The 72089-nt window shown below is 41.4% G+C and overlaps 1 pseudogene; it reads right to left on the reverse strand.

Annotated features, from left to right (window-relative positions):
- Positions 1-36863: 36863 nt before the first annotated feature.
- Positions 36864-51733, reverse strand: LOC149751096 (uncharacterized; annotated as a pseudogene).
- Between the last annotated feature and the right edge of the window lie 20356 nt (positions 51734-72089).

Genomic DNA, 72089 nt, shown 5'->3' on the forward strand with positions numbered 1-72089 from the left:
TGTTCGAGAGATTGTCGAGAGACAAGACATAGTCATTGAACGAGTAGACACCAAGAACAACCTAGCAGACCCGTTCACTAAAGCTCTACCACAACAGCAGTTCGATCGCCACCTCGATTGTATGGGGATAAAATATAAGAGCGATTGGCTTTAGTGCAAGTGGGAGATTGAAAGAGTAGATGCCCTACAAGCCAATCGCAATATGTATTGCGAAGGGTTTTTCTTTTGATTTGTCCAAATCATGTACATGACATTTAAATATGAATAAAGGCGTTATGTTTTATCATATGCTGTTGATTATATTTATGATAAACTCCTTAGATTAGGGCAATGGTTTTAAGACTATGATGAGATCATACTAGTGAGACTTAAAATCCTAAAATCCTAATCTTAAATATTTCCAGTCATTGGTACATTGAGTCGGGGATCAATGATTACCGGAAAGACTGGCATGTCTTATGTATGCTCGATGCAGAGGATGATTGATCTCACAATCATTTGTGTGGAGACACTAATACAAAGATATGGGTGCTCATTAGAAGAATGAGTTCACTGAATTGACCTACAAAGAGAAATCTTATGAAGTCTTACTTACATGTCAAAAGATGATTCTCTTAGTGGGAGTTGTGCAACTGATCCTTTGACCTGAGATCACCATGGTATCTTGTGCACATGAACCTATGTTTTGGTTTACACTCATTCATGACAATAAGTTATGTACGAGGTCTTCTGGATATGGTGGATTGTGTACGAAGATTATGAGTAGATCAACAAGGAATTAATCACTTCTAGTAAGAGAAGATAGCATCCTATTTATTCTAATCATATGATAATTCAGGAAGCCTTTGATCAAAGCAGAATGAAAATTAGAAAGAGTTTCTAATGTTTCATTATTTGAATTATCATTAAAAGATTGAGAAAAATATGAATATGAAATTGAGTTTGACATATATTCATACTCATATACATATTTGGGATGCAGTTTGATTAAAGGATTGAATTGCATGGTAACTTGCCACTGAAGGGTATTTTTGGTATTTCCACCAAATTCCATATTTTTCGGGTAGACATGACACGTTGCTAGACGTCAATCTTGTCTTATAGGTTTGATCGAATTAAAGAGTTTAATTCGATCACCAATTAGAAAGGATTCTAATTGTTAAGTTCGGGTTCGCGCAGTTTGGACTTAAATCGATTAGAAGAGTTCTAATCAAGTTGGGTCAACTCGCACTCACACCTATTGCTGGCTAAGTATGGAACCCAATGGGTCACACACAAGAAAACTTATCAAGGGTCTAATTGGATTAGATCATGTTTGCAAGATAAACATCCTAGCAGGTGTTGCAAACCTTAGCTCCTGATTCGAACTGGATTCGAATCTGATTCGAATTGAATTCGAATATGATTCTTAATTGATCTAATTTGATTAGATCATATTCTAATATGGGTTAGCCAAGAGTTGGCTCCTAATTGGCTTGGTTTGAGTCTAATTGGATTAGATTTGATAAATCATTCATTTTTGACCGTTGGATCAACATTTGGATGAAGAGATGGATCAAATGGATGGCACCATGAATTGGAGCCATTGGATTTTCATCATAGGATGATGGGAGATCATGATGACGTGATGGATATCATTGGGAGGCATGGAGATGAAAAATAGGTGAAGGAAAGAGAGAGAATACGTGAAGATTAAATGGATAAGGATGAACCATTTATTTGATCTTATCCATTCTCTCTCTTCTCTCTTCATCACGCCTAAGGGATATATGGCGCCTTCTTTCATGGCCTTTGGATCATCATCAACCCTTGATGAATGGATAAGGTTGGTTCCTATTTTTCTTGCGTGAGAAGAAGTGAAAAAAGGGAAGAGTACGGCGCATTTTCATGAAGAGGTGCTTAGGGAATCAAGCGTCATATCATAAGCGCTTGATCTTATCATAACCACTTTTGATACGCCTCTCCCTATTTTTGTGGCGCCTTCTCTCCTCTTATCACGCCCCATCTGAAGGATATGTGGATGGGATGCATCCTTTGGTGATGCATCCCCACGCCATCTATAAATAGGAATGCTCCCGGTGTTTTCTAATCATCGAAAATCAATCCAACTCTCTCTCTCTCATATCCCTTCTTTCTTACATTAGTTTCTTTCTTTCTAACATTGCTTCTAGTGTGTCCTAAGCCAAGACAAGGTGGTCTTCCTTAGGACAAAAGGATTAGAAGTGATTTTAGAAGGCTAAAGAAAAATAGAAAGGAAGGAAAGCAAGCCATTAGAGTTCTTTAGAAGAATTCTGCATTAAGGATCAAAAGTCTTTGGAGCTAAAGTCTTGATCAAGTTTTCGTGTGGATCACCATTGGAGGGCGGACACTTGGACGCCTCGTGGAGATTGTACACTTTGGATTAGCGTTTGAGGTATTCTACTAATTCTGTATTTATTTTATATTATTTGATTGTAATCATTAAGGTGATCTAGGCTTAAAAGGGTTTCATGCATAGGGACTTTATTAAGAAAATTTTAAAATCCCTAGCTTCCGCTGCCCATTATGACATGCTAGAACCCTACACCACGATCATCGGTTGCGGTGTTCTTCTATCCGCACAAAGGTGAAGATGAGATCTTCATTTGAACTTTTATATTTCTGATTTTCTAGTAGTTTAACAATTCATAATTAATTATTAGATCTTAGTTTAGTCTCCATCTTAATTCAAAAGGGTTCTGAATCGTTTTGATTCAGAAAAATTTTGAAATCTACCCGATCTTGTTCCGGCGTATGCGATGCACCGGGCCCGGCATGCGGATTCCGCCGCAAATGTCGCGCCGCTGTGGGGCAACCCAACAAAGAGTTGAAGGTAGAAGGATGCACACATATTGATGATAGAAAGTCTACATTAGAATATGTGCAACGATAGTTCAGTAAATTGGAAGAGTTTCAAACAACCGATCATTGTAGATTCTACCTTAGAAGTTGAATGTCAAACCGTCTCTAAGGGTGCAAAGGAAACCTTTTGGTTTAAGAAGTTCATTGCAGAGTTAGGTGTAATGTCATCAGATGCCATAACACTATACTGCAATAACAAAGGCGCCATAGCACTAGCTAAGGAGCCAAAGGTCTCACCAGAAATCGAAGCACATAGAGCGGTGGTTTAACCTAATAAGTGACTACCTCGAAAAGAAATAAGTAGAGGATCAAATAGTAGACTCCACAGAAAATGTGGTGGACCCATTCACTAAGCAGATAAGTCAGCAGAAAACTGAAATGCATCTTGAGAAGATGGGGCTTAGGTTTATGGCTGATTGGCTTTAGTGCAAGTGGAAGATTATTAGAAGTATGCCCTAGAAGCCAATTTGGCTGACGCATTAGTTTATTCTGGAACATAAATTTGTACTTGACCTAATTAAGTTAGGCATTCTTTTCATTCATATTCTTATGTGTTCATGAATCGTCCAAAGAGTTAATAAGATGATGACGTATATTCTCAAGAGTTGACAATTTGAGGCATGTGTCATTAGTGATTAATTTCGGAATTGCTCCTAATCGATGGATCATCACGAGGACGATGATTGATCTGCTGAGATTAGTGTACATATTGTTTTTTTTGATAGACGAGTCTTGAGTCCACAGTGTAGGGACACTTAGAGCAATTGTGCAAGTGCTTGTTAAAGAACAAGGGTACTGAGCGTGACCAAGACACTTGGATGTCACAGTGAGGTTATTGTAGTTTGACTGTACGTATACATAGTCTCTAGCCATATGGATCCATGCAGTATAGATTGTCTGCAGTAGGTTCACTGTAGGAGTAGGGTATGCACTTATAAGGAATCTATCGACCTTGATAGATAAGGATGTTGGTAACCCGCCTATGCCGCTGATATTTCAAAAAAAAACAGATGGCAGCGGAAGAGGCATGTGCGGGATCGACATTCATCGCATGAACGTTGTTTCATGAACCGTTCGTAGTTAGGCAAGGATTAAAAACTTTTAAAAACATTAGAAGATCAGATCTTCACCTTGTGCGGGTAGATGATCACCGCAAATCTGAGTTCGTGGTTTTAGGAAGAGGGTTCGCTTGCAGCCGTTCAAGTGTCCGGCCTCTACGGGTATCCACACAAAGCAGAGATCCGATCAAAGCTCTCTAGTCTTCCCGGGGTGCTAGCTCCCTTGCAAAGACTTCTTTTGATGGCTGATTTTTTCCCTTTCAATCAACCCTTGATTGTGCTTGGGAGGAGGAAGAAGAAGGATGAAACTTGAAGATGAATCAAAGCCCTTGCAGCCTACTTCCTTTTCCCTGCGTTGGAAGGAGGAAGAGAGGAGGAGGAGGCCGCCAATGGCTTCTTGTTTTCTTCCTTTGCTTGCGGCTGAACCAAGGAGGGGAGAGGGGTGGCCACGGCTTGGAGGAGGAGGAATCCAATTCTACTTAGGGCGCCGACCCTTGCTCCCCTTTTAAAGCCATCTAGGGCTCCTACAATCTAGGAGCCCTAGAGTTATTTCCTAAGAGGGGAAGACGGCCCCCTCTCTTCATCCCTCACCACATGGAAAGGGGAGGGGCGTACGCCCCTCCTCATGGTAAACCCTAATCCACAGGGTTTAGAATGCCCTAATGTGGTCAAGCCCTAATCCAATTAGGCTTAGCCCAAGGGTGAACCAATTTGGATCCAATGTAGGTAAGTCCTAATCCAATTAGTACTTAAATCAATTTTGACTCAATTGAACTCTTCAATCCTAATCCAATTAGGAGTCTTATTGATTCATTAGATTAATAATTAATTGTGACTTAAGAAACCCTAATCCAAATTAGGACATATTTAATTTTAGTCCTAATACAATTAGGACTCTTATTTGAATTCGAAGTCCTAATCCAATTAGGACTTCTAGGAATCCTATTCCAAGTAGGAATCCAATTTTAATTCAAAACTCCTAATCTAATTAGGATTGTAGGAATCCTATTTCAAGTAGGAATCCCAGTCCTACTCCAACTAGGATTCCCAGTCCTAATCCAATTAGGACTCTAGGAATCCTACTCAAAGTAGGATTTGTGTTTAAGTCCAATTAATTAATTTCCTTTGTTCCTTCTTCAACTGAATATCAATTGAATTGATTACTTGTGATTCCTAATCACGATTCAACCATTGGATCGGTCAATACTTCTAGTGTGTGTGACCCCATAGGTTCTATTCTGACTGGTAGTGAGATATATTGCGATCTCTATCACAATATCATTGAAAACTCCTTTCAATGGGTTGGAACGATTCCAACTCAACTCATTAGGGTTAATCGATCATCGAGATAATCCCTGTGAGTCCCACCATCCACCAGTGACACCTAGCAGCATGTAGTGGCTACCCAGAAGAATAGAATGATGAACCTCTAGGTGCAGTTAACGTGTGATACAATCCTACTATCGTGGATCCCTACAGGACGGAGGTCATGGACAACTCGTCAAACCCCATCGTCTGTCATATGTGAAGATTTATTCGACTTACGTTTGAGAGTGGAAAACTCTTTCTCCACTGTGCATACTGCCCCGGCCGAGGTCTTACGAACTCAGTCTTATAAATCACATAGGATCTCTCCTTATCTATCAAGGTCGATAGATTCTTTATAGGTACATACCCTACTCCTACAGTGAACTTACTGCAGCCAATCTACACTGCATGGACCCATATGTCTAGAGACCATGTATGTGTGCAGTCAAACTACAATAACCTCACTGTGAGTAGCCGAAACACCGCAGGTCAAAGGACCAGTCACACTACTGCAACATCAAGCAAGTCACTGACGAGTGGATAGACATCCAAGTGACTTCTTGTATTGGTCACGCTCAGTACGCTTGTTCTTAACAAGCACCTGCACTATTACTTCAGTGTCGCCACACTGTGGACTCGAGTCTCGTCCATCTATAAGGAAAGTAATCTGTGCACTGATCTCATCGGATCGATCACCGTCCTCTTGATGATCCATCGATCAGGAGCGTTCAGAAATTAATCACTAATGATACATGGCTCAAATTCTCAACTCTTGAGAATATGCATCATCATCTTATTAATTTCTTGGACGATTCATAGACCCAATAATAATATGAATGAAAAAGATGCCTTTCATTTATTCAATAATAATAAAGTCAAGTACAAATTATGTCCTAGAATTAATAATGTGTCAGCCAAAATTGGCTTCTAGGGCATACATCTAACAATCTCCCACTTGCACTGAAGCCAATCAGTCATATATCTTAGTCCCATCTTCTCAAGGTGGACTTCAGTCTTTTGCTGACTTAGCTGTTTAGTGAACGGGTCTGCCACGTTGTCCGCGGAGTCTACAAACTGCACTTCGACATACTTCTTCTCAACATAGTCGCGTATGAGATGGAAGTGCCGCTCTATATGCTTGGACTTCTGGTGAGACCTTGGCTCCTTAGCAAGAGCTATGGCACCATTATTATCGCAGTAGAGTGTTATGGCATCTGATGACATTACATCCAATTCTGCAATGAATTTCTTGAAACCAGAAGCCTTCCTTAGCAGCTTCAGAGGCGGCGATGTATTCAGCTTCCATAATAGAATCAGCAATGATCGGTTATTTAGAACTCTTCCAATTCACCGTACCACCATTGCACAAGAACACATATCCAGATGTTGACTTCCTATCATCAACATCAATCATGAAGTCTGAATCTGTGTATCCTTCTACCTTCAACTCTGATGATCCTCCAAAAACCAACAATAAATCTTTAGTTCTTCTCAAGTACTTAAGAATATTCTTCACAGCTGTCCAGTGTTCTTCACCTGGATTTGACTGATATCTGCTTGTGACACTCACAGCAAGAGCTATATCAGGTCGTGTACATAGCATGGCATACATGAGGCTCCCTATTGCTGATGCATAGGGAATCTTGCTCATGCGTTGAATCTCTTCAGATGTATTGGGGCACATCTTCTTGGAGAGATGAATTCCATGCCTAAGGGGTAAGAGACCCCTTTTGGAGTTTTCCATGCTGAACCTTTTCAGCACTTCCTCTATATACATTTTCTGTGATAGGCCAAGCATCCTTTTAGATCTATCTCTATAGACCTTTATTCCCAAAATATAGGATGCTTCCCCAAGGTCTTTCATGGAGAATTCTTTTGACAACCAGACCTTGACCGAGGTTAGCATGGGAATATCATTCCCTATCAGTAGGATGTCGTCCACGTACAGTACGAGAAATACGACTGCGCTCCCACTAACCTTTTTGTAAACACACGGTTCCTCTTCGTTTTTGAAGAAATCAAATATTTTGATTACGTCATCGAAACGAGTGTTCCAACTCCGAGATGCTTGCTTTAGTCCATAGATGGACCTTTGCAGCATGCAGACCTTGTGATCTCCATCACTGGAAGTGAAACCCAAAGGCTGTTCCATATAGATATCTTCATTAAGATATCCATTCAGGAAAGCAGTTTTCACATCCATCTGCCAGATTTCATAATCATGAAATGCTGCAATGGCAAGCAATGTTCGGATGGATTTTAGCATGGCTACAGGTGAAAAGGTTTCCTGATAGTCAATGCCTTCGCGCTGACTATACCCCTTCGCCACAAGCCTTGCCTTATAGGTCTCTACCTCTCCATCCGAACCTATTTTCCTTTTGTAGATCCATTTTCATCCAATAGGTACAATACCTTCTGGTGGGTCTACTAAGGTCCAGACTTGGTTGGAATGCATGGAGTCTAACTCTGACTTCATGGCTTCCAGCCATTTCTCGGAATCGATATCAGATATTGCCTCGTCGTAGGTTTTGGGATCTTGTGTATGATCCCTATCTCCCACTAGGAATATTTCCTCGGTATCCTCTTCTAGTATACCTAAGTATCTATCGGGAGGATGGGAGACCCTACTAGATCTACGAGGTGGTCGAGGGACATCGTGTACTGGCTCTGTATGAATGGGTTCAATAGGATCCATGACTCGTTGCTTTTCAGAGACTTTCTCTTCAAGCTCAATTTTCCTCCCACTGCCTCTATCAAGGATAAACTGGTTTTCCAAGAAGATGGCATGACGGCTCACAAACACATTGTGATCCTCTAGGACGTAAAAATTGTATCCTAATAACTCTTTAGGATATCCTATAAAACGAGCACTTATGGTCCTAGCCTCTAGCTTGTCCGCCTGTAGTCTTTTGACGTGGGCTGGACATCTCCAAATCTTGAGATGACCAAGACTTGGTTTCTTATCATGCCATATCTCATACGGTGTGGTAGGAACGGATTTAGAGGGAACTCTATTCAGTAGATATACTGCGGTAAGTAAGGCATCTCCCCAAAGAAACATAGGTAAATCAGTGAAGCTCATCATGGACCTGACCATATCCAATAGGGTCCGATTCCTCCTCTCTGATACCCCATTGAGTTGAGGTGTATCCGGAGGTGTCCACTGTGAGACTATGCCGTTTTCTTTGAGATAGTCCCGGAATTCCCCACTAAGGTATTCTCCTCCTCGATCTGATCGAAGAGCCTTAAGAGGTTTTCCAGTTTGTTTTTCTACTTCATTCTTGAACTCTTTGAACTTTTCAAAAGATTCAGACTTGTGTCTCATAAGATACACATACCCATACCGTGAATAATCATCGGTAAAGGTAATGAAGTACGAATAACGTCCCCTGGCTAGCACATCGAATGGGCCACATACATCTGTATGCACTAGGGTAAGTATTTCAGTGGTCCTCTCCCCATGTCCTACAAAGGGCAATCTAGCCATTTTTCCTTGAAGACAGGACTCGCAAACTGGATATGACTCGGAAGTCAATGAGCCAAGAGGCCCATCTTTATCCATTTTGTTCATTCTGTCCTCTCCAATATGGCCAAGCCTGAGGTGCCACAAATACTTTTGGTTTATCTCATTCCTGGATCTTTTGGATCCTTTGGCACTCACTTCTTGCTCAGACACATTTATAGATACATCCATATGCAAATGATAGAGACTGTCAATCATAAAACCACGTGCGACTATTTTATTTCTTAAATAAATAGAACAGCAGTCTTTGTCAAATGTAAAAACAGGACCTTCCTGTGCTAGACATGAAACAGAAATCAAATTTCTGCTAGCAACAGGTACATTATAGCAGTCTCTAAGTAATAAACTAAAACCAGACGGTAGTCGCAGATGGTAGGTGCCCACAGCCACAGCAGCAACTTTTGCCCCGTTGCCTACCCGAAGGGTTACTGCACCTTCCGCCAGCCTTCTACTTTTCTTTAGACCCTGCATGGTAGTGCACAAATGAGCACTAGAACCAGAATCTATAACCCAACTAGAAGTAGAAGAAACCGTTAGATTAGTTTCAATTATGAGCAAGTCTTTACCTTCTGAAGGTGTGTCACCTTTCTTGTTCTTCAGGCTCTCGAGGTACGAAGGACAGTTTCTCTTCCAGTGGCCGTCGACATTGCAGTGGAAACATTTTTCTTTGTCGTTAGCCTTTTTCTTTTGAACTTCCTTCTTTGGCTTTTTGTCTTTCTTCTGCTTCTTAGCAAGCTTCTTTTTCTTCCAAGTAGACTTTCTCTTGGAACCAAAAGTCAACTCAGCAGCAAGGACATTGCCCCTTGAACCTTTCAAGGCTCCCTCAGCAGTTACCAACATGTTGATCAGTTCAGTCTTAGTGCATTCAATCTTATTCATGTGGTAGTTTACTATAAACTGACCAAATGAATCAGAAAGTGACTGTAGGATCAAATCCACTTGCAATTTCTTGTGCATGTTCATTCCGAGCTTCTCAAGCTCCTCTAGGTCCTTGATCATAGTCAGACCGTGATCATGGACAGACTGCCTTTCGCGCATCTTTGTCTTGAAGAGCCTCTTGGACACTTTAAAATGAGCTGTGCGACTCTGCTCACCATACAACTCTTGCAGGTGTGCCAGTATGTCCCTGATAAGTGCTAAATAATGCATAAATTAATATCTTATTTATAGCACTTATCATTATTTTAATTCATATATTTTATAAAATCAACTAAAAAATGTGTTACCTTCATCATTGCATTTTAATAAATTATTAAAGGTAATTTACTGGTCAAAATTAATGTGTGCAGGACAAATCAAACTAATTGGGATGATGTCTAAATTAATGTGTGCAGGTTACGTTTACAGCTGAACCCGTGTCCATAGCCTTCGGAACAAAGCCGTTTGCCCCATCCTAGCATTCTTATCCTCTCCGGATCACATCTCTCGGCTTATTCCCAGATGCATCCTCTCAGATCACACGTCCGAACTTCTCAGTTTAAACAAAACAGAGCCACAATCTTCTAAATGCTCCACCGTCCTTTGGATTAATCCCACGAACGGAATCCCCAGCACCTTTGGATTAATCCTATTACCCGGATCAGCCAAGCCAACTCCTTCAAACGCCCCTTCCCGATTATCTTCCAACTTCTTCCCAGCAGAAGGTTCCCAACTGCCAGCCGAAGGAAGTCAAACAGCTTCCTCTTCTTCCGGATCTCATGGAGCAGCCCAACGTCCCACGGATCACTTTCTTCCGTGCGCCCCCAGCTCTCATCTCGTTCCCGAGATCCCAACGTCCCATGTTCTTCTCCGTCATCTTATCTTAACCTCCTCCGAATTCCATTCATGAACAGATCTCAGCATCCCGTTCCAGCTTTCCGTGGTCCAATCCATTCTCTGTTCACGCTCCCAGCCAACCGTGACCAACCTCCCGATCTCAACTCCATCATCTCAGATTACTTCCCCTGTTTCAAAACAAACCCATTTCCTCCAGCGTCTTCTCTCCTCCGCGTCCGAGATAATCTCCCAACTTCCCAGATCTTCTCCGCGTTCTCTCCGTGTCATCCGAACCAAAACCAGCAACCGTACGCATCTTCTTTGTTCCCAGGATCTTCCTTCTCCCGATTCATCCGACCTCCTTCTCAGCCGAATGCAGTTCATCTCCCCTGTTTCCGGATCACCATCTCCCAACTTCTTCCACCAAACCACTTCTCCCAGCTAGCAGCCGAGATCTTCTCCACGACCAGAACGCATTCACAAGATCAACTCATCTCTATCCCATGCATTCGCTCCCAAATCCTCTCCTCTGCATATCTTCCCATCATCCTTATCCCTTCCCGCATCCAACCGGAACCTTCAACCGAAATCCCAGCTTCAACCGTTTCATCCACGGATGAGCTCAAATCCCCTGTTCGCATTCATCCCGTTCCATCCCGTCTTCATCGCCAACAAAACTCAGGATCCGTTCGCCTCCCAACCTCCCAACATCCTGCAGCCGTCCGCTTCAATCCGTCTTCTCCGCTTGTGAAGCCATATTGCATCCGCGAGCCAGCCTCTTCCGCATCTCGTGGCGATTTCCCAGCTCCCGTCCGAGCTCATCCGTTCGCATCCCAGAGCCTCCAGCCGTCCGCGTGTTGATCTCCAAAGCCCAACCATCCCGTGATTTCAGCATCGGCGACCAAGCTTCCGCGCGAGCATCTCCGCATTCCAGCCGTCCGCTTCAATCACGTCCGTTTTCAACCCCCAGCTTCTTCAAACGCTCCTTCCGGATTAATCCCTGCATCCCAACAGAACAGAGGATTAACTTCTCCGAAAATCAAGCATTTCATCCCGCGTCCAAGGCTTTCGTCCGCATCTCCTCCGCGTGGAAGCAGCGTTGGTTTCATCCTCTACGCACGCGGCAGCCGTTCCTCTACCCTTATCTCTTCGCTGGTGAAGCTATAAAAGGGGGTTGAGACGGATCCCAGGAGATCATCTCCTTAGAGGCCGAGTACCAGAGAAATACAAAAATAAGGAGGAGAGAAAGGGAGAGAGGAATCAGAAAAGAGAAGAAAGGGATGGGAGCCCGCTGCTGTGCTGCTGCTGCCGTCTCCAACTCCATGGAAGGCTGAACTCCTCTCTAGGGCTGGATGCAGCCCTAACACAGAGATAAGGGTTTTATATTTTATTTATATTCTTGGAGTTGTATGAACTTATTGTTTATAATGGATATCTTCTTTTGAATCATATTTAATTTCTGTGATTTTAAGTATGATGTTCGTACAACTGTTCTTCATGATCACTCAGTAAATATAAGATAGTCCATGCTTAGGGAAGATGCGATGTGCTACCACCTTAGATTAGGGTAGACATTTCATGCCAACCGAAGATGGATTATGCCCAAATTACTTTTGTGAATTTTTATTTAAATGCTTGTTAGGCTTGTAGCCAATTTGCATGTTTATCCAAGAATAAATTAAAATATAAATAACCCTTGTTCCGATGTTAGTGGTGAATTTCTTGCCCTAGGTTCTCCCAAACTGATATCTTTTTAATTGCATTTTGCTTTATTAAAATTTCTTAGTTTAATTTTCTTCACCAACTCTTCCTTTTTAAATATTTTATTTTTTTAAAAGAAAAACAACTGTACCCCAATCCCTGTGGATCGATACCCGTAATCACTATCCTACCAGATACGTGCTATTGCGTGGTCTTTAAAGTTGACTATCAATTTTTGGCGCCGTTGCCGGGGATTGGTAGCATAGTTGTTTTTCTTTTTATTAAAAAAAAATTTCAAAAAAAAAATTTCGAAAAAAAAAATAATAAAAAAAAAATAAAAAAAAATATAAGTTTCTATTTTTACTTTCCTTATCTCCTTCTCCTCTCTTACTAATTTTTGACTTTTCTTGGTATCATTTGATCAGGAACCGAAGATGAAGTTTGGAACAATCAGAAAGGGAACGGCTGAAAAAGAAATACTGTAAAGGTTTGCTTTAAAAATTGCTGGGGAAATTTCTCTTGGTAACATCTGAACCTTTCTTATTTAAATTTCCTTGTGTGGTGATTGTTTGATTTTAAATTCAGCAAAAGTGTGAATGCATGCTTGATACACATACACCAATTAATCTGCACATAGTAAGGGCAATCACCCCAACAAGATAAGAACTGGATTTCATCACCAGATTCTTGCCCAAATAAGGTGAATCAATTCTCACATAGCTATCACATTAATTAAAATCAATTAGACGTTGGCCCCTAAGGACATTCGAGCTCAATAGGACGAAGATCACCGAAAGTTGCACCAATTTCGTTCTGTGGCTTAGTTGATGTCTAGGCAAGCTTTGTCCCTTTAAGGGAGACAGTTCATCTGTTCGAGGCAAGTGGTTTTTAAGTGGGACCTTTGCAAAGCATCGTGACCCCCCCACTTACCTGGGAGCTTACCTGGTCAGCTCAATCATTAGACCGGATTGGAGGCTTAGGTGCCCTCTTCAAACCAGTTAGGAGCTGTCTAGTGATTTTAGGGTGAACTTAAGGAATTGATGTGTTTTTCTTTTTAGTGCATGCTTGACTGTACTGATCAGAGGAGTATTAGTGTATGCTAGGGTGTCGTTCCAGATCTCCCGAATTAGCACCTTTTGACCCTGAAATAGAGCGTTCTATTAGGACCCTTCGAGCCGAAATCCGGACCTATAGAACCATAGGATCTACACCACTTATAGAGATGGCTGAAGAACAACCCAAACTCCTAAAGGAGTACTTCACTCCTTCCATTTATACCTCTCCATCTTGTATTCGACTACCTGATACCACCGCTGCTGCACATTTTGAAATTAAGTCTAGTGTCATCCAAATGCTTCCCTCTTTTTATGGACTTAACAATGAAGACCCATATAAACATTTGGATGAGTTCCTTGAGATCTGCACTACTGTCAAAATTCAGAACTTCACTGATGATGCTCTGAAACTTAGGTTGTTTCCTTTTTCCCTTAAAGATAGAGCTAAACAATGGCTCCACTCATTAGAAGCCAATTCCATTCTTTCATGGGCTCAAATGCAACATGAATTTCTAAAGAAATATTTTCCCATAGGAAGAACAAACCAATTTAGGCGTGCTATCACGAGCTTCTCCCAATCTGATGGGGAAGAATTCCATGAAACTTGGGAAAAATTTAGAGACTTACTCCGAAAATGCCCGCATCATCAAATACCCAAATGGCAATTAGTGCAATGCTTTTATGACGGACTATCCGAACGAAATCGTCAAATGGTTGATGCCTCTTGTGGGGGTACTTTCATGCTTAAAAGTGAACATGAGGCATGGCAATTATTTGAGAACCTTAATGAAAATTCCCTCCACCATGCCTCCTCCGCTCGTCAAGCACCCCCGAGTTCTCAAAGAAAAGGGACCATATATGAAGTTAGCCAGTCCATAGGTCTATCCGAGAAAGTAGATGCACTATCCCAAAAATTGGACCAGCTAATGTCTAGAGAACAGCTTGCAAACTTTCATCAAGCACAAGTATGTACTCTCTGTTCAAGCCCATCTCACACTGTCTTTGAGTGCCCTTCGGCAGCACAATTCCCTGAATTTGTGCAAGAACAAGTTAATGCTGCCCAAGCACAGTCCCGACCGGGTAATGATCCGTATTCTAACACTTATAACCCGGGGTGGCGCAACCATCCAAATTTCTCTTGGAAGCAGCAGACTTCCAATACTTCCCAACCTTATGCCCAAAACTTTCAACCATTCCAGAATGTTCACCCAAACCGCCCTCCTACTCACTATTCACAATTTCAACATGTCCCTCCTCCAGCACCCCAAAGAGATATGGCTTTTGAGCAAAAGGTTTTAACTGCTCTTCAAGGACTCGAAGCCAATTCACAATTATTGCACTCCCATACCCAGTCTATTGCTAAATTAGAAACCCAGCTAGGGCAGTTAGCGAGTGCACTAAATAAAAGAGAGGAAGGCAAGCTTCCAAGCCAACCAGTGAGTAACCCGAGAGGGCAATACATGGCTCAAGAGACTCAACCGAATGATGTTCACCATGAACAGGCCAATGCTCTGACTACCCTAAGGAGTGGACGTGTAGTAGACAATGAGATTGGGGAGGATAACAATAAGGAAGGTAAAAAGGAAGAGCAAAATATATCACATGAAAATCCAAAAACTTCTTCTTCTTCAGCTCTTCCAGCTTCTGCCCAAACTCATATTCCAAAAGTCCCATTTCCTGAAGCTCTTAATTCACCCTCTCCCTTTGGCAAAAAGGAAACTTCACTGGAGGAGATGATGGAGATTTTCAAACAAGTTAAAATCAACCTCCCACTCCTTGATGCTATTAGACAAGTTCCCTCCTATGCCAAATTTCTCAAAGACCTTTGTACACAGAAACGAAAATCTAGGACACATGTGCCTAAAAAGGTCTTCCTGACTGAACAAGTGAGCTCCATTCTTCAGCACAAAACCCCTCCTAAGTTCAAAGATCCTGGTGCCCCTACCATCTCTTGTGTGGTGGGAGACAATCCTATTGATCGAGCATTATTAGATCTAGGGGCGAGTGTTAACCTTCTTCCTTATTCAGTCTACGAAAAGTTCGGATTAGGTGAATTAAAGCCTACCTCGGTGTCCCTACAATTGGCTGATCGATCTGTTAAAATACCACGAGGAACAATTGAAGATGTCTTAGTCAAGGTCGACAAATTTTATTTCCCAGTCGATTTCATCGTCCTTGATATGGAACCTGTGCCCAATCTCAAGAAACAGATCCCCATGATTCTTGGTCGTCCCTTTCTAGCTACAGCCAATGCATGTATTAACTGTAGAACGGGGGTGATGGATATATCCTTTGGGAACATGAAAGTCAAACTGAATGTATTCCACGCCTCCGATCAACCTGCAAGGGAAGATGAGTGTTTTCTAGTAGACAGAATGGACGATCTTGTAGAAGAAGCCCTTCCCTATATTCTGGCAGATGATCCTCTGGAAGCATGTCTAGCCCATTTTGACATTGATAATCTTGATTTAAACAATGCCATAAAAGAAGTCAATGTCCTACTTGACAATCCGTCTCTCACAAATTCTCATCCTTGGCATGTCCGATATGAACCTCTTCCTACTCTTTCCAGTACACTACAGTGCCCCTCCATCGAGTCCCCTCCCAAACTTGAGTTAAAACCACTTCCGGTAACCCTTAAGTATGCTTTTCTAGGATCCGAAGATACCCTACCTGTAATCATCGCAGCTGACCTATCTGACAAACAGGAGAGTCAACTTTTGAGTGTACTCGGAGAACACAAACATGCAATTGGATGGTCTGTAACTGATCTAAAGGGGATTGACCCATCTATTTGCATGCATCGCATTCACCTAGAAGAAAATGCAAAACCAACCCGTGAAATGCAAAGGAGACTTAACCCTAACATGAAAGAGGTGGTCAAGAAAGAAGTAGTAAAGTTGCTAGATGCTGGAATCATTTATCCTATCTCTGATAGCAACTGGGTGAGTCCGACTCAAGTAGTACCAAAAAAGTCGGGCATTACTGTGGTTGAAAATGCAGAAGGAGAATTAATGCCTACACGCACGACCACTAGCTGGCGTGTTTGCATCGACTATAGAAAGCTTAACTCCATGACTAGGAAGGATCATTTCCCTTTGCCATTTATTGACCAGATATTGGAAAGGTTAGCCGGTCAGGGTTTCTACTGTTTCTTAGATGGTTATTCTGGATATAACCAAGTGGCCGTGTATCCTGATGATCAAGAGAAAACCACTTTCACATGTCCATTCGGAACATTTGCATATAGAAGAATGCCATTTGGACTATGCAATGCACCTGCGACATTTCAACGATGCATGATGGCAATTTTTTCCGACATGGTAGAAAAATTTCTGGAAGTATTCATGGATGATTTTTCAGTTTTTGGCCCCTCATTCGATGATTGTCTCAGTAATTTAGCCCTGGTTCTGAAAAGATGTAAGGAAACCAATCTAGTGCTAAGTTGGGAGAAGAGCCATTTTATGGTTCAAGAGGGAATAGTTTTGGGACACATTGTGTCCAAAAGAGGGATTGAAGTAGATAAAGCTAAAGTTGATCTTATTTCTAATCTTCCTCCACCCAAATCTGTGAAACAAATTCGTTCTTTTCTTGGCCATGCTGGATTTTACCGTCGCTTCATTAAAGACTTTAGCAAAATCTCGAGGCCCTTGTGCAATCTCCTTGCCAAGGATACACCCTTTGTTTTTGATGAAGCATGTAAAGAGGCCTTTGAAAAACTCCGATCTAAGCTGTCTACAGCACCCATCATACAACCTCCCAATTGGACCCTTCCATTCGAACTTATGTGTGATGCTTCTGACTATGCCATTGGGGCAGTTTTAGGACAACGAATAGAAAAGCTACCTCACGTCATCTACTACGCTAGTAAAACGCTCTCAGATGCACAATTGAATTATACCACTACTGAGAAAGAATTACTAGCTGTAGTATTTGCCCTGGATAAGTTTCGGTCCTATCTCTTAGGGTCCAAAGTTATTGTGTTCACTGATCATTCTGCTCTCCGGTACCTCCTTTCAAAGAAAGACACCAAGCCTCGCCTAATTCGATGGATCCTATTGTTACAGGAATTCAATCTAGAAATTCGTAATAAGAAAGGCACCACAAACGTTGTAGCAGACCATTTGTCTAGGATCGTTCTTGAACCTCCTCATAACATTTCACCACTTCATGACTCCTTTCCCGATGAACAATTGTTTGAGGTACAACAAATGAAAACACCTTGGTTCGCTAACATAGTGAACTATCTTGCCATAGGACAAATTCCCGATCACTGGTCCAAGCAGGACAAGGATCGATTCTTTTCGCAAGTTAAGTTCTACTTTTGGGATGATCCTGATCTATTTAAGTACTGCCCAGATCAAGTAATCCGTCGATGTGTGCCGGAATGTGAATTTCAGAGTATTCTTAATTTTTGTCATACTCAAGCCTGCGGAGGACATTTTGGTGGTAGAAAAACTGCAGCTAAAGTCTTACAGAGTGGATTTTATTGGCCTTCTTTGTTTAAGGATGCTCACAAATTTTGCCAAACTTGTGAGCGATGCCAGCGAATGGGTACAATCACCCGTAGAGATATGATGCCACTTAATCCCATTTTAATTATAGAAATTTTTGATGTATGGGGTATTGACTTCATGGGCCCTTTTCCGCGTTCTTTTGGTTTTGAGTACATTCTTGTCGGGGTTGACTATGTTTCAAAGTGGGTAGAAGCAGTTGCCACTAGGAGTAACGATCACAAGGTTGTGGTTAAGTTCTTACAAACAAACATATTTAGTCGCTTTGGCGTACCCCGAGCTATCATTAGTGATGGGGGATCACATTTCTGCAACCGATCTTTTGAAGCTTTGATTCGCAAATATTCAATCACCCACAAAGTTGCCACCCCGTACCATCCCCAAACAAGCGGACAAGTTGAAGTTTCTAATAGGGAGATAAAACACATCTTAGAGAAAACAATACGCCCTGATAGGAAGGACTGGTCTCAAAGATTAAATGATTCTCTCTGGGCTTATCGTACTGCCTATAAGACTCCTATTGGCATGTCTCCTTATCGACTGATTTTTGGAAAAGCTTGCCACTTACCCGTAGAACTCGAGCATAGAGCTTTTTGGGCCATTAAAAAGTTTAACTTTGATATGGCTGCAGCTGGTTCTAACCGGAAACTTCAACTTAATGAGCTTGAAGAGTTACGCAATGAAGCGTATGAAAATGCCAAAATATACAAGGCAAGGACTAAGGCTTTCCATGACAAATACATTAACCGCAAGTCTTTCGAGCCTAATCAAAAGGTTTGGTTATTCAATTCTAAATTGCGTCTCTTTCCTGGTAAACTTCGCTCTAGGTGGGATGGCCCCTTCTTAGTTAAGAAAGTTTTTTCTCATGGGGCAGTAGAAATTCAAAACCTCAGTGATGGTCGTATCCTAAACGTCAATGGTCAAAGATTGAAACCTTATATAGAATGTGTTGCAGACGGACAGTTGATTGAATCCCTTGATTTAATGGATCCTATTTATCGGGATGAATAAAGGATGCACTGCGTCTGGCTGAAGACGTTAAACTTAGCGCTTGTTGGGAGGCAACCCAATTTCTATAGATTTTTTTTGCATATTTTCTTGTTGCATTTTTTTTCAGGATCCCTCATATTACTGATGCAACTAAGGTACAATGCTTCTATCCTCCATATGCATCATATTTTCGTAAAACAAAAAAAATAATAATAATAATAAAATATTAAAAAAAATTAAAAAAAAAATTCAAAAAAAAAAAAAAACATTAAGGACAATGTCTGATCTAGGTTGGGGGGTAATAGGATTTGAATTTTTGAAGGAATTCTTCGCATTTTCACATTTTCAAGTGAATTAAAAAAAAAATGAATTTCAAAAAAAAAAAAAAAAAAAAAAAAAAAAAAAAACCTAATTTCTATGCCTTAGTGCTGAAATGATAATCACACAAAGTATATAAAATCTAAAAAGCCCAATGATTAGTCAGGAGTAAGTCAATTTGAGTTCTTTTTATTAAAAGTTCTTTTAGTGAGTTGTAAGATAATTTTTACTTTGGAATTTCACAACACACATGGCCTACACTTCTAAGGGTTAGGTTCAACATTATGTTGTTAAGTCTGGTAGCAACCTTGAGTCCTGATGAATCATACTTATCTAATTCACTTTTATCAAAAAAAAAAAAAAAAGAGTGAATTTAGTCAGGTACATCGAAAAGGGCTACCTATTGTCAAAGGTCAGCGGGCTTGTGATGATGAACCCGAGCATAGGTCCGTAGGGGAGTCTTGATGCCCAATACCTTATGCCATCTGGTGTGGGAGTGTTGACTGAATGCTCGTTACATGGAGGAATCATTACAAGAGTAAAAGTGCATAATAAATATAAAATAAAAAAAAATATAATAAAAAAATAAAAAATAAAAAAAAATAAAAAAAAAGAGAAAAAGAGAAAATAATATTGACCTTGAAAAAGACGATAGTGTGAAAGCCGTCGTTGTAAAAATTCGAGTAAACTGGAATATTACAGATAAAGCCCATGAGGTATTAAAGTAAACATCCACAACTCTCGAAATCCTGCAAGGTAGGATGATTTTGAATCAGTAATTAGGTCTTATCTGATCAATTCTTGGAAGCTACTAGTTGTAGCAGTATTTTGGAGAATCTAAAGCCTTAGCTTGTGTATGGTCCAGATATCACCGAGCACCCGAGTATAAATTAGCCTTACAACTCTCTAACGGAAACTTAATGACTTCAACTTAAGTTGCATCTTGACCTAGGATTTGGGCTGACTTAGTGATTAAAACTTTGTGTACTTTTGAAATTTTTAGCACCTATGCATTTGAAATTAGATTTTATAAAACAATAAAATAAATTTTTTCGACCACAGTTTGTGGGTATCTGAGTCGGAAACCCTCACGAGACAAAACTCGTCCACTAGGGCCACCTAGGGGTTTAAAGCCTTATTGCATACGGTAAATGCAATCGCGATTCCTGCGAAAGTGAGTTAGTTTTTTTTATTTTGCTTGAGGACTAGCAAAATGTAGGTTGGGGGGTGTGATAAGTGCTAAATAATGCATAAATTAATATCTTATTTATAGCACTTATCATTATTTTAATTCATATATTTTATAAAATCAACTAAAAAATGTGTTACCTTCATCATTGCATTTTAATAAATTATTAAAGGTAATTTACTGGTCAAAATTAATGTGTGCAGGACAAATCAAACTAATTGGGATGATGTCTAAATTAATGTGTGCAGGTTACGTTTACAGCTGAACCCGTGTCCATAGCCTTCGGAACAAAGCCGTTTGCCCCATCCTAGCATTCTTATCCTCTCCGGATCACATCTCTCGGCTTATTCCCAGATGCATCCTCTCAGATCACACGTCCGAACTTCTCAGTTTAAACAAAACAGAGCCACAATCTTCTAAATGCTCCACCGTCCTTTGGATTAATCCCACGAACGGAATCCCCAGCACCTTTGGATTAATCCTATTACCCGGATCAGCCAAGCCAACTCCTTCAAACGCCCCTTCCCGATTATCTTCCAACTTCTTCCCAGCAGAAGGTTCCCAACTGCTAGCCGAAGGAAGTCAAACAGCTTCCTCTTCTTCCGGATCTCATGGAGCAGCCCAACGTCCCACGGATCACTTTCTTCCGTGCGCCCCCAGCTCTCATCTCGTTCCCGAGATCCCAACGTCCCATGTTCTTCTCCGTCATCTTATCTTAACCTCCTCCGAATTCCATTCATGAACAGATCTCAGCATCCCGTTCCAGCTTTCCGTGGTCCAATCCATTCTCTGTTCACGCTCCCAGCCAACCGTGACCAACCTCCCGATCTCAACTCCATCATCTCAGATTACTTCCCCTGTTTCAAAACAAACCCATTTCCTCCAGCGTCTTCTCTCCTCCGCGTCCGAGATAATCTCCCAACTTCCCAGATCTTCTCCGCGTTCTCTCCGTGTCATCCGAACCAAAACCAGCAACCGTACGCATCTTCTTTGTTCCCAGGATCTTCCTTCTCCCGATTCATCCGACCTCCTTCTCAGCCGAATGCAGTTCATCTCCCCTGTTTCCGGATCACCATCTCCCAACTTCTTCCACCAAACCACTTCTCCCAGCTAGCAGCCGAGATCTTCTCCACGACCAGAACGCGTTCACAAGATCAACTCATCTCTATCCCATGCATTCGCTCCCAAATCCTCTCCTCTGCATATCTTCCCATCATCCTTATCCCTTCCCGCATCCAACCGGAACCTTCAACCGAAATCCCAGCTTCAACCGTTTCATCCACGGATGAGCTCAAATCCCCTGTTCGCATTCATCCCGTTCCATCCCGTCTTCATCGCCAACAAAACTCAGGATCCGTTCGCCTCCCAACCTCCCAACATCCTGCAGCCGTCCGCTTCAATCCGTCTTCTCCGCTTGTGAAGCCATATTGCATCCGCGAGCCAGCCTCTTCCGCATCTCGTGGCGATTTCCCAGCTCCCGTCCGAGCTCATCCGTTCGCATCCCAGAGCCTCCAGCCGTCCGCGTGTTGATCTCCAAAGCCCAACCATCCCGTGATTTCAGCATCGGCGACCAAGCTTCCGCGCGAGCATCTCCGCATTCCAGCCGTCCGCTTCAATCACGTCCGTTTTCAACCTCCCAGCTTCTTCAAACGCTCCTTCCGGATTAATCCCTGCATCCCAACAGAACAGAGGATTAACTTCTCCGAAAATCAAGCATTTCATCCCGCGTCCAAGGCTTTCGTCCGCATCTCCTCCGCGTGGAAGCAGCGTTGGCTTCATCCTCTACGCACGCGGCAGCCGTTCCTCTACCCTTATCTCTTCGCTGGTGAAGCTATAAAAGGGGGTTGAGACGGATCCCAGGAGATCATCTCCTTAGAGGCCGAGTACCAGAGAAATACAAAAATAAGGAGGAGAGAAAGGGAGAGAGGAATCAGAAAAGAGAAGAAAGGGATGGGAGCCCGCTGCTGTGCTGCTGCTGCCGTCTCCAACTCCATGGAAGGCTGAACTCCTCTCTAGGGCTGGATGCAGCCCTAACACAGGGATAAGGGTTTTATATTTTATTTATATTCTTGGAGTTGTATGAACTTATTGTTTATAATGGATATCTTCTTTTGAATCATATTTAATTTCTGTGATTTTAAGTATGATGTTCGTACAACTGTTCTTCATGATCACTCAGTAAATATAAGATAGTCCATGCTTAGGGAAGATGCGATGTGCTACCACCTTAGATTAGGGTAGACATTTCATGCCAACCGAAGATGGATTATGCCCAAATTACTTTTGTGAATTTTTATTTAAATGCTTGTTAGGCTTGTAGCCAATTTGCATGTTTATCCAAGAATAAATTAAAATATAAATAACCCTTGTTCCGATGTTAGTGGTGAATTCCTTGCCCTAGGTTCTCCCAAACTGATATCTTTTTAATTGCATTTTGCTTTATTAAAATTTCTTAGTTTAATTTTCTTCACCAACTCTTCCTTTTTAAATATTTTATTTTTTTAAAAGAAAAACAACTGTACCCCAATCCCTGTGGATCGATACCCGTAATCACTATCCTACCAGATACGTGCTATTGCGTGGTCTTTAAAGTTGACTATCAGTCCCTAGCAGTCTTCATATTTTCATGCTGGCATTGGAGTTCATTGGACATGGATGCCATAATATAGCACTTGACCTTAGTGTCATCGTCTGTCCACTTCTCATGCGTCGTACGCTGATCAGTTGTCGGACGTGCTGGTAATGCGGGGATGTCATTGTCGAGCACATGGCCTATTTTCTTGCAACTCAGAATAATTTTGAGATTTCTAAGCCAGTCTCTGTAATTGGTACCGGTCAATCGGTTGGTCTCAAGAATACGGGTCAAAGGGTTTGAAGCTGCATTGTATCTGCAGAGAGTAAAGATTCTAATTAGACTTTTGTACTTGATCATTAATCTGTTCTAAGGTCTTTTAGAACAAATATAACTCCCACTATTTTCTCGAATCCCTCACACTCCCCTGGTAGGAAAACGGAAATCCCACACGACTAGGGTTTCTAGTGGGTACTGCGGTCCCACCGATTTACATGCCACCTCACCTAACAGTTATTGGTGACACATAGATTGATGAATGTACAACTCTTGTACAATGCTTCTCAAGCATGTTGCAGTGTAACTTGGTCTCTAAGCCATGAAAACCTCACCTAACAGTTATTGGTCCCATTTCTTAGTTAAGTCAGACCCACCGTATAACCGTAGGAATAAAGTCGTCATTGGGTCCTCACCTAACAGTTATTGGTGCCCAACCCCACCTTTACCCTACAACATCTCATGTCTATAGAGAGGTCCAGCCCCCCGATGCAACTTGACCACTGTGTCCAGCCGAGACAAATCAACATCAGAAAGGCCTTAGCAGCTCTACTACAGTGGAAGACCTGTTGACTTAATATTGGTTAATCAGGTCTTAGTGTTTGCAACTTGAGCTCTTTGTTAGGGATTCAACCCTACGATTGCGGAATATAAGAAATAGTAGGAGAAAAAGGACACGGCAAGAAAACAATAACAAACGCACAAGACACCCAAGTTTATGTGGTTCGGAGTCCCTTGCTCCTACGTCCACGGCCGCACAGATCAATACTTCACTATATAATCAAAGAAAGTTACAGAGATTCAAGAGAAGAGAACAAACTCTCTTTCTTACAGCAAAACAATCTCTCTCAAGACGAGCAACGCGTCGTCTTCCTGATGCACACCAAGGATCTCCTTTTGGAAACTTCTCGTTGATGAGTTCTAGGGTTTCTCAAGGTTGCCACACACCTCTCGTGTCCCACAAGAAGTCTATATATACCTCCCAATCTCTTACTTTGATTAGGGCTTCAAAAAACCTTGGCTTGAACCCGGTTCATAACTCAGCCTCGCGTGAAAATCGTGCTCGAGTCTACTCCCGCAATTCTGCGAGTCGACTCGGCCACAGTCTACAGAAAAAGCCTCTCTGTCTGCCTGTGGGAGTCGACTCCTGGAGTTCTCGAGTCGACTCCAACACTGGGGAGTCGACTCCTATGGATCTGGAGTCGACTCCAAGACTGTGCCAAGTCTGCCTGCGTGCCAGAGTCGACTCCAAGTCTGCTGGAGTCGACTCCGAACCTTGCTGAAATTTTTTTTCTTTGCTGATTCAACTCTGAATCTTTTCGAACTCTTTCCGGCTTGTCTTCCCTTGATCCTCCACCACCATAGTGCACATAGGGGTCTTGAAAGAAAAGGGAATGGATCAGGCTCCACAACCCAACAACTCTCCCACTTGGAGACTGATACATCCAATTGTGCATCTATCTGAAAAATAAACAAACTTCTATATCTTGATCTGTATTCTCTGTGCGGCACCTCCATTCAACTAGCTTTGGAGGCCAATTGAGGCCATGCATAGCCTCAATTTCTCTGTAGTGACTGTCTTAGTCAACATATCCGCTGAATTCTTTGCTCCTTGAATCTTCTCAAGTAACAAACTGCCATCTTCTAGCAACTTCCTGATGAAGTGATATCTCAGCTGTATGTGCTTCGTTCTCGCATGAAACATTGGGTTCTTAGCTAAGTGAATAGCACTCTGACCGTCGCAGAATAGTACACTACAGTTCTGTTCTCTGCCCAGCTCTTTCAGAAGGTTTTGTAGCCAAATCATCTCCTTACTGGCTTCTGTAATGGCAACATATTCTGCCTCTGTTGTCGAAAGAGCAACGATCTTTTGCAATTGTGAGAACCAGCTCACTGCTGTTCCGCCTATGGTATAAACATACCCTGTGGTGCTTCTTCTAGTGTCAGTATCACCTCCCAGGTCTGCATCCACAAAACCTTGTAGTGTTTGACTGCCTTTTCTATAACACAAGCCTACATTTCTGGTACCTTTCAAATATCTTAGGATCCACTTGACAGCCTCCCAATGTTGTCTACCCAGATTGGCCATGTATCTGCTCACAGCTCCCACTGCATGTGCAATGTCGGGTCTCGTGCATATCATAGCATACATCAAGCTGCCTACAGCTGAAGCATATGGTACCCTTGACATCTTCTTCAGCTCCTCATCATCCTTGGGTGATTGCTCTTTTGAAAGTTTGAAATGGCTCGCTAAAGGTGTCTTCACAGAATCTGCATCTGTCATATTGAATCTATTCAACACCTTATCAATGTAGTTAGCTTGAGAAAGCTTCAGTGTTCCAGCCACCTTATCCCTTTCAATCCTCAGCCCAAGCATCTGTTTTGCTGCACCCATGTCTTTCATTGCAAACTTCCTTGATAGCTCTTTCTTCCATCTTTCAATCTCTTGTAGGTTCGGTCCGGCTATCAACATGTCGTCAACATACAAAAGTAAGATGATAAAACTGCCATCAAGTACCTTAAGATAACAGCAATGATCTTCTTGACATCTTACAAAACCATTGTTGATCATGAATCCATCGAACTTTTTGTACCACAACCTCGGGGCCTGTTTCAAACCATACAAACTTCTCTTCAGCTTGCATACAAGGTTCTCCTTGCTAGGGACTGCAAAGCCGATAGGTTGCTGCATGTAGATGTCTTCATCAATCTCTCCATGGAGAAATGCAGTCGTAACATCCAACTGCTCCAAATATAGATTTTCTGCTGCCACAATACTCAGAATCACTCTGATTGTTGAATATTTGACTACCGGAGAGAAAATCTCAGTGTAGTCAATACCTTCCTTCTGTTGGAAGCCTTTCACAACCAACCTTGCTTTGTACCTTTTGCTGCCATCATGTTCCTCTTTAACTTTGTAGACCCACTTGTTCTGTAAAGCCTTCTTGCCTTCTGGTAGTGAACAGAGTTCCCAAGTTTGATTTCTATCCAAGGACTTCATCTCGTCCTTCATGGCTAACTCCCACTTCACCGAATCTTCACTTTCCATGGCTTCTTCATAACACTCGGGTTCACCTCCATCTGTCAATAGCAGATAATGTAAAGAGGATGAATATCTATCCGGTTGTCTCGAGATTCTTGTTGATCTTCTCAGCTGTGGTATACTTGGTTGAGGTTGTGCCACAACAGTTTCTGAATTTTCAGGATTTTTCTGAAAACTTTTGGCAACATCTTCTTCTGTAATCTCTTGCAGCTCAACTTGCTATTTTTCCTTGCTTTGCTCCCCTGCACTCTCAAGATCTGAAGTATTCTTGTCCTTATAGAGAACTCGCTCATTGAATATCACATCCTTGCTTCTGATGACCTTATGGTTCTGTGCATCCCAGAACTTGTAACCAAAATCATCTGTACCATATCCGATGAAGAAACACTTTCTGGACTTTGCATCTAGCTTGTCCCTTTTCTCTGCATTAATGTGCACAAAGGAGACACCCAAAGACCCTCAAGTGTGACAAATTTACTATTTTTCCTGTCCACTCTTCTTCAGGCAATTTGCAATCTAGGGGAACCACGGGCCTCTGTTTATTAGATACGCTGCGGTGTTGACTGCCTCAGCCCAAAACATCTTGGGCAAACCAGCATGGATCCTCATACTATTGGCTCTCTCGTTCAGGGTTCTGTTCATTCGCTCAGCCACCCCATTTTGCTGCGGTGTGCTCGGTATTGTCTTCTCCATTCGGATTCCATTCACTGCGCAGAATTCCTTGAACTCACTGCTATCATACTCACCGCCATTGTCAGACCTTAGTCGTTTTATCTTTGCACCAGATTCATTCTCCACCAGATTTTTCCACTTTTTGAAGGTGACAAATACCTCTGATTTGTGCTTCATGAAATAAATCCAAACCTTTCTGGTAGAGTCGTCAATGAACGTGACATAATAGTGTGAGCCTCCAAGAGATGCAACCGGTGAAGGCCCCCACACATCTGTGTGTACAAGCTCTAGCTTTTCTGTCTTCGGTGTTCTTCCACCCTTTGAGAAACTAACCTTTTTCTGCTTCCCAAATATGCAGTCTTCATAGAGACCTACATCAACAGTTTTCAGATCTGCTAGCTTGTTCTTCTTCACCATCATCTTCATACCTTTCTCACTCATATGTCCAAGTCTGCGATGCTAAAGACAACTATCTGCACCTGTTTCTGTTAAAGCCACCGTATCCTTGGTGTCATTGGTCATGTAGAGAGTCCCCAACTTGTTCCCACGTGCTATCACCATAGCTCCTTTGGTGATATTCCATGAACCACCTACGAAGGTAGTAACATACCCTTCGCTGTCAAGCTGCCCAACAGAAATCAAGTTTCTCTTCAAGCCTGGGATATGCCTCACATTCTTCAGTTTCCACACTGACTGATTCATCATCCTGATATGAACTTCACCTGTCCCCACAATATCTAAAGGCTCATCATCAGCGAGATAAATCTTTCCGAAGTCTCCTGCAGTGTAGTTTAGCATACACTCCTTCCGTGAGGTGGAATGAAACGAAGCTCCAGAGTCTAGTATCCACGATTCCATAGGGCTGTCCACGCTGAGAATCAAAGCATCGTTGGCTTCATCTGTGGTTGCATTCACGGACACCTCGTTCTGCCCCTTGCTTGGATTCTTCTTTCTAAGCCAACAATTCTTCCTCGTGTGGCCCATCTTGCCACAATGCCAGCAGCCATCGCCTTTCGATCTAGACTTGCTCCTCCTCTTAGACTTCGATCTGCCACGGTTTTCACTGCGTTGCACAGTTCTTCCTCTGCCTTCAGATGTGTTCAAAATCGAACCAGATTTCACACCAGACTCCCTCCTTCTGATATCTTCACTGAGTATCAGATTTCGGACCTCCTCAAACTTCAGTTTGTTTGAGCCACAGGAACTGCTTACAGCTGTCACCGTTGCACCCCAACTTTCTGGCAAGGAGGATAGAAGAATTAGGGTACGAACTTCATCTTCAAAACTGATTTCCACCGAACTCAACTGGCTCGTAATCAGATTGAACTCATTGATGTGATCAGTAACAGAGGAACCTTCACTCATCTTCAGATTGAATAAACGGCGCATCAGGTACACCTTGTTGGAGGCCGAGGGTTTTTCATACATATTCGACAATGCTCTCAGCAAACCTGCTGTTGTCTTCTCTTCCAAAACGTTGAACGCAACGTTTCGAGCCAACGTCAAGCGAACAACTCCCAAAGCCTGACGATCCATTAAATCCCAGTCGGCCTGTGACATATCTGTCGGTTTCATACCTTCAAGAGGTAGATGAAGTTTCTTCTGATATAAATAATCTTCAATCTGCATCTTCCAGAAACCAAAGTCTTTGCCGTCAAATCTGTCAATCTTGACCTTGCCTTCTTCAGCCGCCATTGCTCCCACTTTTTCCTTTGAACCAGATGGCTCTGATACCAGTTGTTAGGGATTCAACCCTACGATTGCGGAATATAAGAAATAGTAGGAGAAAAAGGACACGGCAAGAAAACAATAACAAACGCACAAGACACCCAAGTTTATGTGGTTCGGAGTCCCTTGCTCCTACGTCCACAGCCGCACAGATCAATACTTCACTATATAATCAAAGAAAGTTACAGAGATTCAAGAGAAGAGAACAAACTCTCTTTCTTACAGCAAAACAATCTCTCTCAAGACGAGCAACGCGTCGTCTTCCTGATGCACACCAAGGATCTCCTTTTGGAAACTTCTCGTTGATGAGTTCTAGGGTTTCTCAAGGTTGCCACACACCTCTCGTGTCCCACAAGAAGTCTATATATACCTCCCAATCTCTTACTTTGATTAGGGCTTCAAAAAACCTTGGCTTGAACCCGGTTCATAACTCAGCCTCGCGTGAAAATCGTGCTCGAGTCGACTCCCGCAATTCTGCGAGTCGACTCGGCCACAGTCCACAGAAAAAGCCTCTCTGTCTGCCTGTGGGAGTCGACTCCTGGAGTTCTCGAGTCGACTCCAACACTGGGGAGTCGACTCCTATGGATCTGGAGTCGACTCCAAGACTGTGCCAAGTCTGCCTGCGTGCCAGAGTCGACTCCAAGTCTGCTGGAGTCGACTCCGAACCTTGCTGAAATTTTTTTTCTTTGCTGATTCAACTCTGAATCTTTTCGAACTCTTTCCGGCTTGTCTTCCCTTGATCCTCCACCACCATAGTGCACATAGGGGTCTTGAAAGAAAAGGGAATGGATCAGGCTCCACAACCCAACACTCTTCATAAGAGGTAATCGAACAATTGGCCAGGTAAGCAGGTAGGAGGCTCCCCTTACTCAGAGAGTAAGGTCCTAATTAAGTAACCACCTTTCATGCTTTCCTAGACACCAATTAGATCAATTAATCTAATATGACTTGCTCATGTCGGTTCACTCTCGACTTGATTGAGGAGATTTTAATTTAGGTCTCAATTGGGTTTGCTACATCACATGTAAACCTATCTACCCGACTCTCATTCACATCACATGCAAACGGCACATTGCAGGCAGTTATAATCACAGCAATAATTAAAGCTAAACTTTAAATAGGTGATGATCATGGATTCTAGTTAGGTCGTATTACAAGCACATGCACGTCAATCGATCAATTGGTATTCAACTCTTGAATTGGTTCCAAGCCTCCTTGATTCGATCCTTGACCAACTCTTGATCCAATCGCCATCAACCGCTTAGACCCCTATTCATCTCATGCCTTGTCTTCAACTTGATCGTTGACGTCCATCACATCATAGAAATACAACCAGATGTAAAATAAAAATAAAAATAAATTACATCTCCCTTTTAGGAGGCACGCAGGCCTCTCAAAACATTAAATAAGATGCATGCAAGCATCTGAAAAATTACATGACATTGCAGATCACATCGCAGGTCTTTACATTTAATACCAAAAGGGTTTGAATCCTATGATCATCACCACATGCAGCAATTATAATTTTCAGATCTGAAAACTAACTGATTATCTCATGACATAGGTTGCTGATCATTCTAATCATGATTCTAAACTTTGTAATCCTATTAACAATGCAATTAGAATCATCTTTTTATCACATAAAAAATCAGCATGTAAAAATCAGCACCCTAGAAAAAATCTGTATGCAGAAAATTTTCAGCATGCATGATCATTCAATTTTCAGGTCTATTAAGCCTACTAATAATTAATCCTTACCTTAATCTACGAAGCCTAGGCTCTGATACCACTGTTGGTAACCCGACTATGCCGCTGATATTTCAAAAAAAACAGATGGCAGCGGAAGAGGCATGTGCGGGATCGACGTTCATCGCATGAACGTTGTTTCATGAACCGTTCGTAGTTAGGCAAGGATTAAAAACTTTTAAAAACATTAGAAGATCAGATCTTCACCTTGTGCGGGTAGATGATCACCGCAAATCTGAGTTCGTGGTTTTAGGAACAGGGTTCGCTTGAAGCCGTTCAAGTGTCCGGCCTCTACGGGTATCCACACGAAGCAGAGATCCGATCAAAGCTCTCTAGTCTTCCCGGGGTGCTAGCTCCCTTGCAAAGACTTCTTTTGATGGCTGATTTCCTCCCTTTCAATCAACCCTTGATTGTGCTTGGGAGGAGGAAGAAGAAGGATGAAACTTGAAGATGAATCAAAGCCCTTGCAGCCTACTTCCTTTTCCCTGCGTTGGAAGGAGGAAGAGAGGAGGAGGAGGCCGCCAATGGCTTCTTCTTTTCTTCCTTTGCTTGCGGCTGAACCAAGGAGGGGAGAGGGGTGGCCACGGCTTGGAGGAGGAGGAATCCAATTCTACTTAGGGCGTCGGCCCTTGCTCCCCTTTTAAAGCCATCTAGGGCTCCTACAATCTAGGAGCCCTAGAGTTATTTCCTAAGAGGGGGCGCCGGCCCCCTCTCTTCATCCCTCACCACATGGAAAGGGGAGGGGCGTACGCCCCTCCTCATGGTAAACCCTAATCCACATTAAGTATGGTTTAGAATGCCCTAATGTGGTCAAGCCCTAATCCAATAGGCTTAGCCCAAGGGTGAACCAATTTGGATCCAATCTAGGTAAGTCCTAATCCAATTAGAACTTAAATCAATTTTGACTCAATTGAACTCTTCAATCCTAATCCAATTAGGAGTCTTATTGATTCATTAGATTAATAATTAATTGTGACTTAAGAAACCCTAATCCAAATTAGGACATATTTAATTTTAGTCCTAATCCAATTAGGACTCTTATTTGAATTCGAAGTCCTAATCCAATTAGGACTTCTAGGCATCCTATTCCAAGTAGGAATCCAATTTTAATTCAAAACTCCTAATCTAATTAGGATTGTAGGAATCCTATTTCAAGTAGAAATCCCAGTCCTACTCCAACTAGGATTCCCAGTCCTAATCCAATTAGGACTCTAGGAATCCTACTCAAAGTAGGATTTGTGTTTAAGTCCAATTAATTAATTCCCTTTGTTCCTTCTTCAACTGAATATCAATCGAATTGATTACTTGTGATTCCTAATCACGATTCAACCATCGGATCGGTCAATACTTCTAGTGTGTGTGACCCCATAGGTTTTATTCTGACTGGTAGTGAGATATATTGCGATCTCTATCACAATATCATTGAAAACTCCTTTCAATGGGTTGGAACGATTCCAACTCAACTCATTAGGGTTAATCGATCATCGAGATAATCCCTGTGAGTCCCACCATCCACCAGTGATACCTAGCAGCATGTAGTGACTACCCAGCAGAATAGAATGATGAACCTCTAGGTGCAGTTAACGTGTGATACAGTCCTACTATCGTGGATCCCTACAGGACGGAGGTCATGGACAACTCGTCAAACCCCATCGTCTGTCATATGTGAAGATTTATTCGACTTACGTTTGAGAGTGGAAAACTCTTTCTCCACTGTGCATACTGCCCCGGCCGAGGTCTTACGAACTCAGTCTTATAAATCACATAGGATTTCTCCTTATCTATCAAGGTCGATAGATTCCTTATAGGTGCATACCCTACTCCTACAGTGAACTTACTGCAGCCAATCTACACTGCATGGACCCATATGTCTAGAGCCATGTATGTGTGCAGTCAAACTACAATAACCTCACTGTGAGTAGCCGAAGCACCGCAGGTCAAAGGACCAGTCACACTACTGCAACATCAAGCAAGTCACTGACGAGTGGATAGACATCCAAGTGACTTCTTGTATTGGTCACGCTCAGTACCCTTGTTCTTAACAAGCACTTGTACTATTACTTCAGTGTCGCCACACTGTGGACTCGAGTCTCGTCCATCCATAAGGAAAGTAATCTGTGCACTGATCTCATCGGATCGATCACCGTCCTCGTGATGATCCATCGATCAGGAGCGTTCAGAAATTAATCACTAATGATACATGGCTCAAATTCTCAACTCTTGAGAATATGCATCATCATCTTATTAATTTTTTGGACGATTCATAGACACAATAATAATATGAATGAAAAAGATGCCTTTCATTTATTCAATAATAATAAAGTCAAGTACAAATTATGTCCTAGAATTAATAATATGTCAGCCAAAATTGGCTTCTAGGGTATACATCTAACAAAGGAGAGATCCTATGTGATTTATAAGACTGAGTTCGTAAGACCTCGGCCGGGGCAGATTGTACAGTGGAGAAAGAGTTTTCCACTCTCGAGCTTAAGTCGAATAAATCTTGACATATGACAGACGATGGGGTTTGACGAGTTATCCATGACCTCCGTCCTGTAGGGATCTACGATAGAAGGACTGTATCATATGATAACTGCACCTAGAGATTCATCATTCCATTCTGCTGGGTAGCCACTACATGCTGCTAGGTTGACAACTGGTGGATGGTGAGACTCACAGGAAATATCTTGATGATCGATAAACCCTGATGAGTTGAGTTGGAACTGTTCCAACCCATTAAAAGACGTTTTCAATTATATTGTGATAGAGATCGCAATATATCTTACTACCAGTCAGAATAGAACCTATGAGGTCACACACACTAGAGGTATTGACCGATCCGATGGTTGAAATATGATTATGAATCACGAGTAATCAATTCGATTGATAATCAAATTGAAGAAGGAACAATGGGAATTGATTAATTGGACTTGGAACACGAATCTTACTTGGAGTAGGATTCCTGGAGTCCTAATTGGATTAGGACTGGGAATCCTACTTGGACTAGGACTGGAAGTCCTACTTGGAGTAGAATTCCTACAATTCTAATTAGATTAGGATTTTAAATTCAATTTGAATTCCTACTTAAAATAGGATTCCTAGAAGTCCTAATTGGATTAGAACTTTGGATTCAAAGAAGAGTCCTAATTGGATTAGGACTAAAATTAAATAAGTCCTAATTGGATTAGGATTTCTTAAGTCCCAATTAATTATTAATCTAATGACTCCTAATTAGATTAGGATTGAAGGGTTCAATTGAGTATGATTCATTGAGTTCTAATTGGATTAGGACATTGCATGGATCAAACCCAAAATTGGTTCACCCTTGGACTAAGCCTAATTAGATTAGGGCTTAGCCACATTAGGGCATCCCAATCCTTACTTAATGAGGATTAGGGTTAACCATGAGGGAGGGGCCCCTCCCTCTTTTTCTTCTTGGTGCGGCAACACAAGAGGGGCCGGCGCCCCTCTTGGAAAAAGATCCAGGGCTCCTAATTTTTAGAAGCCCTTCATGCCTTTAAAAGGAGAAGTGGGCGGCACCCTAGGGCTATTTTTTGAAGCCCTCTCCCTCTCCAACTCGTGGCCACCCTTTCTCCCCTTGGTTTTCAGCCGCAAGCAAGGTGAGAAGAAAAGAAAGCTTGGCGGCCATCTTCTTCCCTCCTCCTTGGTTCCAACGCAGGGAAAAGGAAGTAGGCTGCAGGGGCTTTGATTCTTTTTCAAACTTCATCTTCTTCTTTCTCCTCCCAAGCACAATCTAGGGTTGATTCAAAGGGAGGAGATCAGCCATCAAAGTCGTCTCTGCAAGGGAGCTAGCACCCCGGGGAGACAAGGAAGCTTTGATCGGATCTCTACATCGTGTGGATACCCATAGAGGCCGGACACGTAAACGGCTTCAAGCGAACCTTCATCCTAAACCACGAATTTCAGTTTGCGGTGATCATCTACCCGCACAAGGTGAAGATCTAATCTTCATAAATGTTTTAAAAGTTTTTAATTCTAATCTATCTACGAACGGTTTTTGAACAACGTTCATGCGATGAACGTATGATCCCGCGCATGCCACTTCCGCTGCATCTGAATTTTTTTTTAATTTTCTGCGGCATGGGCGGGTTCCCAACATCGAGATTACCGCCTCGGCCAAGAATGCCATCAGGGGGGTACAAAAATTATACTCCCCTCACCACTACTCGGGCCGAGATCCTCATGGAAATAGAAGGCCGATGCTATCTCCGACCTCCACCACCGATGCGAGAGTCGGAAGCTCGATAACGCTCTAGAAAGTATGGTCACTTCCATCGAGATCACAACCACTACACAGAGGAGTGCGTCCGACTTCGAGACGAGATTGAAGTACTTATCCGTCGTGAGATACTCAACCAGTTTGTACGAAACCAGCATGATGAAGGAGAACCAGTGGAGAACGTCGCGCCACCTGAAGATCAAAATAATAACAGACCCATTGTCAACACCATCAACGCCATAGGAGGGGGCTCTACCGAAGGAAGCTCAGCTAAAGAACCTGCTGGGAAGGAAGCCCCCCTAAAGCGTCAACGCACGACAGAAGCCATCTCGTTCTCGGATGAAGACTTAAAAGGAGTTGAAACTGTTGAAAATTATGTCTTAAAAGTCAATCGTCAGCCTGTTGATGATTGAATTGTATATGAATTAATGAAATTAATAAAAGTTATTTGGCAATGTTTCATTACATATTTTGCATCTTCGTGAACTCGAGTAATGTAATGAAGTTCTTAGGACTCTATTAAATGATAAAGGAAGATTTATCTACGAGTCCTTAAACCTGTTCGCGACCAAACGATGTGCTATTACTAGGACAATAGCATTATCAAGAATAGATCGTTGTGTGCCATATCGTTGGTTGTCCTCTTAACCAAGGAGTATAGAGACACTGATATGCCACACAGGTGAAGTATAGGAGTACATTTCACTGAACGTGATCAGTTCCAAAATGCTCTGCTGTCAAGAGATATTCCGAGTGGATATGGGTATATGTGTCCCTCCAACCTGAGATCACCACGATGACTAGCAAGCAACTCACTGTACTTTGGTATCGGACTATCTGAGTTTCTAATTCAGTGACAGAAGATTACTGGGGACAGTCAAGTGCTTGCGAAGTTGGTGTGTGAGTCAAGATGGAATTGACCCCTTTGGTGACAGGAGATAATGCCCTTGTGTTCAATTTAGTAAAATCTTGGCCAAGGTAATCCTCGTGAGGAGTCGTAGGATTAGTAAAGTTGAAACACATTTTTGAATGCACGGATTAAAGAGTTCACAGAACTCTGAAGTCATCCTAGGCATTTGGTGTCATAGGGATGAATTATATGGTAACCATAGTCCAAGGATTCCAAAATATTGCTTTGCAATTATTCGGTCTATCCGGATGTCGGGTACTATTGCTAGATAGTCACTTCGATTAGTACAGAAAGTCGTTCTTATGCTATCGGCTTAGGTTCGAGCCTATGGGGGACGCATAAAAGTTTCTAGGTTGATCAAATGGCTGATCGACGATTAAGAATCGTCCAGAGGTATATCAGTCAATTCGATTGACAAATTATCCTAAGCAAAAGTTGCAGTAAAATAATTATTGAATTATTGAAGAATTAATTAGTAATTAGATTGCTAATGAACTCAATTGATTGAATGATTGAGCTTAGTAGATTACACGAAACCCTGTCATTTAATGGTTGGACCTAACCAAAATTTTCGATGGAGATGCCACACGCCTGCCGAAGAGACTGGGGCAAAATTATCACTAGAAGTTGTTTGGTGAAACAATTAGTTAAGAATCCATCTATTGGTGCACATGGATTGGCCGAGCCACACTCAGGCCCATATGCGATCAAATGGATTCTAGTGCCCACTAAAGAGTTAAGAGTAATTATTCGAATTGAATATAGAGGTTATCAATTTGTATAAAATAGTGGAAGTACCTATAGACTAAAGTTCAAGTCTTTAGTGATGCGAACTCCGTCAAGAATAACAAGACCCGTCAAACAATAAGAAAACCCGAGAATGCCCACGATCAGGTTTGGTTGGGAGATCTCGACCCGTTACTTCAACAAAAACAAGAACCTTGGTATATTTGACCTCAACCTATTGTTTAATGCGAAACAAGAACCTTGGTATAAGGAAGACGCCACAAACGGTAGTGGAAATCTGCTTGATATGTCGATGATGAACGCCACGAAAAATTTTGATAAGTTTGAATAGTCCTTCAGAGAACCAAAGAGAATAAAAACTCACCAATTTTCTGAAAAATATGATCTGCCCCTTTCGAATAAGACAAAGGCTTTTTAAATACAAAAGGTCCATGAATTTGCAGCTATGAAAAAAAGAAAAAAATCCCAAAATAGGCTGCCTTAAATTCGCCTAAACAACTAAAAGGAAAACAAGGAATTTTCTGATTCCTTTCTTCTTACAAAACTGAAATTATTAACCTAAAATATCAAATAAGGAAAGTAAATGAGTTGTCTTGAAAAGGTTGCTTGAAATTGCAGCCACTTATTCTCCTTGATGAGTCAAAAATGGGAAAGCAACCAAGGATGAAAACTAAGCCCCAATATCACGCCAATTGTGCTGCAATCTTTAAGGATTTCTTCCGAACTATTCCACAGCTTGAATTATGGAATTCCAGCCTTGTGGAACATGTTCATCACCTTCAATAGACCTCCACAAATTTACTTGAGCCCAAACTTCTTTAACCAGCCCGTTTAATGCCTCCTTGAACACTTTAACTCGTGCTCTTGTAACCGACCCAGTTGGAACTTGAACGGGTTCCTTTGTAGTCATGCCATTATTTGCATCATTCCCCTCCTCTTGAAAAGGATTTGCCCTCAAATCATCACCTACATCAAAAGGACTCAAATCAGTAATATTGAAAGTAGCACTAACATTGTACTCACCGGGCAAGTCTAGCTTGTAAACGTTGTCATTGATGCGCTTTAGAACATGGAAAGGACCATCCCCTCTTGGAAGCAGTTTGGAACGTCTTTGCGCCGGAAATCTCTCTTTTCTCATATGCAACCAAACCCAATCTCCGGGTTCAAAAATCAACTTATGTCACCCTTTGTTGGCTTGTTTTGCATATTGCTCTGTTCTCCTCTCTATATTGAGCCTTGCCTTCTCATGTACCTGCTTCACAAATTCAGCCTTTTTCTTTCCATCCAAATTAACACGCTCAGAAATAGGTAATGGAGATAAATCCAATGGAGTCAAAGGATTAAAACTATAGACAATTTCAAACGGTGAAAACTTAGTAGCAGAATGAATAGCACGATTATAAGCAAACTCAACGTGTGGCAAACAATCCTCCCATGTTTTGATGTTCTTTTTAATTATAGCCCTCAACAAAGTAGACAAAGTCCTATTCACTACTTCGGTTTGACCATCAGTTTGTGGGTGACAAGTAGTAGAAAACAAAAGCTTGGTACCTAGCTTACACCACAAAGTCTTCCAAAAGTGGATCAAGAACTTAGCATCTCTATCCGAAATAATGGTTCTAGGCATGCCATGTAATCTCACAATCTCCCTAAAGAACAAATCAGCAGCATGCGAAGCATCATCCATTTTGTGACATGGAATAAAGTGTGCCATCTTAGAAAATCTATCCACAACTACAAAAATCGAATCTCTTCCACGTAGTCCTAGGTAATCCTAACACAAAGTCCATTGAAATATCAATCCAAGGCTCACTACGCATGGGCAAAGGAGTATACAAACTGTTGGGCTGCACTCTGGATTTAGCTTGCCTACATGTGACACATTTGCCACAAATCCGCTCAACATCTCGTTTCATGGGTGGCCAATATAAGTGTTCCTGCAAAACAGCTAAGGTCTTAGCTACTCCAAAATGTCCCATTAATCCCCCTCCATGGGATTCCTGCACTAACAAATCCCTCAAAGAATAGTTAAGCACACATAACTTATTTTCTCGAAACAAGAACCCATCATGTCTAAAGAACGTACCACAAGCGTTTTTCTCACAAGCCTAGTATTCTTCACAAAATTCATGGTCATCAATGTATAAACTTTTAATGTGTTCAAATCCAAGCAATTTTGCATCAAGTGTAGAGAGTAATGCATACCTGCGAGAAAGTGCGTCAGCGACCACATTCTCCTTACCTTGCTTATACCGGATGACATATGGAAACGTCTCAATGAACTCTACCCAACGAGCATGCCTTTTATTTAGCTTGTGTTGGCCCTTCAAGTGTTTCAAGGACTCATGATCGGTGTGAATCATGAACTCCTTAGGCCATAGGTAGTGCTGCCATGTCTCCAAAGCTCGAACCAATGCATACAACTCCTTGTCATAAGTCGGATAGTTTATGGCTGCCCCGTTTAATTTTTCGTTGAAGTAAGCAATTGGTCGTCCCTCCTGCATAAAAACTGCGCCTATGCCAATACCTAAAGCATCACATTCAATCTCAAACGTTTTAGAAAAGTTAGGTAAAGACAATAAGGGGGTGATGGTTAGCTTCTCTTTGATTAGCTGAAATGCCTTCTCTTGTTCTTCTCCTCATCTAAATCCGACGTTCTTCTTGATCACTTCGGTAAGTGGTGCAGCTATGCTACTAAAGTCCTTCACAAACCGCCGGTAAAAACTAGCAAGTCCATGAAAACTACGAACATTGTCTACACTTGTAAGACTTGGCCACTCTTGGATTGCTTGTACCTTCTCTTCATCAACCTGTATGCCTTGTGCACTAACAACAAATCCCAGAAATACAAGCTTATTGGTGCAAAAAGTACACTTCTTCATGTTAGCAAATAACTTTTCTTTCCTAAGCACATCTAAAACCGATTTCAAATGTACGACATGATCATCCAAGTTTTTGCTATAAATGAGTATATCATCAAAATAGACAACAACAAACTTGCCTATAAATGCACGCAAAACATGATTCATAAGTCTCATAAAAGTGCTTGGTGCATTAGTCAAACCAAAAGGCCTAACTAACCATTTATACAAACCATATTTTGTTCTAAAAGCAGTTGTCCATTCATCTCCTTCTTTCATTCTAATATGATGATAACCACTCTTTAAATCAATCTTAGAGAACACACAAGAACCATGCAACTCATCTAACATGTCATCTAAGCGAGGAGTAGGATGACGATACTTTACTGTTATGTTGTTGATGGTTCGGCAATCAATGCACATTCTCCAGGTCCCATCCTTCTTAGGTACAAGTAAAACTGGAACGGCGCATGGACTCATGCTCTTCCTCACGTACCCCTTCTCCAACAACTCACTTACCTGCCGTTGAAGCTCCTTTGTCTCCTCGGGATTGCTCCTATATGCTGGTCGGTTTGGAATTGTCGCACCAGCAACAAAGTCAATTTGATGTTCAATCCCTCGGATTGGTGGTAATCCATGTGGTGTTTCCTCGAAAAAGACATCCTCAAATTCCTGCAAAAGAGAAACAACAGAACTAGGCAAAGCAGGATCAAGTTCGTTAGTGTTTAAAAATGCCTCTTTGTACAAAAGTACAATCATCGGCTGATTTGAAAACATTGCTCGCTTAATCTCACTCACTTTTGCATAGAAATTTTTTTGTTTTTTCTCTGAATTTCTCTCAATGGCTGAATTTTGATTTTCTTTTTCTCTCATTTTGCTCAGCCACTCTCCAATTTTCACTCTTTTTCTTTTGCTCACTCTCTTTCTTTTGATCACTCTCTTTTTGCAACCTCACTTGATCGTCATAAACCTGTTTCGGTGTCATCGGTATAAGAGTGATGGGTTTTTGATTGAGCACGAACGAGTATTTGTTGGTGAAGCCATCATGCTTAACTCTCCGATCGAATTGCCATGGTCGGCTCAATAGTAAATGTCCAGTTTGCATCGGAACTACATCACACAAAACTTCATCTTCATATTTTCCGATGCGGAATGAAACCAAAACCTGCTTATTCACCTTTACCTCCCCACTATCATTCAGCCATTGTAACTTGTACGGCCTAGGATGTTTTAATATGGGCAGTCCTAATTTCTCCACCAAGGTTATGCTTGCAACATTAGTACAACTTCCTCCATCAACAATCATACTACATATCTTGTCTTTGACATAGCACCTAGTATGAAAGATGTTCTTGTTAGGGTTTCCCAGTGCCCTAGGGCGCAGCGGAAGATACGGGATTATAAAATTTTCTTATAAAACCCATTATATGAAACCCTAATAAGCCAAGATCGCCTTAATAGTATAACCAAATAATGTAGAAAATATAATCTTGGTATAGAAGAATACCTATCACGCTATATCCAATATATCTGAAGATGTCCTAAGGTGCCCAAATGTTCACCCTCCGATGTTGATCCACACAGGAATGGGTTCAAGACTCTAGCTCCACCAAAACTTGATTCTAATTGTTCAATCCTTCCAAAGGATTTAATTGGCTGATTTTCCTTCACTTCTTCCTTTCTACCTCTAAAACATTCGCTAGCCTTTTTGTCCTAAAGAAGACCCTCTTGTCTTGGGTTAGGACAAAAGAGAGAGACTTGTAAGAAAGAAGGGATAAGGGAGAGAGAAGGAAAGGCTTTTTCTTGGATGATCTTTAGAACCCCAAGGCACCTCCTTATTTATAAGAGATGGAGGGATGCATCATAAAGGGATGCATCCCATCCACACACCTCATCATGATGAGGCATGTGCCAAGAGATGCATCCCATCATGATGGGGTGCTAAGGAGAAGGGTGTATCAACTTCTTTCTCACATCTCCCTCTTAAATCCTGATGATCCAAGGGCCCAAATGCAGTGAACCAAAGCCAATGGTCCAGATCTAGGTGCCATCTAATGGTCCAGATCAAGACATCATCATCCAGGGTGCCATCCAATGGTCCAGAAGTAAGATGCCATCACCGATGGTCCAGATTCAGGCGCTGAGCAACGGTCCAGATCTTTCATCCAGAGAGCCATCCAGTGGTCCAGATTCAGGCGCTAACCAGTGGACCAGATCCTTCATCCAGAAAGCCATCCAATGGTCCAGATGAAGGCGCCAACCAGTGGACCAGATCCTTCATCCAGGAAGCGATCCAATGGTCCAGAAGTGAAGGCCCTATCAAACCCAATCCAATTGGGTTTAACCAACTTAAAGAAAACATTAAACCTAATCAAATCAGGTCTAATTAAAGCCAAATGGGTTTCAACTCTTGGCTAACCCATATTAGGTCATGATCTAATCATATTAGATCAACCAAATCTAAGAATCATATTTGAATTTAATTTGAATCAGGAGCTAGGGTTTGCAACACGTGCTAGCATGTTCATCTTGCAAACATGATCTAATCCAATTAGACCCTTGATCAATTCCCTTGTGTGTGACCCATTGGGTTCCTTATCTTAGCCAGCAGTAGGTGCAGGTGCAAGTTGAGCTAACCTGATTAGAATACCTCTAATCCAATTTAGGTTCAATTTAGTGCTAAACCTGACTTAGCAATCAGAACCTTTCTGATGCTTTGATCTAATCAAACTCTTTGATCCGATCAACCCACAAGACATGATTGACGTCTAGCAACGTATCATGTCTACCCGGAAGATGAGGAATGTATTGGACAAATCCAAACATACCCTTCAGTGGCAAGTTACCGTGGAATTCAATCCCTCAGTCATACTACATCCTGAATAAGTGCATGAGTATGGATCAATATCAAACTCAATCACTTATTCATGTCTCTCTCAATCTTTTATATGATAATTTAAACAATGAAACATTAGAAACTCTTTCTAATATTCATTTTGCTTTGATCAAAGGCTTCTTGAATCATCATAAGATTAGAGTAAGTAGGATGTTACCTTCTCTTACTAGAAGTGACTGATTCCTTGTTGACCTACTCACAACCTTCATACAAAATCCACCATATCCAGAATACCCCGTACACAACGCAATGTCGTGAATGAGGGTAAACCAAAACATAGCTTCAAGTGCACAAGGTACCATGGTGATCTTAGGTCTAAGGATCACTTGCACAACTCCCACTATGAGAACCATCTTTTGATAATTAAGTAAGAATCCATAAGATGTTCTCATGGCTGGTCATTTTAGTGAACTCATTCCTCTAATGAGCACCCACATCTTTGTATTAGTGTCTCACACAAGTGATTGTGAGATCAATCACCCTTTACATTGAGCATACATAAGATGTGCCAGTCTTTCCGGTAATATTGATCCCCGACTCAATATACCAATTTGACTGGAAATATTCTAAATTAGGATTTTAGGATTTTAGATCTCACTGGTATGATCTCATCATAACCCTAAAACCAATGTCCTAATTTATGGGGTTCATCATCCAATAATAAAATAGATAAGCAGCAAATGATGAAACACAATGCCTTTATTGATATATATCGAGTGTCAAAGTACATGATTTGGAGGATTATAAAGAGAAACCCATCAAATGATTGGCTTATAGGGCATCTAGTCTTTCAATCTCCCACTTGCACTAAAGCCAATCGCCCTTATATTTTAACCCCATACAATCGAGGTGACGATTGAATTGCTACTGTGGTAGAGCTTTAGTAAATGGGTCTGCTATATTGTTCTTTGTGTCTACTCGTTCAATCTTGACGTCTTGTCTTTCGATTATCTCTCGAACAAGATGGAAGCGTCTCAAAATGTGCTTGGATCTATGATGAGACCTTGGTTCCTTAGCCTGTGCAACAGCTCCAGTGTTATCGCAATAAACTGGGACTGGTCCGGCAATCTCAGGAACTACACCCAGCTCTGTGATGAACTTCTTCATCCAGACTACTTCCTTAGCAGCTTCACTAACAGCTATGTATTCTGCCTCAGTAGTTGAGTCAGCTACAGTTTGCTGTTTGGAACTTTTCCAACTCACAGCTCCACCATTCAAAGTGAAGATATATCCAGAGATTGACTTGCTATCATCTGGATCAGATTGAAAGCTAGAATCTGAATAGCCTTCTAGTTTCAATTCTGATCCTCCATAAATCAGAAAAACATCTCTAGTCCTTCTCAAGTATTTGAGAATGCTTTTCACAATTTTCCAATGATCCTCCCCGGGATCTGCCTGAAATCTACTTACCATACCTAAGGCATAAGCTACATCAGGCCTGGTACATAACATAGCATACATGATCGACCCTACTGCTGAAGCATAGGGAATAGAACTCATTCTATTCCTCTCTTCAGATGTCTTAGGAGACATCTTCCTAGAGAGTTGTATGCCATGTCCTATGGGTAAGAAACCTTTCTTACTTCCATCCATGCTGAACCTCTTCAGCACATTATCTATGTACCTAGACTGGGACAAACCTAGCATCCTTTTAGATCTATCTCTGTAGATCCTTATACCAAGTATATAGGATGCTTCACCCAAGTCTTTCATGGAAAATTTCTTTGATAGCCAAGTCTTGACCGATTGCATCATTGGAACATCATTTCCAATGACCAATATATCGTCCACATATAATATCAAGAAGACAATAGCACTCCCACTAGTCTTCTTGTACACACAAGGTTCATCTATATTTTTAATGAAGCCAAACTCTTTGACTATCATGTCAAAATGGATGTTCCAACTTCTAGATGCCTGATTTAATCCATAAATGGATTTCTTAAGCCTACATACTTGATTTGCTCTCCCTTTTGAGACAAATCCCTCTGGCTGTGTCATATAGACCTCTTCCTCAAGGTGACCATTAAGGAAGGCGGTTTTGACATCCATCTGCCAGATCTCATAATCATAGTATGCAGCTATAGCAAGCATAATCCGAATAGATTTGAGCATAGCTACTGGCAAAAAAGTTTCATCATAATCAATGCCTTGTTTTTGCCTGAAACCTTTTGTCACTAGCCTGGCCTTGTAGGTTTCTACTTGGCCATCAGCTCCTATCTTCTTCTTGTATACCCATTTGCACCCTATTGGAATCACTCCCTCAGGTGCATCAACCAAAGTCCACACTTGGTTTGTATACATAGAATCTATCTCGGATTTCATGGCGTCCAACCATTTGTCAGAGTCCCTACTCTTGACAGCTTCCGAATAGGTCAGAGGGTCATCGTTATCAACGATGTGGGCTTCATCATTTTCAATAATAAATCCATACCTCTCAGGTGCATTTCGCACTCTTTCTGACCTTCGAAAAGGAGTAGTGTGTAGTTGCTGTACCTCTTCCATGGGTACATCTGGTTGAGGATTATTATGTGTCTCACCTTGTAGGTCTTGAACTTCATCAAGTTCAATTCTTCTATCCTTGCCCTTTTCTAAAAAAAACTCTTTTTCCAAGAAAGTGGCATGCCTAGCAACAAATACCTTTTGTTCGGTAGGATTATAGAAGATATATCCTAAACTATCTTTAGGATAACCTACAAATATACATTTGTCCGATCTAGCACTTAGCTTATGTCCAAAATTTCTTTTGACATAAGCATGACAACCCCATATCTTAAGATACTTAAGATTAGGTTTCTTTCCTTTCCATATCTCATATGGAGTGCTAGATACAGACTTAGATGGTACTCTATTTAATACTAATGCAGCAGTTTCTAGGGCATGTCCCCAGAAGAAAATTGGAAGATTTGTGAAGCACATCATGGACCGTACCATATCTAATAAGGTACGATTCCTTCTTTCAGCTACACCATTTAATTGTGGCGTATATGGAGGTGTCCATTCAGAGAGTATACCCTTTAATTTAAGATAGTCTAAAAATTCACTAGAAAGGTATTCTCCTCCTCGATCAGATCGAAGGATTTTAATGCACTTTCCAGTTTGTTTTTCGACCATACTTTGATACTCTTTAAATTTATCAAAGGCTTCAGATTTATGTTTCATTAGATACACAAAACCGAACCTTGATAAGTCATCAGTAAATGTGATGAAGTAAGAGTATCCATCTCTAGCTTGAGTTGACATAGGACCGCACACATCAGTGTGTACGAGTTCTAGCAACTCACTTGCCCTTTCTCTATGTCCCGAGAATGGAGACTTGGTCATTTTACCCATAAGACAAGATTCACAAGTTCCTAATGATTCAAAATCATAAGGGTCAAAGAATTTATCTTTATACAACTTATGTAACCTTGTCTCACTAATATGACCTAATCGGTAATGCCAGAGGAGGGTATTATTAATATTTTCTCTTTTTCTTTTATTATCTTTGCCAATATGAAACATAACATTATTAAGACATAATACTAAAAGACCATTTTCCATAGTGCCATGACAATAATACTCATTAGATAAAGAAATAGAGCAACCATTGCTCTTTCCATTTATTTCGAATCCTTTCTTAAGCAACAAAGGAATTGAAATTACATTTCTAATGATTTTTGGCATAAAATAACAGTCTTCTAGCTTCAAGAACTTTCCGGAGGGTAGCTCCAGTATGTAGGTGCCAACAGCTTCAGCCTGGATGGATTCTCCTCCAGCGCCATATAGCTCGAAGTCACCTTTCTTCAGTCTTCTAATTTTCTGCAGTCCATGCAAAGATTTGCATATGTGAGAACCACAACTGGTATCCAATACCCATGCATTAGAATCAGAAGAACTTAATGTCATATTGGCATGTAATAAAAACATACCTTTTGATGCAACACTTGCATCAGGCTTCACACTTGCAAGAAAGCTCTTGCAGTTCCTTTTCCAATGCCCCGTCTTGCCACAGTGGAAACAGGTACCGGGTCCAGAGATTTTCTTTCCCTTCTTCTTTTTGATGCGACTCTTAGGGTTTAGTTTTTTCTTTGAACCCTTGTTGCCCGACTTCTTCTTTGAGCTCTCACCAACAAGAAGGATCGGACCCTTGTCCTTCTTGATGTGAGACTCTGCTGTTTTCAGCATATTTAGAAGCTCAGGCAGGAAAGAATTCAGTTTGTTCATGTGATAATTCACGACAAACTGCGAGAATGAGTCGGGTAGTGATTGCAGGATCAAATCCTGACTGAGCTCACTGTCCATAGCAAAACCAAGTTGACTTAATCGAGTGATTAAGTCTATAACCTTTAAACAGTGGTCTTGCACAGATGATCCCTCGATCATTCTAGCACGGAACAACTGTTTAGATATCTCATATCTAGCAGTTCTGCTCTGCTCACCATATAACTCCTTTAAGTTAAGGAGTATGGAGTGAGTATCCATGCTATCATGCTGCCTCTGCAATTCATTATTCATAGAAGCAAGCATGATACATTTGACAGTCAAACTATCATTTTTCCACATACGATATGTGGCCAATTCCTCCTCAGTTGCATCTTCCCCTGCTGACCCTAGGTCAGGGGTTTCAAGAATGTAGGAAAGTTTTTCTTGTGTGAGAACAATCTTTAAATTTCTCAACCAATCCACATAGTTGGGACCAGTCAATTTGTTTGTATCTAAGATACCTCTAAGTGAGAGTGAAGATGCCATTTTTGCAGAATTAATCTATAATTACAAAGAACACTAATATAAGCAGACCAATCATGATGACATGTATTCAATCAGACAAGGACTTTTATCTAATTGTTACTCCCACTATTTTTGTCGAATATCATAACCCTCAAGTATGATGAACGAGAAAATACTAATTTTCTTAGTGGTGTTGAGATCCAAATTCCTTATAAAAGACCTTGTGGGAATCACAACAAGCCCTTATAAGTTCAAAGGTAGGAAACTCTTTCCAATTGCATCCCATGCAATTCCCAACTTTATTCTGTCCTCTAGCACACATATAGTCTTATGGGAATCACAACAAACTATTGTGTCTAGTTAAGTCAAATCCTTCATTTTTATACAGTCATATTTGAATAATGCTGCCCTTGTGGGAATCACAACAAGGCAACATATTAAAATATGCCATATGCATCATATGCACCAAGATATTACAATATCAATCCCTAATACTAGCCTTGTGGGAATCACAACAAGCTAGCGTAGATATTGACATAATAATATCTAAGCATGAAGGAAGGACCTTTATAGTGTTATATCAGCAATTAGCTTTTCCATGGAGGTCAATCAAATAGTTGGCCAGGTAAGCAGATGGGAGGCTCTCCTTACTTAGTAAGGTCCTAATTAAATAACCACCTGTAGCCTCTTTCCTAGACACCAACTTAGTCAATTGATTCAGAATGGCTCAGCTTAAAGCAATTAACATTACGACTTAATTATGAATTTAGTGAGGGCTTTCAAATAGTAGTATCTTACTAACATTAAGCTCAACCATAAAGGACAATCAAATAATTGGCCAGAAAAGCAGGTGGGAGGCACCCCTCACTCAGAGAGTGAGGTCCTAATTAAGTAACCACCTGTGGCTTCCTTCCTAGACACCAACTGAGTCGATTGTTCCAGAATGGGTCAGCCCAAAGTTTTCATACTACTATATTGGTCTCATTGCACATTCTATAATTTAGCACTAGCAATTATACTATGCTACAACATGAATATAACACTATCTCATAGCATAAAGATAATAGCATGTATTATTCTTTGGGTTAACTGATTAAGGGTGGCTCTGATACCACTGTTAGGGTTTCCCAGTGTCCTAGGGCGCAGCGGAAGATACGGGATTATAAAATTTTCTTATAAAACCCATTATATGAAACCCTAATAAGCCAAGATCGCCTTAATAGTATAACCAAATAATGTAGAAAATATAATCTTGGTATAGAAGAATACCTATCACGCTATATCCAATATATCTGAAGATGTCCTAAGGTGCCCAAGGGCAAAGTCAACAGGCCAGTCCCAGTTTCAGAATTGGAAGAAGCAGTAGGAGGTTCACCATCAGAAAGGCATGGGACAACCTTCTCTCTTAAAGCTTTCTTCGAAGAAGTCTTGTTCACCCTCCGATGTTGATCCACACAGGAATGGGTTCAAGACTCTAGCTCCACCAAAACTTGATTCTAATTGTTTAATCCTTCCAAAGGATTTAATTGGCTGATTTTCCTTCACTTCTTCCTTTCTACCTCTAAAACATTCACTAGCCTTTTTGTCCTAAAGAAGACCCTCTTGTCTTGGGTTAGGACAAAAGAGAGAGACTTGTAAGAAAGAAGGGATAAGGGAGAGAGAAGGAAAGGCTTTTTCTTGGATGATCTTTAGAACCCCAAGGCACCTCCTTATTTATAAGAGATGGAGGGATGCATCATAAAGGGATGCATCCCATCCACACACCTCATCATGATGAGGCATGTGCCAAGAGATGCATCCCATCATGATGGGGTGCTAAGGAGAAGGGTGTATCAACTTCTTTCTCACATCTCCCTCTTAAATCCTGATGATCCAAGGGCCCAAATGCAGTGAACCAAAGCCAATGGTCCAGATCTAGGTGCCATCTAATGGTCCAGATCAAGACATCATCATCCAGGGTGCCATCCAATGGTCCAGAAGTAAGATGCCATCACCGATGGTCCAGATTCAGGCGTTGAGCAACGGTCCAGATCTTTCATCCAGAGAGCCATCCAGTGGTCCAGATTCAGGCGCTGAGCAACGGTCCAGATCTTTCATCCAGAGAGCCATCCAGTGGTCCAGATTCAGGCGCTAACCAGTGGACCAGATCCTTCATCCAGAAAGCCATCCAATGGTCCAGATGAAGGCGCCAACCAGTGGACCAGATCCTTCATCCAGGAAGCGATCCAATGGTCCAGAAGTGAAGGCCCTATCAAACCCAATCCAATTGGGTTTAACCAACTTAAAGAAAATATTAAACCTAATCAAATCAGGTCTAATTAAAGCCAAATGGGTTTCAACTCTTGGCTAACCCATATTAGGTCATGATCTAATCATATTAGATCAACCAAATCTAAGAATCATATTCGAATTTAATTTGAATCAGGAGCTAGGGTTTGCAACACGTGCTAGCATGTTCATCTTGCAAACATGATCTAATCCAATTAGACCCTTGATCAATTCCCTTGTGTGTGACCCATTGGGTTCCTTATCTTAGCCAGCAGTAGGTGCAGGTGCAAGTTGACCTAACCTGATTAGAATACCTCTAATCCAATTTAGGTTCAATTTAGTGCTAAACCTGACTTAGCAATCAGAACCTTTCTGATGCTTTGATCTAATCAAACTCTTTGATCCGATCAACCCACAAGACATGATTGATGTCTAGCAACGTATCATGTCTACCCGGAAGATGAGGAATGTATTGGACAAATCCAAACATACCCTTCAGTGGCAAGTTACCGTGCAATTCAATCCCTCAGTCATACTACATCCTGAATAAGTGCATGAGTATGGATCAATATCAAACTCAATCACTTATTCATGTCTCTCTCAATCTTTTATATGATAATTCAAACAATGAAACATTAGAAACTCTTTCTAATATTCATTTTGCTTTGATCAAAGGCTTCTTGAATCATCATAAGATTAGAGTAAGTAGGATGTTACCTTCTCTTACTAGAAGTGACTGATTCCTTGTTGACCTACTCACAACCTTCATACAAAATCCACCATATCCAGAATACCCCGTACACAACGCAATGTCGTGAATGAGGGTAAACCAAAACATAGCTTCAAGTGCACAAGGTACCATGGTGATCTCAGGTCTAAGGATCACTTGCACAACTCCCACTATGAGAACCATCTTTTGATAATTAAGTAAGAATCCATAAGATGTTCTCATGGCTGGTCATTTCAGTGAACTCATTCCTCTAATGAGCACCCACATCTTTGTATTAGTGTCTCACACAAGTGATTGTGAGATCAATCACCCTCTACATTGAGCATGCATAAGATGTGCCAGTCTTTTCGGTAATATTGATCTCCGACTCAATATACCAATTTGACTGGAAATATTCTAAATTAGGATTTTAGGATTTTAGGTCTCACTGGTATGATCTCATCATAACCCTAAAACCAATGTCCTAATTTATGGGATTCATCATCCAATAATAAAATAGATAAGCAGCAAATGATGAAACACAATGCCTTTATTGATATATATCGAGTGTCAAAGTACATGATTTGGAGGATTATAAAGGGAAACCCATCAAATGATTGGCTTATAGGGCATCTAGTCTTTCAGTTCTCCTGCTGCACTTCTTCAACTTCTTTTGCTTGCAAGCTTAGGAGTCTTCTTGACACCAACAATTCACCTTGGACCGCATATTCTTCATCATCCACGTCCTCCAATGGTGGCATAGAGTCGGTATCGGACTCGTCGTCGGTTTCAATCTCTCCATTACCCCTTATCACCATGACTCTTTTGTTCGGGCATTGACTTGCTATGTGGCCCCTGCCTTGACATTTAAAACACTTAATGTCACGGTTTCGAGAAGTGGAAAGGTCAGATTTACCTTAAGTGCCATGGTTAGTTGTCTCTTGTTTTGGCTCAAATTTGGGTTTTGCAGCTGGTTTCTCCTCTTTCTTCACATGACTCAGTTTCCATGGGGAAAAACCCGAATTATGGGATGCACGTGTACCACCCCTCCTCTTGAGTTGTTACTCCATCTTGATGGTCGTGTGCACCATATCCTCTAATTCCACATAATGCTGCATCTCCACCCTATCATGAATTTCTTGATTCAAGCCATTCAAGAACCTAGCCATAGCAGCCTCTCGGTCTTCTTCGATATTAGCCCGGATCATAGCAATCTCCATCTCTTGATGATAATCCTCCACACTCCGGTACCTTGTCTGAGCGTTTGCAATTTATTGTACAACTCTCGGTGGTAATGGCTGGGCACAAACCGCTTCCTCATCACTATTTTCATCTCTTCCCACGTCTCTACCAGTCGTTCCCTATTTCGCCGCCTGTTCAACACTAACTGATCCCACCACACAATAGCATAGTCAGAAAATTCAATAGCAGCAAGTTTTACCTTCTTCATTTTGGAGTAGTTGTGGCAATCGAACACTAACTCCACCTTTTTCTCCCAATCAAGATAAGCCTCGGGGTCGTTTCTTCCTTGAAACACTGAAATTTTCATCTTAATACTACCCAAGTTGTTATCTTCCCGATTCCTATCTTCTCTAAACCTATCTTCTCTAAGCCGCCTTCCATATCTCCTATCACCAACAACCGAATTTCGATCTTCTTCTTCATCAAAACCAGCCCCATAATACTCTCCATCTTCATCTCTCACTCCCCGATGTTGGACTCTTTCCCTCCTACGCACATTAGGAGCATTTTGTGGCTGCTCCAAATGTGTATTCTCCATCTAATCCATCCGCTCATGAACCTGCTCTAACTCCAACCTTATTATACGCCTCATCTCACCCATGATCGCCTCCATAAACAGCTTTGGATCAGCCACTCCCGTAGCACCTTCGGCACTATTGTGAGACATGATTCCACTCTTGCCTTTTTTCACTCGATAATCCTCTTTCCAGCAACAATTCACCAAGAACTCAAAAATGGGTGAAATCAAAAAAAAAAAATTTTGTCGAGTTCTTTTTTTTTGATGATTAGATTCTTTCTTTCGTTAATAACAGAACAAGATTTCAAATTAAAATTAGAACAAACAGATTACGATCGAAATGGGGTAAAGAAAGAAATTTGGCTAAACCATGACATGTCAAACCGAATTTGGAAAGCTAAAGAATACAGAATTAAGGCACAAGAAAACAACAAAATTCGAACTTAGGGTTAAAACCAATTCAGCCACAACAGATTCGGCCAGATAAGAAAAAGAAAACTAAATTTAAATGGGATAGGCAAACCTGAGACGAGAAATCTTTGGCTTTGATACCAAATGATGCAAACCCCGTCAAGAATAACGAGACTCGTCAAACAATAGGAAAATTCAAGAACACCCACGATCAGGTTTGGTTGGGAGACCTCGACCCGTTGCTTCAACAAAAACAAGAACCTTGGTATACTTGACCTCAACCCGTTGTTTAATGCGGAACAAGAACCTTGGCATAAGGAAGACGCCACAAACGGTAGTGAAAATCCACTTGATAAGTCGATAATGAACGCCACAAAAATATTCTGATAAGTTCGAATAGTCCTTCAAAGAACCAAAGAGAATAAAAACTCACCAATTTTCTGAAAAATATGATCTGCCCCTTTCGAATAAGCCAAAGGCTTTTTAAATACAAAAGGTCCACGAATTTGCAGCTGCGAAAAAAGGAAAAAAACCCAAAATAGGCTGCCTTAAATTTGCCTAAACAACTAAAAAGGAAACAAAGAATTTTCTGATTCCTTTCTTCTTACAAAACCGAAATTATAAACCTAAAATATCAAATAAGGAAAGTAAATGAGCTGTCTTGAAAATGTTGCTTGAAATTGCAGCCACTTATTCTCCTTGATGAGTCAAAAATGGGAAAGCAACCAAGGATGGAAACTAAGCCCCAATATCATGCCAATTGTGCTGCAATCTTTGAGGATTTCTTTCGGACTATTCCACAGCTTGAATTATGGAATTCCAGCCTTGTGGAATATGTTCATCACCTTCAATGGACCTCCACAAATTTGCTTGAGCCCAAACTTCTTTAACTAGCCCGTTTAATGCCTCGTTGAACACTTTAGCTCGTGCTCTTGTAACCGGCCTAGTTGGAACTTGAACGGGTTCCTTTGTAGTCATGCCATTATTTGCAGCCGATTTTTTTTTTCATGAAGAAATGACCACCAATTTGTCGCTGCATTCGTTATTGGATAACGACAAGTTGACAGGACCTAATTTTAACAACTGGCTTAGGAAACTTAAGATTATGCTAGAGCATGAACGGATCCTTTATGTGATAACAGATTCGGCACCTGAGCAGCCCGCTGCTAATGCACGGGGTACAATTAGAGACACTTATCAGAAGTGGCTCAATGACCGTATCACTGTCCGTTGCATTATGTTCGCTGCAATAAATGATGAGTTCAGTCGCAGGTTCGAGAATGCATAGCTGAAGGAAATTGTTCAAGTGTTGAATGAACCTTTCGACATTCCCGAAGACATTGAAAGGCACAAAACTAGTTGTGCCATTTTCAGCGCCCGGATGAAGGATGGAGCCTCGATAACTGATCATGTATTGTATATGATCGAGTTGATAGAGCGCCTAAGCACTTTCGGATTTTTTCTACATGATCAATTGGGGAAAGATGCGATACTGAATTCCCTGCCAGGATCATACCGCCCATTCCTTACTCACTTTCGTATGACGAGACCTGTAGTAAATTATCACCAATTGTTGGGTTTACTACCGATATTTGAGAAGGATCACCAGCTCTTAAAAGGGTTGGTGAATTTAGTGGGAGGTTCTTCTGGAGGGCGTCGTCCCTTTAAGAAAGGAAAGAAAAATAAGAATCAAAAGAAAAAGGTGCAGTGTGCTAAGCCAAGTCAGACCAAGAAGGTGAAGGCTGATCAAAGTAAGGCAGAGTGCTTCTACTATAAGAAGCAAGGGCATTGGAAGAGGAATTGTCCTTAGTACATTGCTTCTCTTGACCCAAATAGGCAAAAGAGAAAGATGCAATCAGTTGCTGATTAAGGTACTTATATGATAATACCTTATAATTTCTCAATTTATAATAATTCGACCTGGGTATTGGATACTGGAAGTTCATTTAATATTTGCAATTCATTGCAGGGACTTCAGGTCAATGAGAGATTTGAAGAAAGCGAAGGATTTTTGAATGTTGGAGATGGAACATCAGTTCCAGTTCTAGCTTTAGAAATTCTGAAACTTGTATTCAATTCTCATGAAATTGTCTTAAATGATTGTCTTTTTTGTCCTTCTTTTCTATTGAATATAATTTCTGTAGGCCTTTTGGCCATGAACGGTTATGAGATTTCAATAAAAAGAAATTATTGTGATATCATTATGAATGGTGTTACTATAATGCATGGACAATTGAGTAATAGCATTTATATATTGTCACAACCTGTTAATGTAATGTACAAGTCAAGCAAGCACCCTAAAATAGATAATGTCATAGATGTCTACCTTTGGCATCATAGGCTAGGTCATATTAACAAGAATAGGATGAACAGGTTAAGTAAAGAGGGAATCCTCAATGTTGATGATTGTGAATTATTGACAACCTGTGAGTCATGTCTTCTTGAAAAGATGACCAAATCACCTTTTACCGAAAAAAGTGAACGAGCCAGTGATTTATTGACCCTTGTACATACTGAGGTATGTGGGCCAATGAGCACAAAAGCTAGAGGTGGATACTCGTATTTCATTACGTTTACAGACAACCTATCTAGGTATGGGTACGTCTATCTTATGAAACATAAGTCAGAATCGTTTGAAATATTCAAACTATTCCGTAATGAAGTAGAGAAACAAACTGAAAAGAGTATTAAAACTCTTCGATCATATCGAGAAAGTGAATACCTCACCAGTGAGTTTATGACTTATCTAGGAGAGAATGGAATTCTCTCTGAATGGACTTCTCTTGGTACACTACAGTATAATGGTGTGTCAAAAAGGAGAAATCGAACTCTATTAGACATGGTTCGATCCATGATGGGCTATGCAAGTCTACCGATATCCTTCTGGGGATATGCACTCGAGTCAGCCTGTTACATTCTTAATAAGGTTCCTAGTAAGTCTGTGAATAAAACACTACATGAGATGTGGACAGGATGTAAACCGATGCTCACTCACCTTAGGGTTTGGGAGTATCCGGCCTATGTCAAACATTTGAAAGCGGATAAACTTGAAGCTAGGTCTGACAAATATTTCTTTGTCGATTATCCTATAGAGACTAAAGGGTATTATTTCTATCTTGTTGAAGAACAAAAGTTGTTCGTCAGCAATAGAGCTATCTTCTTAGAGAAGAAATTCCTTGGAGAAGGAAGTAATAGTTCAAATGTTGAACTTAAGAAAATTCAACATGTAGAAGAACCGATACCAACCACTGAACGTTTAGAATCTGAGTTGATTAAATCAAACCCAGAACCCATTATAGATGCACCATTAAGGTGATCAGGAACAGTACCATGTCAACCGGACAAATACTACGGTTTCTTGGTCCGGGACGAAAATCCTATCGAACTTGATGAAAACGATGAGGATCTGATCACCTATATGGATGCAATGCAGAGGCATGACTCTGATAAATGGCTTGGAGCCATGCAATCCGAAATGGAGTCCATGAAGGTCAATAATGTATGAACATTAGTTGACCCGTCCGAAGGAATAAAACCCATAGGGTGTAAGTGGACTTTCAAAAGGAAAAGGAGCACAGACGGAAAGATGAAAACCCTACAAAGCCCGTCTGGTTGTCAAGAAATATCGTCAGCATCATGGTATTGACTATGATGAGACATTTTCTTCCGTAGCAATGCTCAAGTCCATTCGGATTGTGCTTGCGATAGTAGCACATTTAGATTATGAGATCTGGCAAATGGATATAAAAACCGTATTTCTAAATGAAGATTTAGAAAAAGAAGTGTATATAATACAATCTGAAGGTTTTACATTTACATATGAATTTAAGGTGTGCAAGTTTCAGAAATCCATTTACGGATTAAAACAAGTTTCTTGGAGTTGGAACATACATTTCGATAGGGTGATCAGAACGTATGGCTTCATTAAGAATGAAGAAGAACCTTTCATTTATAAATGGGCAAATAGTTCAGTGATTGTATTTCTTGTTTTGTATGTGGATGATATTCTCTTAATCGGGAATGATATCCCTGTATTATAGGAAATAAAAGTTTGGCTTTCATCTCAATTTGCCATGAAGGATTTGGGAGAAACATTTTACATCCTAGGGATGAAGATCTATAGAGATAAATATAAAAGATTGCTTGGATTGTCCCAATCCACGTACATTGATACTGTGATGAAAAGGTTCAGCATGATTAATTCCAAGAAAGGCTATCTTCTGGTGGGCCATGGAATTAACCTCTCTAAGAAAGATTGTCCGACAACTCCTCAAGAAAGAGAGGGTATTGATAAAATTTCATATGCTTCGGTAGTGGCATCTATAATGTACTCCATAACATGCACTAGACCAGATGTGGCATATTCACTAGGAGTAGTGAGTAGATACCAGTCTGATCCAGGTAGTAACGACTGGAAGGTTGTAAAAACCATCCTTAAGTATTTGAGAAATACTGAGGACCAGTGGCTTGTCTATGGTGATACTGACTTGAAAATAGTAGGATACACTGATTCCAGTTTCCAGCCAGATCAAGATGATAGCTAGAGCGTGTCGGGTTATATATTTACCTTGCAAGGTGGTGCTGTCTGCTGGAAAAGTTCCAAGTAGTATATTATGGCGGACTCAGTGTGCAAGGCAGAGTAACTCGAAGAAAAATCTGGCCGACCCATTTACTAAAGTCCTTGGCATGAAAGAGTTCAATGATCATAAGTCGAAGATGGGTATACCTATACCGATTGGCTTTAGTCCAAGTAGGAGTTGTGGAAATTGTGTCCTAAAAATCAATCGTTATTCTATTGATGATTGAATTGTATATGAATTAATAAAATTAATAAAAGTTATTTGGCAATGTTTCATTACATATTTTGCATCTTCGTGAACTCAAGTAATGTAATTAAGTCCTTAGGACTCTATTAATCGATAAATGAGGATTTATCTACGAGTCCTTAAACCTGTTCGCGACCAAACGATATGCTATTACTAGGACAATAACATTATCAAGAATAGGTCATTGTGTGCCATATCGTTGGTTGTCCTCTTAACCAAGAAGTGTAGAGACACTGATATGCCACACAGGTGAAGTATAGGAGTACATTTCAGTGAACGTGATCAGTTTTGGAATGCTTTACTGTCAAGAGATATTCCGAGTGGTATGGATATATGTGTCCCTCCGACCTGAGATCACTACGGTGACTAGCAAATAACTCACTGTACTTTGGTATTGGACTATCTAAATTTCTAATTCAATGATGGAAGACTACTGGGTGCAGTCAAGTACTTGCGAAGTCGGTGTCTTAGTCAAGATGGAATTGACCCCTCTTGGTGACAAGAGATAATGCCCTTGTATTCAATTTAGCAAAACCTTAGCCAGGATAATCCTCGCGAGGAGTCGCAGGATTAGAAAAGTTGAAACACATTTTTGGATGCACTGATTAAAAGTTCACAGAACTCTGAAGTCATCCATGCAAGTGCATTATCTCTTTAAAGAACAGATCAGCAATATGTGTTGCATCATTGGTTTTAGAGCATGCAATGAAATGTGCCATTTTACTAAACCTATCAACAACGACAAATATACTATCTTTGCCACCTTGAGATCGAGGTAATCCTAACACGAAATCCATTGAAATATCAGTCCAGGGTTGATTAGACACAGGCAAAGGTGTATAGAAGCCATGGGGCATGACTTTAGATTTAGCTTGTTTACATGCTATGCACTTATCACATACCGATTGCACATCATGCTTCATGTTAGACCAATAAAAATGCTCATGCAATATTTCTAAGGTCCTTTTTATCCCAAAATGTCCCATCAATCCACCACCATGACTTTCTCTAACTAGCATTTCACGCAAGGAACAAACAGGCACACACAACTTATTTTTCTTAAACAAGAAACCATCATGCCTATAATAGTCCCCAAAAGCATGTTTAGAACAAGAATCCCATACTTGGCCAAAGTCAGAATCATTAGCATATAAGTCCTTTATAAACTCAAAACTAAGTAATTTAGTTTGCAAAGAAGTAAGCAATGCATACCTTCTGGACAATGCATCAGCCACTTTGTTTTCCTTACCATTCTTGTACTTGATTACATAAGGAAACATCTCAATGAATTCCAACCACTTGGCATCTCTTTTTTGAAGCTTACCTTGAGATCTTAGAAACTTCAAGTGTTGCCCAGAGATGGTCACCCAAGAGGGGGGGTGAATTGGGTGTTTTAAAACTTTTGTCTAATTAAAAAATAAAATACACAAATGTATGAGCTAAAGCTAAAATAAAGCTATGAAGACAAACAATCGCAAACACAAGCTTTTATAGTGGTTCGGAGCCTCCACTGCTCCTACATCCACTCCCCAAAGCACCTTTGGGAATTTCCACTATAATCCACGATTACAGTACGGTAGTTTTGCGAGTTCACTACCCAACTCGTTGTTTTACACCGGGCTAACAACAAACCCTATAACCCCCAATTTCACTTAGGCTTGGGACGCCTTTCCCTTGTTCCAAGTCCCTTGACTGGAACAAGCACCACAATGAAAGGTTTTACAAAGGATTGAAAAGCTCTAAGTAAGCAAATATGACAATGATAAACAATAGAACCCGGAAGAATCCTTTTGCCGTTGGAAGCGTGGGAAATGATGATTCTTCCGATGTGGATCGCGTAGGCTTGAGTATGAGCTTTGAATCCCGAGCGGAAGAGAGTGGTTGAGCTTGAAATCACTTGGGAAGCTTGAAAGCACTTGATTTCTTCACTTGAATGCACTCACTCCCTTGAACTTCTCTCTCTTGCTTCTCTCTTAAATGATCTAGCTTTGGGTTGGTGAAGAGTTGTTGAGAAGCACTTAAGAGGTCCCTTTTATAGCCCAAAAAGCAAATATAGCCGTTAGAGATAAAGTAAAAGAGATTTGAAATTCAAACCAAACCTGCAAAAGTTGTCAGTCGCGTCCCAGGCGCTCCGGAGACGTCTCCGCTTCAACGCGAGACGTCTCGGCTGTATAAATTTACTTTTCACTTTGTTTGGGGTCGACTCGGCACTTTACGGGGACGACTCTGAAATTGTATCGTTTGAATCCTTGTTTTTCTGTTTTTCTGAGAGGGTCGTCTCTGTACTTTACGGGGACGTCTCGGCTTGTTTGCACTTTTTGCATGGGGACGACTCCGCTGCCTTGGGGACGACTCCGCTGTTATAACTCCGAAAAACATGTCTTCTGGAATTCTCTGAGAGAGTCGACTCCGCTCTTTCAGGGGACGTCTCCGCTGCCTTATCACCGAAAATGACATCCTCTGGAAAACCCTGAGAGAGCCGACTCCGCTACCTCGGGGACGACTCGGGAAGTCTGCTTTTTACTTGCGGGGACGACTCCACGTACGGTGGGGACGTCTCGCGCATATCTCTTGAAAACTGCCTTTCTGCCGCCACTGAGAGAGTCGACTCCGCTACTGAGAGAGTCGACTCCGGTATCGCGGGGACGACTCGGCAGGTGCCGGGGACGTCTCCAGACGTGCCAGTTCTTCCTGTTTGTGCCAGAGACGTCTCTGAGACAACCCGGAGACGTCTCGGCTGTCCCAGAATTTTTTCTTTCATCTCAAAAATTCTTCAATAAGTCCTTAAAAAATCATGGAAACTTGCCTAGACATTTCTTAACAATATTCTTAATAAAATACATGAAATCCTCAATTAAATTGTTAAGATAAATGGAATTATACTCTGGTGTTTTGTATTCATCAAAATCCATTAGGGGGTCATGTTGCCCAGATAGACAACCCAAGAGGGGGGGTGAATTGGGTTTTAAAATAATTTGGGTATTTAAAATGATGTGGATAGGTAATTAAAACTAGTGTAAGTTATTTAATTAATTACTATGTGCTGTGAGTGATATGAAAGGAAGAAGAATAGAGACACGCAATCACAAACACCAAGTTTTATAGTGGTTCGGAGCTAACCCTTGCTCCTACGTCCACTCCCCAAGTCTCACTTGGGAATTCACTATAACCCCTTGGATTACAGTCGGTTGTTTTCCAAGCTCACAACCAAACTTGTTGTTTTACGAGCTCACAACGAACTCGGTCGGTTTTTCCAGGCTCACCGACTAGAACCAACTCCGATTGTTTTCCCGGGATCACAATCGAACCCTTACACGTTGGTTTTACACTCGGCTCACCAACCAACCTCAATACTCTTGATTCAATGCCCCGATTGAACCAAGCAAAGACAAAGGTGTAGATAAAAGAGACAAACAGAAAAATACAGCTTCTCAAAAGCAGATAAATGGCAATATGAACAATAACGAAGTTAAGAGCCCTCAAACGCTTTTAAGTTGGAGAAGAGGAAGGGCTTCTTAAACTTCTGGTCTCCTCTTGAGTGAGTAGTCGACTTGAATGCAGGAGAAGGCTTTTAATTGCTGGGAAGATGTAGGTGGATGCAGTAAATGCAGATCTTCCTCTTTTTCGTTGAAGAACACGTTGCAGAGCTTGAATGCTTGATTAGTTGGAGTGGAATGGTTCTTCTCTGCCTTGCTACAGTCTTCTGTGGCTATTTAAACCAACCCCCACGGAAACTAGCCGTTAAAGAGCTTTTTCTGCCCATTCTGCACACTCTACGCAGCCTGACAATGTGTCCGTTGGTGGGTTAGAGTCGACTCGCGCGATCAGGAGTCGACTCGGCTGTAGCGAGAGTCGACTCAAGCTTTTCCGGAGTCGACTCGGCAACTGTTCCAAATTTGAATTAAAGTTGCCTTCACGACTGGGAGTCGACTCGTCTTGACCTGGAGTCGACTCGCCAACTTCTGGAGCTGACTTGGCAATTTCGGAGTCGGCTCATCCACTGAAGTCCGTGGATCCAATTTTGAATTTGATCCACTCGAGTCGACTCGACTGTCCTGGGAGTCGACTCGAATCTCAGAGCCCGAACTCCCGATTCTCTGTCTTTTGGCTCGTCCAGTCTTGGAGTCGACTCGAACTTCCTCGGAGTCGACTCGGCTCTCAGTTTTCGAAACTTGGTCTTCTGCCTTTTTGATGTGAAGCTGTCTTGGAGTCGACTCGAGCTGTCTGGGAGTCGACTCGAATCTCAGAGGCAGTAACTTGGTCTTCTGTTTGTTGATGGTCGCGGAGTCTTGGAGTCGACTCGCATATTGCGGGAGTCGACTCGAATCTCAGAGTCCGAAAATTGCTCTCTGACTTTTTCTTGTGTTTCTCTGAGAGTCGACTCTCACCTTCTTTGGAGTTGACTTGCCATCCATCGGAGTCGACTCGCGTTTCACTGGAGTCGACTCGAATCTCAGACCCGAAAACTGCTCTCTGACTTTTTCTTTGTGTTCCTCTTGGAGTCGACTCTTACTATCCTGGAGTCGACTCGGTGAACATCGGAGTCGACTCGCGCACTTTGGGAGTCGACTCGTTGACAGGTTCTCAGTTGAAGCTTTCTGTTCTTCTGTCTGTTCTCAGTCGGAGTCGACTCGTACAGATCTGGAGTCGACTCGAGCCCGTGCCAGTGAACTTGATACGCTTGGAGTCGACTCGTGATACTCTGGAGTCGACTCGAGTCTCAGACTTTGGTTCAAGCTGACTTCTTAACTTATCCAAAAATTATGAACCAAGTCTTGAGACACTTAGACAAGATTTTCACTGAAACATTTAATTGAATTCATTAGTAAACAAGAAATATACTCAATTGCTTTGATCTCATCAAAATCAAATAGGGTTTTAATCAATCACTCCACAATCTCCCCCTTTTTGATGATGACAAAACACTGAGTATATGTAAAGTGAATTGCACAATAAACAATGAAATAAAATCCATAAATGAATTCAAATGTCTGGTAATTCAATTTATCCAAGCTTGAAAGGAGTGAAACAATAAATTTCGGAGTTAAAGCTCCCCCTTTCATTTGGAATTATATAAGCCTTCATATTATACAATCAATTGTTTGGCTTATATGTCATTAATGATTTTGCTTGATTAAAATTCAGATTCTCCCCCTCAACATATGTATTCTACTATGTTTTGATTCTTTGAATTTCCTTTTAATGCTTTGAAGTTTTTGAACTGAATTTTTTTTGGTTTTTAGAGGGAAAATCTGTCAATTTGTTCTTGAGTAGGATTCAGCTAATCTCCGAATATCCCTTGAATAGATTCTGGAGATTACTCCATTAGGAGCCCCAAAAGAGAGATAATGAGCCTCGAGGTACCAAATCCACTAAGAACGAATTTGTGTGTTTTAAGAGTTTATCTTTTTATTGATTTCCATTGATTCCTTTTACATATTTTATGCATATTTTTCCTCCTATATTTTTCCCCCTTTTACATATTTTATACATATTTCTCCCCCTTTTTGTCATCATATCAAAAAGGAGGTAATCAAAACACACAATCAAACATAGATCAAAAGGCACATTATTGAAGAAAAATGCGGCTACTCATTGTATTAATTTGTATGTAAGTACATTTCAGAATACAATAAGTAACGTAAAGCAATACATGTCAAAGCAAAATACAAAAAGTAGCTACGGTCTCCTCGAGGATGTAGGTCCTCCTCTCGAGGATGTGACTCCTCCTCTCGAGGATGTGGCTCCTCCTCTCGAGGATGTATCTCCTCGAGGCATGCGCTCCACGAGTGATTGGACCGCATTGGTCACGTTCTCTAGCTGGCGAATGATGGCCTGGATGGCCCTGCTCTGTGTCGTATCCAGCTCGAGTACTGACTTCTGCAGTCCGTCCAGCTTGTCGATGAGCACATTCGACAAGCGCTCGGCCCCTGCGGTGGTGGTGGACATGTCACGGCCGATGTCATCCCGCATCTGTCGAGTGGTGCTCGTGACCTCACTCATGCTGTGGAACTGGGCCTGTATCAAGGTCCTCATGTTGTATATCTCTTGCCGCACCTCAGCCGTCATGTCTGTCACGGCTGTCAGGGAAGGGACCAATGCGGAAGATGTGGGCGCAGGAGAGGGAGTAGGCACCGCACCCCGGAGCTCCTGGAGCAGATCTCGGACTATCTCCTGCCGCAGCTCCCGGAGCTGCTCAGACGAGATCCGGACCTCCATAGGCTGAGTGGCTGAGGAGGAGGGTTCGGCTGAGGTGGTAGGAGCAGGAGTGGATGGAAGATCTGGATGGTCTGGAAGGTCTGGGTAGTCTGAATCGGGCTCAGGACTGGGGGAAGGTCTGGTGGTCTGTGAGGTGAGGGACGACTTCCTAACCCAGATCCCCTCTCTCTTCCGAAACCCCATCCTGTGTAGGGTCCCTGCACGCGTGCGATCAGTCCATCGCAATGCGCGAAAGGGCTCCCCCTCAGGAATGGGAATCTCGTACTCCCTAAACAGAAGGGTGAATATCATGCCGTATGGGAGGGTGAGCCTAGGTCTATCTAGGGGCTCACACATATACCTATAGATGAGTTTGGGAAAGTTGATCGGGGTGTCCTGAAGAATATAAAACATAAGAGCTAGGTCTCTCTCATTTACAAAATCAAATCTCCCTGTCTTAGGGAAGATGGACCTAGACAGTATACTCAAAAGGATCCGCACCTCAATCGGTAGTGAGCTAGCGGATACCTCGTCTAGAGGTGACTGGGGTGGATGCCCTAGAACGGCCGTAAGGGCCTCAACCCTGTCCTCAGGGTGTGTGGGAGCTACCCCTACTAATGGAAGGTGGAGAATGTGGGCAATAAGATCCTCCGTAACAAACAGAGGGACACCGGCTACTGTGCCCTCGATACCCCCATCTCCTCGATGGACGGTACCATAGAACTCTCTAACAAGGCCAGGGTAAGTGGGGAGATCTAAAGTGAGGAAGTACTCTAATCCCTGTGCCCTAAGCCTATCACCTATGGTGAACCCTTCCCGGGAGAGATAGTCGAAATCGACATATCTCCCGGTGGTGACGGCCTTCCCGGCCAATGGCCTCGCGGGAACCGCCCTAGGCGGGGAACGAGCCGGAGGTGGTTGCCTCGCGGGATCGTGCCGTGATGAGAGCACAAAAGTGCGACCTATATGTCACCTAAATTAGTATTATTGCTAACCGATAATGATAAATTTACTAGATTAATATTATATTTGGGTTTGGCACAGATTTTCATAAATTAGAGATAAAATACACATTGAGTACAAATTTGACTAAAGAAGGACCCCTTCCCAGATCCGACCCGGTTAAAGATCGGGTCGGGTCCGAGTCGGGTTCGGATCCGAATCGGGTCCATTTTGTTTGTGCTCTTGGGAAAGAATTTTGGGAAAATCCAATTTGGCCATATCATATCTATGAGGTGCTGGGTGACCCATAACTTGAAAGACTTGCAATTAACCTCCATTGAGATTAGATGACCCGTGACGAATTAAGTCCGTCCGTCTGCAATTCAAATTTCATATCACACTATTTTTTTATCTATATGACTGATTAGATGGAACTTGGTGTCTTCCAGCTCCCATCCACATCAGCGATCCGGCGTCCCCCTCTCCCGAATTCGAGATCCCCGCGACCCAATCCTAGCCGTGCGCCCATTCCGTGATCCCAGCGCCCCGTATCCATCTTCCACGGCATCCTCCAAGTCACCCCGTGCGAAGAACAGGGGAGAAGAGGGAATCCCTCGCCCGTCCGCCTCTTGCGCGTCCCCACCTTCCGCTTCCGTGCTTCCGTGAATGGCGTCCTCCATGCGTTCCCCTCTTCCCAATCCGCAGTGCCCCAGCTGTTCACCGTCCGTGATCTTCTTCTTCAGCGTGCCAGCAATGATCGCATCCCAGGGATCTCGCCAAAAACGCGTCTTCAGCGCGTCCCCATCGCGTCTCTAGCCCGTCCGCATCTCAAGCTCTTCCGGCTTCAGCCCTTCCACTGCATCGCATCTCCTTCCGTTTGTGATCAAGGAACCGCATCTCACCGCTTCCCGAATCAGCATCCACCGCATCCGTGTCAATCTCCTCCACGGATCACGCCAAGATCGCTCCTCCTCCGCCCAGCAGCCGTCCACGAAGCTTCCGCCCGTGATCACCGCATCCAGCTCCTCACAGCGCCCGGATCACGCCAAGATCGACTCCTCCCCGCGATCTCGCACCGCGTCTGCCATCTCCCTTCCGCATCAGGCATCCGTCCGCGGCTATAAGAGGAGAAGGAGGAAGAGGGAAGGGGGTGTGCTCGGTGGAGGCTAAGAACCAGGGAGGAGGGAGGCCATCGGCTTGGGAGAGAAAGAAAAAAAGAAACAGAGCATTGCTCTGTTCTTTTGGAGAAGAAAGAAAGAAAAAAATAATATTTTATGTTGTTCTACCGTGGGAGAAAAAGGGAGAAGTGTTCTTTTTGATTTTTTTTGTTATTTCTTTTCTTTATTTTATTTGCAGAAGAAAGGCAGCATCAAGCACCAATCTTCATTTCTACCTTTGTAATCAATTTATTTTTATGAAATCCATCAATTTTCTTTCATGTAATCCCTGTTCTAGATTCAAATTAATTTCTATTTTTTTTATGAAATCTTTTAATTTTTCTTTGATGCAATATATTTAATTTTCTTTTATGAAATTTATGTTTCAGGCTTCAATCTTCTTAGTGTCGTCTATTTTAATTTATGCCAAAGCTCTTTATTTTGATTAATTAAATAAATGCTTTTCGAATCTAAGTACTTGTCTTTTAGTTAATTTCAATTAGAGAACATTCAACATCCTCAAAATAATGTTTTCCTTTTATCATTCAAAAATCGAGTTCAAATCCGAGTGAACGTTCTCATTTTTATGCAACTCCAATCGCCTCCCTGTGGATCGACCTCTTACAACCGCTATTCTTCGAGTAGGAAAGGTAAGAGTAAAGAATTAAATTTAACTTTTGTTCGTCGGTTCTAACAACGATCTGTTTAGCGTATTTTTAGTTAAACAGGAAAGGACGAACAGAATTTTGGCGCCGTTGCCGGGGAGGCAAATCGAGAAGCAAGAACGATCACGAAGATCAAATTGGATTTTGGATGCCCGGAGTGAACGCACTCCGGTAGTAAGTTTTTATTTTTATTATTTTGATTATTTTCAGTTAATAATTTCGTAGTTATTAAATTCTGAAATTTGAAATTCGAAAAAAAAATTCAAAAAAAAAATTGAAAAAAAAAATATATTTCAAAATTCAAAAATTCAAAAAGTTAAATTCAAAATTTGAATTCTAAAATTCGAAATTTGAAATTTAAATTTTAAAAAAATTCAAAAAAAAAATAAAATAAAATAAAAAAATTATTAAAAAAAAATCTATATTTGCTAGTAATTGATAAGGTGCAATCCCCCGAGGTGATCATACCTCTATTGGGGCTCCTCACGGAGTAATCTCCAGAGCTTATTCAACGGGCATTCGGAGATTGACTGACGCATAAGGATTGTGTTTAGTTTACATTCAAGTTATTGCTAAAAAAAAATTTAAAATAAAAATTAAAAATTAAGAAAAATAAAAAAAATTGCTTGCTCATTTAATCAGTACAACCTAATGACATTGCATAAATTTTAAAAACAAAATATTGATTATTTGCTGCATTTAGTATTAAGCATTTGCATAAAGTAATTAAGGGCAAAATTCATTAAAAAGATAAGGTCGGGAAGTCATTACCTGTCCTTAGCCCAAAAATCACCACCTTGCATACTTATCCTAAGCCAAATTAAATTAAAATCAAATTAGACGTTGGCCTTAGGGTTTTCGAGCTCAATTAGGCTCTTGGAAAGAAGCGGCTGAAAGCCACTCCAGTGAGGATTTAGTAATTGGTGATGTCTAGGAATGTTTTACAACAGTGAGAACTGTTACGGGTATTGTGGTATCGGTGTATCCCTTCTGGCACCACTGCACACCCCGGGACTTTCCTGGTCACTGGCACTTAACTGGTAAGCTCAAGCTTAATCTGAAAGGGAGATTAGGAGCTGTCTAATCTAGAGAGAATTTCAGGAACTTTTTTAACCTGATAAGTCTCTATGCAACTAGATTTAAGAAGCTACTAAACCTCACTTAGCTCTAAAATTAATAGGGTCAAATTATTGTGTGGTGTTGATTGTGGTCATCTTGGTCTAGCCCTTCTTCTTATCTTTTAGGATTTCGTTTAAAAAAAAATTGAGTCTAATTAAGTTGTGGAAAATGTATGCATGGTAGAAGGTCATTAAGGGATAAGTTAACCCCATTTGATCCTGAGATTGACAGAACTTTTCATCATAACCTGCGAACTGTAAACCAACCGTCGATCTCTACAATGGGTGAACATAGTAGAACCCTGAATGAATTATTCGCACCCGCATCTGCTAGTCCCCCTACTTGCATAGTATTACCAATCAATAATGCAGCCCAATTCGAGATTCGGGCTGCAACAATAAACATGTTACCCAAGTTTCATGGGTTCGAGAGTGAACAACCCTACATTCATCTGAACAAATTTTTGACAATCTGTCAAACGTTTAGAAACCAAAACTTAGATGAAGAGGGTATTAAATTAAGATTGTTTTCCATGACTTTAGAGGATCGTGCTGCTGCATGGCTGTATTCCCTTGCTTCAAATTCCATCACATCATGGGAACAACTATCTAAGAAGTTCATGGCTAAGTTCTATCCTATGGTAAAGACTGAAAAAATTAAGGATGCCATAAGAACTTTTAGAGGCAAATCTGAGGAGGAATTTTCCCAACTTTGGGAAAGATTCCATGACTTGTTGGTCAAATGCCCACACCATGGGCTTGATAAGGCTGATCTGGTCCACTTCTTTTATAAAGGACTACCTCCGGCACATAGAAACATGATCGAGTCCATGCACAAAGGTAGGTTCATGGACCAAACCCCGGATCAAGCCTATGAATTTCTTGTTGACTTAGCCGAGAACGCCCAAAATTGGAGTAGCTATGGTGAGAAAATAAATAGAGATGAGTTCGGGTCTAGAAAACCAGGTAATTATGAAATGAAAGCAGACCCAGAACTCAAAAATGTCATGTCCAATCTGGTGACTGGAATGAACAACTTAAGCAAAAAGTTTGATGCTTTCACTGTTTCCACTAGCTCGAGTTTATATAAAGAGTTAAATCCCATCATGAAAGTGGATCACGAGTCACATAGTTTATGTATCTTGTGTAATAGTTCTGAGCATCTAGTGGAGTGTTGTCCTAGTTTACCCAACATTAAGGCTGAGCAAGCAAATGCTCTAAATTCATATAGTGCCTTTAAGAAGCCCACTCCCAACTCGTTCAGCCCAGTTTACCACCCTGATAATAGGTTCCACCCAAATTTCTCATATAAGCAAAATGAACCTATTCAGCATCAAGGTGGTCCACCAGGTTTTCAGAACAACTTCCCCAGGATAGGTCCACCACAAATGAACCAACCTTTGGTTCCATCTGTACCTCCTTATAATGCCCCTATCCCACAGCAACCTTCACAATTAGAAACCATGATGGCTAATATGATGAAACAACAACAATATTTTATCAAGCAACAACAACAGACCAATACAGCCCAAGCCCAGACTAACCAATTCCATGCGCAAGCAATTGCAAAACTTGAGGTTAGTCTAAGCCAAATAGCAAACTCTCTAGGGGATAGAAAGAAAGGTGAACTACCTAGTCAACCAGTGCCTAACCCTAGTAGACAACAAAATCAAGATCAAAGAGGTCAGTATCAAATCAATGGAAATCCGACCTATGAAGTCCAGGCAATTACCACTTTAAGGTCTGGCAAGCAAGTGGACAACAAAGTCCAACTTTCTGTGCAAGAAAAAGAAGAAAAGCATGAACCAAACCCCACCCAGAAAAAGGCACAAGAACAGGGAACACATGGAATAGAGGAGAAACCAATAGAGACTTACACACCTAAGGCTCCCTTTCCTAGTAGACTACAAGACTTAAAGAAAAAATCTCAGTACGATGAAATCATGGAAGTCTTTAAAAATGTTCAAATAAATTTACCCTTCCTAGATGCCATCAGACAGATCCCCTCCTATACAAAATTCTTAAAAGACTTAACCACGGTGAAAAGAAAAACCAGTATTCCTAGGCAAGCTGTTATGGCTGCACAAGCCTCATCTCTCATTCAACAACAGATTGCCCCGAAATTCAAAGACCCTGGTTGCCCAACTATTGAAATAAAAATAGGAGAGACGATCATCCAGAGAGCTCTATTAGATTTAGGAGCCAGTGTAAACCTACTTCCCTACTATGTGTACCAAAAATTAGGTTTGGGAGAATTAAAGCCTACAAATATTACCCTTTCCTTAGCAGATAGGACAGTTAAGTACCCCAAGGGGATTGTAGAGGATGTAATAGTGAAAGTAAATGAGTTTTACTATCCTGTGGACTTCGTTATCCTTGAGATTGAACCTACAATACATCCAGACAGTCACACACCTATAATTTTAGGTAGACCTTTCTTAGCCACAGCAAATGCTGTGATCAACTGTCGAAATGGGATGCTGAAGTTATCTTTTGGCAACATGAAAGTCGAGCTTAATGTCTTCAACATAAGTAAACAACCACCAGACGACAAAGAAATCAATGAAGTTGACATGATTGAAAGTCTGGTTCAGGAGACTTTCTTACAAACTTATAATAAGGACCCTTTAGAAGCTTACCTTGCCCATTCCGAGGAAGGGGTCAAGCATGCGCCTCTTAGTTCTGTTCCCCTTATGAGCATAGATCGTCATCAGCCGACTGTTCTTCATCGGACTCTTCCAAAACCATTCTTAGATAATGGTTGAAAAAAAAATAGGGAGATTTACATTTTGTCTGGCTGAAGACATAAAACTTAGCGCTCTTGGGAGGCAACCCAACATGTAAATATCTTTTATTTAAAAAAAAAAAAATTACTAACATGCAGGTTTGGGAGATTTTGCCCCAATTTTTAATTTACCTATCCATATCAGGTAACTTCTCCTCTGTCCTCTTACTGCTTTAATTTTTCTTTAACATTGAGGACAATGTTAGATTTAGGTTTGGGGGTATTTTTAAGCATTTGGAATTTTATATAAAAAAAAATTTTTTTTTGGAAATTAAAAAAAAAATTAAAAAAAAATAAATAAATACAACACACAAGGTATATAAAATCTAAGAGCCCGATGACTAGTTGGAAGTAGTGCAAAGTGAGTTCTTTTTATTAAGTTCCTTTTAGTGAGTTGTAAGTTAATTAGTGCTTTGAATTTCACAACACATCTGACCTGCATTTTCTAAGGTATAGGTTCGACATTGTGTTGAGAATATGGTAGCAACCTCGAATCCTGATGAACCATCTTTTTCTGATCCAAAAAAAAAAAAAATAATTGGTGGATTTAGTCAGGTACATCGAAAAGGGCTACCTATTGTAAAAAGGCCAGCGGGCTTGTGATGAGGAACCCGAGCATAGGTCCGTAGGGGAGTCTTGATGCCCGATACCTCATGCCAACTGGTGTGAGAATTGTCGACTCATTGCTCGCTACATGGAGGAATCATCACAGGAGTAAAAGTGCACAATATATACATTATCATTTCCCTTTAATGCAAAAAAAAAAAAAAACACAAAAAAAAAATTGAAAAAAAAAGATGTATATTGACCTTAAGAAAGACAATAATGTGAAAGCCGTCGTTGTAAAAATTCGAGTAAACTGGAATATTACAGATAAAGCCCATGAGGTATTAAAGTAAACATCCACAGCTCTCGAAATCCTGCAGAAAAGATGATTTTGAATCAGCAAATAGGTCTTGTCCGACCAATTCTTGGAAACTACTAATATTAGCGATATTTTGGAGATCCAAAACCTTAGCTTGTGCATGGTCCAAACTTCACTGAGCACTCAAGTATAAATAAGTCTTACAACTTCCTAACGGAAAACCTAATAACTTCAACTTAAATTGCATACTAACCTAGAAATTGGGCTACTTAGTAATTAAAACCTTGTGTGCTTTTTATCAGTTATGTACTTGAAATTAGACTTTCATTTCATAAAACAAATTTTATTTTGGGATTGAAGTTTGTGGGTAACTTCACTGCAAACCCTCAACGAGACAACACTCGTCCACTAGGGTAACCTAGGGGTTTAACGGCTTGTTGCACGTGCTAAGTGCAATCGTAATGCTCTACGAAAGTGAGTATTTATCTTAGGATATTTATATAATAAATAACACTTTTGCTCTCTCATTTTATCATTTTCGCACTGAATTGCTAGAGACTAGCAATAAGCTAGTTGGGGGGTGTGATGAGAGCACAAAAGTGTGACCTATATGTCACCTAAATTAGTATTATTGCTAACCGATAATGATAAATTTACTAGATTAATATTATATTTGGGTTTGGCATAGATTTTCATAAATTAGAGATAAAATACACATTGAGTACAAATTTGACTAAAGAAGGACCCCTTCCCAGATCCGACCCGGTTAAAGATCGGGTCGGGTCCGAGTCGGGTTCGGATCCGAATCGGGTCCATTTTGTTTGTGCTCTTGGGAAAGAATTTTGGGAAAATCCAATTTGGCCATATCATATCTATGAGGTGCTGGGTGACCCATAACTTGAAAGACTTGCAATTAACCTCCATTGAGATTAGATGACCCGTGACGAATTAAGTCCGTCCGTCTGCAATTCAAATTTCATATCACACTATTTTTTTATCTATATGACTGATTAGATGGAACTTGGTGTCTTCCAGCTCCCATCCACATCAGCGATCCGGCGTCCCCCTCTCCCGAATTCGAGATCCCCGCGACCCAATCCCAGCCGTGCGCCCATTCCGTGATCCCAGCGCCCCGTATCCATCTTCCACGGCATCCTCCAAGTCACCCCGTGCGAAGAACAGGGGAGAAGAGGGAATCCCTCGCCCGTCCGCCTCTTGCGCGTCCCCACCTTCCGCTTCCGTGCTTCCGTGAATGGCGTCCTCCATGCGTTCCCCTCTTCCCAATCCGCAGTGCCCCAGCTGTTCACCGTCCGTGATCTTCTTCTTCAGCGTGCCAGCAATGATTGCATCCCAGAGATCTCGCCAAAAACGCGTCTTCAGCGCGTCCCCATCGCGTCTCTAGCCCGTCCGCATCTCAAGCTCTTCCGGCTTCAGCCCTTCCTCTGCATCGCATCTCCTTCCGTTTGTGATCAAGGAACCGCATCTCACCGCTTCCCGAATCAGCATCCACCGCATCCGTGTCAATCTCCTCCACGGATCACGCCAAGATCGCTCCTCCTCCGCCCAGCAGCCGTCCACGAAGCTTCCGCCCGTGATCACCGCATCCAGCTCCTCACAGCGCCCGGATCACGCCAAGATCGACTCCTCCCCGCGATCTCGCACCGCGTCTGCCATCTCCCTTCCGCATCAGGCAT

Source organism: Phoenix dactylifera, chromosome 16, assembly GCF_051530095.1.
Source record: "Phoenix dactylifera cultivar Ajwa chromosome 16, Ajwa_hap1_PhDact_Kaust_v1.1, whole genome shotgun sequence".
NCBI lineage: Eukaryota > Viridiplantae > Streptophyta > Magnoliopsida > Arecales > Arecaceae > Phoenix > Phoenix dactylifera.